This window comes from Rattus norvegicus, chromosome X, assembly GCF_021556685.1.
Source record: "Rattus norvegicus strain SHRSP/BbbUtx chromosome X, alternate assembly SHRSP_T2T, whole genome shotgun sequence".
Lineage (NCBI taxonomy): Eukaryota > Metazoa > Chordata > Mammalia > Rodentia > Muridae > Rattus > Rattus norvegicus.
Genome location: NC_141554.1, coordinates 37469635 through 37540847, shown reverse-complemented (window position 1 = coordinate 37540847; position 71213 = coordinate 37469635). Strand labels below are relative to the sequence as shown.

Here is a 71213-nt window from a genome sequence, read left to right as displayed (position 1 = left end):
CACAGACACACACACACACACACACAGAGAGGGGGGCAAGGGAGGGAGGGAGAAAGAGAGACAGAGACAGAGAGAGACAGAGAGAGAGAGAAAGAATTAAAATGTTTTAAAAAAATGGTGAACACCAGGCATTACGGTTCACACCTTTAGTGTCAGCACTCAAGAAGCAGAGGCAGGTAGACCTCTCTGAATTCAAGGCCACCAGTCTTATCTACATGGAAAGTTCCAGGCCTTCGCAGTGAGCCCTTGTCTCAAAATAAAGGGGAAAAAATAGGTGAGAGAAAATGAAGCAAAGCTATACAAGAAAAATTTGTAATATTCTTTACATGCAGGCATGTAGTACATGTATGTGTACGCATGCATACATGTAGAGGTGGCCCTGTTTGTGCATCTGAAGGCCAGAGATCAACACTGAGCATCTTCTTTAGATGTTGTTCTCCAACTTAGTTTTAGAAATGGGGTCTGTCATTGGAACTGGAGCTCAGCAGGTCCCAGAGAGCCACCTGTCTCTGCACTCTGAGCACTGGGATCACAGAGCATCAGTGTGCCTAGCTTCTTATGTGGCTTCCAGGATTTGAACTGAGGCCCCCGCACTTGTGCAGTCGGTACTTTCCCCCATAAACCATCTCCCGAGCCCTGTATTTTCCTCGTTTATTGCCAGAAATGTATTTTTCTGGTTTCGCTCAAATTAGTTATGGCCATAGAGTTGCTCCTTCTGTTAAAATGAAAGGGCTTATCTCATCATCTTCTGTAAACTATGGTTTCAAATGTGGAAAGTCTGATTTGAGAAACAATTAATTCCCTCGAAATGTCCACTCGTGTGTTTGCCAAGCCTCAGGGCACTTACTTAAGCAGACAACAGATACTCATTTTAAAACCTTTTCTTACCTGGCTTCAAATACAACAAGTGCTATCCAGCTGTAGCCTGTACATTTCTTGATAAATGACACTCACACTTTTTGGCTTCACCTTATTCTACTGACCTGCTTGTTATCCACTGTTTGCAGATGGCCCCACTGTGGCTATATGCAAGGCCTAGTGCTCTCCCCTAACAGGCAAGAAAATATCTTACGAAGTGATGGTATCAGTGGAAAAGTATAGAGATTTCAATTTTACATTTTGTTTGCAAACAAATCTTTGGCTAAAGGATGGAGAAAATATCCATCTAAGAGTTTGAAAGGTTTCCCAATGGTTAAGCCCACTTGTCAGTCGTGAGTACGACCTGGCTCCAGTTCCTACATGGTGGCTCACAACTGTCTGTAACTCCTGTTGCAAGGGAGCCAATGATCTCCTCTAACCTACAAAGGCACCAGCCGCACACATGGTACACATACATGCAGGCAAAACATCCATTCACGTAAAATAAAAATAAATACATTGCTAAAAGGTATGTTTAAATGCCCACCTAGTAAAATAAACAAGTACAAAATGATGGGGTGAGGGGCACCATAAAAATGCCTGCGTTGCATGTCAGGGCCATTTTGCCTACTGGCCCCAATGAACATTATTCTTATAGTTATAGATGAAGAATGGCAGAGGACCCAATGCAGCCCTAGAGAGACATGCGTAGAAGTCGCCAGTGAGCTCGGGAAGACAACCAACACATTCTTCAAGCCCCCTTGTGTAAATGTCTTCCGGTGTGGAGGATGCTGCAATGAAGAGAGCGTGATGTGTATGAACACAAGCACCTCCTACATCTCCAAACAGGTACGAGGAAATGAAGACACTGCCGCTGACCTTGCTGCCAAGTGCTAAATACTTTATGTGCCGAACCTCAGTTAACACCCCAGACACACAGGATATCTCGTCCTCCTTCAGAAGCCAAGAAACAGAGGCTCAGGGAGGTAACACCATATCCAACATGACACAGCCTCAACAGTTAATATCTACGTAATGCTGTAGTATCAAGAATTAGTACATAAAGACATTACGTAGCAGGGTGTTAAAAAGAAGGAAGGAAGGAAGCTGTGGCATCTCGTGCGGCTGTTTTGGTGTGTTTAGTTTAGTTGGAGTGACTGAGAAAAATTTCTCGAGGGGCGAGCGTGACAAGAACCAGCTAAGAGGAGGGGTGTGCTCTCACTCAAAAGCTAAAGAGGCTGAAGGAGGGAGCAGGCATAGGGACACACGGAGAATGGTAAAGGACTTCTCAGTTGGCTCTGTTCGCATGACATGGAATGTAAGCAGGTGCTTCAAGAGGCAAAGAGGCAGGCATGAGGGCCAGCAACTGCAGGCACAGAGCCCAACAGGGAAGGGAGGAGAGAAGATGTCGCTGGGGTAGCATGGGGAACAAAGGAACAATAGGCAGCACAAGACTTTTTGAAAGCATCCTGCAGGGCTCATGAGAGAAATAAAGTGGCTCAATCCCATCACCTTTGCCCTGTAGCTAAGTGTTCCTTTCTGTAGCTATCCTCTTCTTGTCAAATGTAGTGAATGCATTACCAAAACACCGTAAGTCAAGTCACACTCCTATTGGTCCTCTGATCCAAACTCCTCGCATGTTAATACAACTCACCTAGCTTTTGCTTGTCTCCTCATGATGGTGTAGAAGACAAACACATAGGCACCAGATACATCCATGCCAAGGAATGTTCTAAATGCCCATTTGTTTTGATATTACGTTAAAGTTTTCTTAATTTTGCTCTCCCTACCATCTAAACTGTCCTTGATACTGTAGCGTTGTTTTTGTCTAAATCCTTATGGAGAATTGTGGAACTCAGAAATCTGATCCCTGCTATGGGATAATTAGAAACAATGAGGTAAGTATGGCTACAATCAACTGTTAGGAAAACCAAGCTCACATAACATAAGAGGGCTCAATTCCTGATCCTGTTATTCCCTGGAGCAAAACTGAAGAATTAATTGTGCAAGAACATGAAATTTATACTTGTTTTCATGACATATCGAAAGGTCCAAATAAACACAACCTAAATGAATTGTTTCCACTTAGTAGACAGTTGATTACTATGTTTTGACTTCAGCACTCAACAAATGATTCATACGAACTATTTTATTTAAGTGTAAGTGCACAGCAGTGTTTTTTTTTTTTGGTTTTGTTTTGTGTGTGCAGTTTGGCACTTCCAATCTTAAAGGTACAGACTATGTGATCAACTACCTCTTAAAACCAAAGTAAATAGAACAGCATGGCATGGTGATTGAGTGGACAGTGCCTTAAAAATCAAGTTCAAGTTCATCTGCACTTCATGAAAACACACTTGAAACTTGTGTGTGCTCTTTGGGCATCTCTTTATCTGTCATGTAAGGATCGTGAAGCAATATAATGATCTTTAAATTATTTTTTAATTTTTATTTATATCAGTCTGTATGTGGCCGACACATGAGTGCAGTGCCTGTGATGGCCAGAAGAAGGCACCAGAGCTCCTGGAGCTGAAGTTACCTGTGTTGTAAGCCACTTGATATGGATGCTGGGAACCAAAATCGGGTCTTCTGCAGAAGCAGCAAGTGCTTCTTAACCACTGAGTCATCTCTCCAGGGCCCCAAATATAATGATTTTTACAAGTGTAAATAAATTAATAATCAAGTATGTATAAAAGAGCAGGCATATAGGAACATAGAAATAAGCATACTAGCTGTAATTATCTGTCTGGGTGTGATCCTAACTTAGCTACACAATCCTTTATAGCAAATGCCCTAAAACTCAGGGGCTTTACGTTATTCTCTTTTGTGTATCTGAGGTTCAAAATTCTGCAAGGTGCTGTGAGAGTCCAAGCCTGCTTCCTGTGTCCTCTATTCCTTGGACTAGCATGGCTTCCAGGCTATATCCATCTCATGGCTATATCATAAGGAAGAGATAATAAACCTCACAAATCATGCACAGTCCCAATGTGTGCTGTCATGTCAGCTAACATCTTGTTGGTCAAAACAAGTTTTATAGCCAAGCTCAATGTCAGGAAGTAGGAAATTGTCATAAATAGAAATGGCTTGGGAAGGGATGAGAAAATAGTTTAAATAACAATCAAATCCACCCAAGTCCCAAAGAACTGCCAAAGATTTAATTTTGTTTATCCTTGCAATTTATACTGAATTTTAAAAACAAGGGCAGAGACCAGGGATTTTAAAGAGCTTTAATTGTGGTGAAAAGAACAGATTTGGAAAACACTTAGGAGACCTGGTTAAGCCCCTGTCTCCTGACTCCCAACATTCCAAACTACTTACAATGACTAACTCCATTGCGCACGAATAACTTTGCTAAAGTCATTATCATAAAGGAAAAGGGAAAAATGCAGACGGTGGAAACTGACAGAAGTAGACAATAAAATTTACATCATGGTTCTCTTTCTTTGCTGTAGCTCTTTGAGATATCAGTGCCTCTGACATCAGTGCCCGAGTTAGTGCCTGTTAAAATTGCCAACCATACGGGTTGTAAGTGCTTGCCCACGGGCCCCCGGCATCCCTACTCAATTATCAGAAGATCCATTCAGATCCCAGAAGAAGATCAGTAAGCATTTCCTGGACTTGATAATGTCTGTTCTTGCTTTTGACAAAACTGTGTGTACATTCCTTTACCCATTATAGAGGCATCCCCAGAAAGACATGTGTTGAATGTTTTCTGTTTTATGGAGCATTGAAGAAAAAAGACATTAAAGTAGAAGGGGAATTTTTAGGGGAAAGGAAGCAGATGAAGAGGAGGAGGCAGAGGGGTATGGTGAAAACCATTTTTTTTTTACAATACACACTAATAAAAATGTTGAGGACACAAATAGAAAAAGGACAAGGAAAGTTACAAAAGTTACATCCTCTTCATTATATTTTCTCATCTTCTGGCTTCTAAACCAGATCTATTCATAATATTTGACAAACATTATTTTTTACTAGATACTATATCTATATTGCAGTGCGTCCCCAAACCTTGAGGATTATGAGCACAGCATGTTTAGTTAGACACCTTTGGGGATTTACTCTGTGTTTTTTGTATGTATTTGTTTTTGAGTTTTTGAGACAGGATCTCACTTTGTACCCCTGGCTGACCTGAGTGTAGACCAGGCTGCCCTTGAAACCTCAGAGATCAGCCTGCCTCTGCCTCTTGAGTGCTGGGATTAAAGGCGTGCTGCCACATTGTTCTTAAGATGAGTGGCTGAATGCATTGTAAAACTGTTCCAGCCTCATAGCTACCGTGGCTTCCCGCACTCCTGTGCAAGCAGTGACTGTCATAAATTCAAGTTTACTTTCTAAAGTGTCCTTAATAGAATCTTTATGAGTACAGAATTACTATCTCATACGATACCATTTCTAAATATAAAGTAGGCTCTATATTTTGTTTTGCTTAGGTTTGTGTCTGTGCATGCATGTGTGGGGGTCTATGCACATCTGTGCAGGTGCCATTAGAGTCCAGAAGAAGGTGCTGGATCATTTAGAGCTGGGATTAAGGTGGTTGTGAGCCGATCTACATGGGTGTTGAGAACTGAACTCAGGTCCCATGGAAGAACAGTACTTATTCTGAACTGCTAAACCATCTCTCTAGCCCCAAGGTTAAGGACTTTAAAACTGTTTTCACACAGTTGTCATTTCTTCACAGTCACCATGCCGTGAGAGACATTGATCTCAAACCTTTGTTCTCCTGCATCACTCTAAGAAACATAATTTGAAAGTACTCACATGCTCCACATACAATATTTAGATTATTAGATACTTAATATTAAGAAAGACTTCATATTCCCAATGTAGAATTACCCTGAAAACCTTTTAAATCTGGTTCGTTGCTTTCTTTTCCTAGATGTCCTCATTCCAAGAAACTCTGTCCTGTTGACATGCTGTGGGATAACACCAAATGTAAATGTGTTTTACAAGATGAGAATCCACTGCCTGGGACAGAAGGTAAGGATGGCAGCAGTAAAATAATAACCACAGTGAGAAAAAGAACACAGCATTTAGCATCATTGAGCATTCACTGTGACCAGGTGTACTAGTTACTTTTCTGTGGCTGTGATAAAATATCGTGACCAATGTCAGAAGAAAGGGCACATTCTTACTCATGCTTCAAGGGTAATAGAGTCCACCATGGTGGGGAAAGTATGCGAGCAGGCAGGCAGGGCATCAGGAGCAGGAAGCTGACTATAGCATTTCATCTGCACACAGGAAGCAAAGAGAAAACAGGAACTAGGGTGAGGCTATAAACCACCAAAGCCCTCCCCTTCTGATGTACTTCCTCCAGAAAGGCCCCTCCTTCTAAGGATTCAATAACTTCCCCCAGACAACTGAGGATCAAGTGTCTCAGTCAATCCACAACATCACACAATGTTCATGAGAACTCATGATCACCCCTCTTTACAAGTACACAGTGTCTACCCCAAGATAACCAGCAATTTCCTCACTATCATCTAGATAAGAGTGGCAGAAGTGGTTGGATTTTAGAGCCTTCTTTCTGCTGTTCATTCTCAAAGAAAAGTACGAAGTGGGCAAAGCCCCCTAAAGTAGGTTTTAAACTCCAATGAAAACTATTTCGGGGCGAAGCACATAGGTCATGTGAAACTTGGTTTCTTTCAACTGCACCACTTGAAAGCCAATACTCTGGAGAAAAGAAATAAGGGAAAGAAGGAGGACACATGGAAACACTTGTCTATAACTGGAGCAAACCATGCTACGCGGCTAAGCCACATGGGGAATTGCTAACTTGTCATTCCATCTCCCGATCTGTTAAAGCTATGAATCCTGGGAGGACCATATGGCTGAACAAACTTGGGTTATTTACTTTTTTTCATTTATTTCTCACATGTGCGACATGATTCCAGTGAAAGCTATCACAGGGGACCATGCAATGTGAACCTGGCTTGTTTTAAACTACGATATCATAGCAAGAATAGCAAGGACTCAGAGCCATGGAATCTGTCATATGAATGAAATAATCTGTTTTTGCTCTTGTCGTGAGGTCCTGGGTCTCAGCCCCTTTGTAAGAGCTCAAACTAGGATGTGAGGTAATGGATTTTTGATGTTCCGTACTCAAAGGCTCGCACATACAGTGTCTACACAGACACAACACAGTAAAGGGTGACAATGGAGGCAGGATACCACAATGGAGTTGTTAAAACATCATCAGCCAATCCTGTGTGGAGTCAAAGCCAAGGAGTTCCCTTGGAGGGGACACCTCAAATAACCAGGTTGGGTCCTACAGACTTGGGGGTCCTAACTGGGGGTGAGGTGTCTTCCTTCAGTGGGACGTTAATTCATGGGGAAGACTCCCTGGGTAGGTTCCTATATTGGGGGTGGAAGGTGAGATGTGCTCTGAGCAGGGTTTAGGTGAGAAGGGAAAGCATACACCCGGTGCTGGTCAGCGGGGACACATTGGTTCCTTTTTAAGTGCTGTAACAAAATATCTGATGAAAGCAACGGAAAGGAAGAAGGACTGAGGGAGGGAGGGAGAGAGGGGTGGAGGGAGGGAGGGACGGCTTATTTTGCCTTTCTCTTTGACCCAGAACAGTCCATGGTGGAGAAAATCTGCCAGCAAGAGCACAAAAGTGCTGATCAAATTGTGTCCACACACAGGGAGCAGACAAGGTCCTATCCATCAGCATTTCCTGGTCACCTCCCTTCTTTTATTCAGCCTGACTTCCCAGCTTGCATTTACAGTGGGTCTTCTTCAGTTAAACTTCTCTGATAGTGTCCTCATAGGTACACCCGGAGGTGTAAGTACTAGGCAGTTCTAGAATCCAGTAAAGTCAAGAGGAAAGGTTAACCATAGTACAGGAACACAGACATAGGAGGGAAAGAAGTAGATATGAAGGGATGAAGCTGGGGGGACTTGTATGATTGGAGTGAAAGGACTTAGTCAGCTTGTGCTGGAAGAGCCTGGGTGTGATCTTTTGGACAAATGAAAACCATCAAATGGTTCCAGCAAAATAGTGGTAATGCCCGTTGAAATTGTAAAAAGACCCAACCAGTAACGGTGTGGAAGAGAATGAGTTGCTCTGAGCAGAACACGAGGTAGGGAAGCTTTGGGGGAAGCTTAACAATGGTGGAGGTGAGGAAGGAGGGTGGATTGCAGCTCAGTTCCTTGTAGTTCTTACCACTCATAACATCCTCATGTGCCAAAGTTCCTATCTGTTTCTCCAGTGGTCCCATTCTGCTGACGACACATTCCTGTCTGTGAACTGAACACCTTTTCTGTGTACAAAGATATTGAGCTAAGTACCTTGTCCACCGCCATCTCTTCTCCAAATGAATGCAGTTGATGCAAGTCCAACTCATTTTCATTGCCCTAATGAATAAAACATAATAACAGTAGTGAACGGACAAGACCGAGGACAGAATACATTGGTAATCCAGAGTCGATGTCCCTAGGGGTGAACACCAACATATAATATTTCAAGGTGTCAGCCCCAACCAGTTGCCGTTCAACCTAATTCTCCTGCATCCAGTCTCTGTTCCCTGTAACTTGCTAAGGACCTATCAATGTTCTGCTTTTGCCACATACTGTGCTGAACTCCTCAGGATTGGGTTCCATCTAAGCTGCTCTGCTGGGCCAGCGCGGAGTTTTCTTGTCTCTGCTGCCATCTAGTGCTCAATATGAATTCTGTAAGAGACTTGATGTTTTTCAGTAATCAAGCCTTCCTTGTCTGGCCCTAAATTGCCTTTCGCCTCAGGGATTTGTAGCATATGCAGCTCATCTACTTCCTGTTCATGAGATTCAGCATGGACTCTCTGTGAATATCCAGTCCACCTAATTTCTAACTATGTGTCAATTAAAGAACAGTCAAAACTGTGAGGCTGGATCCTGAGAGACTGCCGTTAAGGAGTGAGGTTGGGGGAGAAGAGAAGGAGGAAGGGAGGGCTAAGAATGAGTATGGAAGGTTTTTTAGGGTCAAGATCATGGAAGGTCTTTTATATCCTGGTGTAAAATTTGGCCTATTTTGTGTGAAGGAAGACTTTAAGACACTTAAAGCGAGGCCAGGCACGGTGGCTCACTTCTTTAATCACAGCATTAAGGAGCCAGAAACAGGTGGATCCCTATGAATTCAAGGCCAACCTGGTCTACATAGCAAGACCCAGGAACAGCCAGGGTTACATAGTAAGACTTTGTCTCAAAAATAAATAAATAAAAATACATTTAAAGCTTTGGTGGTGATTAGGATTAGGTTTGCATTTGATGGTCATGTGAGGAAGAGACTAAAGGGACACACACTGTGGTTGTGATACGCATGGCAGCCACTGACACAAGAAATACCATGTCCTGGGTGAATTGTGCTAGAGGCAGCATCATAGAGAAGAGGGGACATGAACAAGAGACCGAGTGGAAACAGTGACCACACAATCTGGTGGACAATGGTGCCAGCCCCCAAAATGATGCACACCAAGTAAGAAGAAGGTTTGGGGAAGAGATACTCATTTTTTTTCCAAAATCTGCGTGAATGCTGAGATGAAAAGTGCATGATCTTCCAAAATTTTCACCTTCTCCACTTACTGTTTGGTTTTGCTTTCCATTTGAGACAGACTGTTAGCAGCTCCAGTCTAGCCTTAAATTCAACATGTAGCAGAGGATGACCTTCTGCTTCTACCTCTGGAATGAATGCTAGAATTACAGTCATGTGTCACCACACCCAGTTTAGAAGCCACTGGAGATGGAGCCCAGCACTCCTCATGAACTCTAAGCAAACATTCCACCAAGAAAGCCACACCTCCTAAACCTCTCTTACTCTTTTTGCAATGTATTTCACTTCACTGATCGAGAACAGACCACAGTTCATTGTTACCTTTATGTGTTTCATGCAAGTGTGGTGATCTAAGACGAGGGAATGCATCATTGGTTGTCTGGAAATTTTGAGGAAAACATTTCTACACCATTAATACTTCTGGTTCCCCACACTTAAAATACTGGAGATGACTACACTCATACTCATAGACAGCCTATATCTTGTCATTACTGGTATATATGTATATATATATATATATATATATATATATATATATATATATATATATATATATATGGTGGTTTTGCCTGCTTTGCTTTTACATGGTGTGCATGAAATGCCCATGCAGATGTAGGCCAGAAGAGGGCAACAACAGCCACCCTCCACTCCCACCCTTCACCCCGAGATTTTAGATATGGTCAATTTTAAATTGCCATGTGGTGTTAAGAACCAAACCTGGGTTCTCTGCCAGAGCATGGAGAAGTTTGTATTTAGCAGGTCAGTAACCACCATAAAAATCTCTCAGAAATATTCATCTTATGGGTTTTTTTTTAATTTAAAACCTAAGAAAATGGGGTTGGGGATTTAGCTCAGTGGTAGAGCGCTTGCCTAGCAGGCGCAAGGCCCTGGGTTCAGTCCCCAGCTCCAAAAAAAAAAAAGAAAAGAAAAGAAAACTAAGAAAACACATGAGTTCTATGCTTATGTTATGGAATCACAGATGAATCTCTTTCACCCTGTGGAAATATTAAGGTTCAAAAGATTATGGACAAGGAGACTGGGAGGGTCCAAGCTTGATTGGGAAGATGTACAACTTGCAATTAATTTGCATCATCACACTCTCCAGGCTCCAGTTGCCAAAGCAACCCTTTCCTGTTTCTGTTTAGACCACTCTTACCTCCAGGAACCCGCTCTCTGTGGACCACACATGATGTTTGATGAAGATCGCTGCGAGTGTGTCTGTAAAGCACCATGTCCTGGAGATCTCATTCAGCACCCGGAAAACTGCAGTTGCTTTGAATGCAAAGAAAGTCTGGAAAGCTGTTGCCAAAAGCACAAGATGTTTCACCCTGACACCTGCAGATCAATGGTCTTTTCACTGTCCCCTTAATTTGGTTTACTGGTGACATTTAAAGGACATACTAACCTGATTTATTGGGGCTCTTTTCTCTCAGGGCCCAAGCACACTCTTAAAGGAACACAGACGTTTGGCCTCTAAGAAATACATGGAAGTATTATAGAGTGATGATTAAATTGTCTTCTTGTTTCAAAACAGGGTCTCATGAGTTACAGACCCGTATTGCCATGCCTGCCGTCATGCTATCATGAGCGGAAAAGAAGTCACTGGCATTTAAACAACAGGGTTAAGAGAGGTTTGGCGCTCTCTCTCTCTCTCTCTCTCTCTCTCTCTCTCTCTCTCTCTCTCTCTCTCTCCTCCCCCTCTCTCTGTAGGCAAGACATTTAAAGATGACTATAAACCTTGAAGGCCATTGATTGGGTTTTGATCAATTTCAAAATCTACCCAAACTAACCACTGAGATTTAAAAAAAAAATAAGCTTGTTCTTTGTCAATTGCATACACAGATAAGATGCAGTCTAATTATCTTTACTCCTACACTCTTAACTCCAGTCTATCCCTGGCGACCCACTTCCTCCTTACTTGTCTTTGTCATTCTCGAGTCTTTTTGTTTGGTTTTGTGACCCAGTAAATGCAGCCAGGGCCATTTGTGTGAGCACAGGCTTGGAAGAACTTGTTTAGCTCACGTACCAGTTGGACCACAACTGAAGACAGTGACTTCCTTGTCTTCCAGATTCTACCAGTAGCCCACAGCTCATTACTGCCACCCCAAAGAGTCCCTTCCAAATGTATAATTAACTGTTGAGAACCTTGGCCTTGTATAGGCCGAGGGAAGATTATCACAGCTGTGTGAGTTCCTGCTTGCAAAGTCTGCATCATGCCTAGAAGATGGTGTTTCCTCGCCATTCTCTCTGTTTTCTGACTCTTATGTTTCCCCCAGCCCCTCTTCTCCTGTGCTCCTCGCTTCACGGGAGGTGGTATCCACATCTTTGTTAGGGCTGAACCCTCAGTCAGTAGAGTGTCCACTTAGAATATTACATTGATTCTTTCTTTCTTTGAGAACAATTAAATGAAATCAGAACTAAATGACATATCCAATGTTGATCCTTGCTTCTAAAGTCTCATCTTCACTTTCTTTTGCGACATCTGTGAGGGCAGGTGTCCTTTTCCCACCAGAACATGTGCAAGTAGCAAGGAAGCCTGTGGAAAGAACTGGTGCTTTCTGAAGGAGACAAGGACTGAGGGCCTCCTCAGCCAAGAGAATCTTCCTCCCAAGTTCGCTATCCGTGTCACTTTAAACAGCATGCTGCTTTGTTAAGTTGCTGTCAGTGTTGCCCACCTCCCACCCCTCAGGGGTTAGAAAAGTTGATTTTACGTAGTGCCATGGTAAAGCCACATTTCCATGCAATAGCTGGGTGATTCCCCAATTCACTGACAAATGACTTGTAGCTTCAGATGCCTCTGTGCATCAGCGCTCAGAAAGGGAGGGGTCTAAGGAGCCCCTTTTTTGGATGAACGAGAAAAGGTTGCCTGAAACAGAGTAGTAGATGCCACGTGATTGACTCCTCAGACTGGCAAAGTCCAAGTGCAATGCTTATGAGTTGTTCTGCTTCTTTCTTATGCAGAATTTCATTTGTATGATCAGCACTGATGCGATTCCCATTCAGCTTGTATTTTTAAGTTGACTGAACCACTGCCTGATGTTTTATATTTAAATGTATTTAAAGGAAATAAACACTGTTACGCAACCCACAGAAGTCAGTGTTATTTATATTTACTATGGCCTTCCTCCACATTTCATGCTAATGGGAAATATTTTTAAGGACAAAGGGAATCTAAGAGTGGGAGGTTCAGAAAACAGTAAAACTAGACCTCGGTTTTGGGAAGCCAAGGCAGATCTCCAAGAGGGTTTATCATTCTAAACAAGGGTAACACAGGAGTCCTGGGAATCACTCTGTGGTGTGTGAATAAATTGAATCAATTGAATCTGACCAGCCTCCTTTCATGGAAAGGAGGCTAACAATGTTAACATCTCCCTACCACCTGGGATTTAAAAAAAAAATCCTCTGTGTGTGTGTGTGTTTGTGTGTGTGTGTGTGTGTGTGTGAGTGTGTGTGTGTGTTTGTGTGTTTTGCTTGCATGTATGATTGTGCACCATGGGCATGGTCTGCCCTTACAGACCAAAAGAGGGTGCCAGATCCCCTGACATTGGAGTTACACCAGGTTGGTGCTGGGAATCGAACCCAGGTCCTCTGAAAGAAAAGCACTCAGTGCTCTTAATAGCGGAGCCTTTCGCAGGACCCTTGCCCTTCACATCTTTGAGTGTTTGTGACTTCCTGCAGAAGCCTGTGCCCTTCCCACCAGTGTTTCTAAGAGTGTTCAGCATTCAGTTTCATCTGCATGTCAACTTAGGTAGCAGCATCATTCTTCTCTTTCCATAGCTGCCCCTAAAGAGGGCACAAGGCCTTTTCCTTTTTCTTCTCTGTCCATATAGAGAAGTACCCATACATAGAGTGTGTTTGTGGGATAGACTTTACTGAAATTTGGCTCATCAGAAAGAATTAAATAGCAATATTACTTAGGGAACGACTTAACAAATCGATCTCAGGGCTGTACAGAGATATGACAGGAGACAACCCCACACAGATTCTATTACGGCATTTACCACACAAATTGTGTAAATAGTTGTATTTATATCTGTCCTTCCACTCTACCATGACCTGTTTGGATTGGAGAATTTCCTGATCAAAGGATGTGACCCAAATTTCTAAAGTCAGACCACCCTGGAGCAGGACAGTCACGAAGAAAAGATAACAATAAAGAAATATAGCCCTATGGTGATATTGTTGGATTCTAGCCTAAATCCTTCCCCTTCCTCTTTAGATTTGCTAAGCAGTTCCTGGGTTTTTCTTTTGTTTGTTTAAGTTGTCTGAAGCCTGTAGATGGGGGCTTTCCAATATTTTTTTGGCTTTGTTTCTGGTCCTCCTTGCTTTCTTCTTAACCTAGCTGTGGAACTGTTGCTGGAGTAGTTCCAGGAAGCCTCTGCTGATCCCAAAACACTGAATTTTGCAAAAAGAGAAAGAGTGTATTCACAAAGTGACAGAGTAATGTGGAAGTGTGAGACTTAAATCTCAAACCTGCCTTCCAGAGGTGAGAGCCCAAGAATCTTTATGGGGATAAAGAAGTAGGCTGAAAGCTGATCAGAGGGGACATATTCAATGCTCTATGCATACGTAATTAATCCTCAGAGCTTTCCAGGGAACGTTTGCTCACAAAACCAGTATCAGCAAATCTGTGATGTTAGTAGGATCTGTGGGTGGATTTTTCACATAGGCATACACTGCATCACAAGATCACAGCCATCTGACTTCTGGAACTGGTTGGAAGGTAGAACAGAAATCCCTAAGAAGTGCCCTAGGCAATTGTTACCATCACAACCCACAGGTCAGAGCTTCATCTACAGCAGACCCAGGCTGTATGGCCTTCAAATCTAGTACAGTCAACTGAAAACAGGCAGTGTGAGGGCTAAAGTTAGGTTTTAAATTTAAATTCCTGTGCTTAAGGGATCTATAAAACAAACATGTCTCTAACCTATATAGGCCCCGCTTGCCCAAGAACAGATCACTTCCTGGAATGCTGGGAGCTGTTCTAATGTAAGATTAAAAGGCAAGTGTTTTCCCCTCAGTAAACAAGGTTGGTTGCCCCAACTGCACAGGATGTGGTTGATCACACAAAGGTGGCTTTTATGTAGAGAGGAAAAATGTCAGGATGTACGCTTTCCCCTGACTGGAACAAGGTGGGAAAGACAAAGCCTTGTGGCATTTCCCTCCACAAGTAACTGATGAAGGTGATTTGGCACCAATCTCTGGGAATCCCAGGTATATAGGCCTATCCCGTGTCCATTGTCCTTGCCAACACTGAATAACACTTTGCTTCAGATTTGACTCAAAAACCAGGATAGTGGTGTTATTCTTGCCCATTGGGATTAACAGTAGCTGAAAACAAGGAATCCAGATTGTTTGCCTAGGTTTTCCCCTGGATTTCAGAAGTAGCCCCACTCTGCTATTACTCTTCTTGCTCTTGACATTTCCTGGTACTGGCCCAGTCGCTCCTGTCCTGCTGCATGCTTGTTCTTGCCCTCTCCGACTGCAGTACTGACGCATCTCTGCTCTAATGTTGTTTTTTAAAACCAAATCTCTGAGAGGGTTCTCAAGCTGCTAGGTTTTGTAAGCTCACTTGGTGCTCAGTCCCCTACCTTGGCATCTCGTTTACTTCCTCCTGCTCCACACCCTTCCAGGGTATTTGGTGAAGTTCCCCTGACGAGTGGGTCAATTATTCTGCTCATTCATTTTTCTAAAATGGATTTTTAGATTTTATTTTACGAGTGTTTGACCTGTGTGTGTGTGGGGTGTGTGTGTGTGTGTGTGTGTGTGTGTGTGTGTGTGTGTGTGTGTTAATGTGTGTGTGTATATGGTATGTATGTGTCTGTGTGTGTATGTATGTATATATGTATGTATGTTGTATGTATGCATGTATATGTAACGAGGACAGAAGAGGGTGCTGGTTTCCCTGGAATTGGAGTTAAAGACAGTTGTTAACTGCCATGTGGGCACTAGAAACTGAACCTAGGTCCACTGTAACAACAAATACTCTTAACCATTGAGCATCTCTCCAGCCCTCAGCTCATTCCTGACAGGACAGAGAGACAAGCCAAGTTATCCATGAGGAACAAAGACACAGAGTTTAAGGATGGGCTCTTGCCTCCCCATGGCTGGTCAGGAAGGGACTGGTCCTGGAACGTTTGGCCTAGCCATTTTTGTCACTGCTATGACAAAATGCCTTCAGAAAGGCAAATATGGAAGAAAATGAGGGACCTGCCTGATTCCATTTTGAAGGCAAGGGGCCATTATACTGTTTTGTTAAAAATAAGTTTCTGTCTCTGTTTCCTGGAACCTGACATGCCCCAACAATGACCTTGACATATTTTGGGGGAACACCCAAACCCTCCCTGACCCTCCCAAATCACATGGTGATAGCTGTGGGTTTTTCTTTTAATCTGTTTGTTCTTTTTTTTTTTTTTTTTGAGATTTTCCTGTATCTCCTTACTACTCCATTGTGTTCTGTAAACCTTCTTTGCAACAACTGATGATTTTCGTTCTTAAAAGGGTCCTAAGAAGTGGACTCAGAGCTATTCTTTTTAATGGAACGTGGGAGACTGTCACTGGCCAGTTCTTGGTTGCACCCCAATGAAAATCAAACTTGCTTCAAATTTGGCTGAAAATTGTGGTAATGGTCTTCTTCTTGTCTGGTGGTATTAACACAAGGTGCATTTTGACTCATACTTTCAGGGTATAGTCCATCGTGGTGGGGAAGTCATGGCGGCAGTAGCATGCGGCTCCTGGTCATGAGCATGAGGTTGCATCAAGCTTTCAGTCGGGAAGCAAATAGAAATTCGTGCTGGGCTTAGCTGGTTTACTCCTGTTAATTCAGTTCATGAGCTGAGCCTACGGGGTGGTGCTGGCAACACTTGGAGTTGGTCTTCCTGACTCGTAAACCTCTCTGTGAAAACGCTCACAGACACACCCAGATGGTTCCAGATCCATCAAGTTCATAATTAAGCTTAATGGTCATAAGGTAGAGCAATTTGGTGTCTTGTTTTATTTGAGTTCCCTAGTCATAGTACAGGAATATTTGTCATACCAATAGCCTTAGAACATTATCTGCAAATACTCAACTTGTCAAAAAACTATGGTGGGGGATCTCCAAGAGCATAAAGCAAACTGCAAATGACAGTGATGCACAATGTCCCTGATCATGTAAGCGACAGAGACAGAGAGGTGTCATAGCATAGGTCATAAAACTGTGACCAAAACAATGTAGTCAGAAGAGACCCAACACAAAATAAGGGCAGCATAATGATAAACGCTGAAATACTGCCTGAGACACTCAGTATGAGGGAGTGGCAGAAACTTTAGGGCACCTGCAGCATATCACATAATTGACATTTTATATGAAAACAAAGCTTTGCATGAGTAAACTCTTAGTAAAGAATTATGTAATAAACAACAAACCATGATCAGTGAAGAGAAATTCTCAAAAAATAATGTGAAGAGTAACTCATGTTGTCAGACTCACCTAGATGACATGAAAACCTGGATTATTTCAAAGTTGTAACTCTTTTTTTTTAAAGATTTATTTATTTTATGTATATGACTACACTGTATCTGTCTTCAGACACACCAGAAGAGGGCATCAGATTCCATCACAGATGGTTGCGAGCCACCATGTGGTTCCTGGGAATTGAACTCAGGACCTCTGGAGGAGCAGTCAGTGTTCTTAACCACTGAGCCATCTCTCCAGCCTCAGTGTTGCAACTCTTAACAAGAACTTAATGGAGGACCAGTTCTCAAAAGATTTAGCAAATGACAAGTATTCCCAAACATTCTAATATTTGATTTTTGTAATAATTTAATAAATAACTAGCCTGTGGTTACTTTATCACTGATGCTATCTGTTCTAAAACAGAGGTTTGTAAGAAATTATCCAGTCTTGGAACTTGCTTGTTTTGGTAGGTCATGTTCTATTCAAAAGCATTATATCATTATATGTCCATTTGCTGCTGTGTGGCCTCTGGCTGCTTTTGGTTTCATATAAACAGAATTGATTAATTATAATGAAACTGATGGCCCACAGTATTTCAAATGTGTACTTATTGGTCCCTTTCAGAAACATTTTGTCAGTTCATACTGTCTTTATTTTGTCAAGTATCAACTAGCAATAAATAGAAGGAATGAGAATGTTTTTTGAATCCCCACCAAGAGAGAGAGAGAGAGAGAGAGAGAGAGAGAGAGAGAGAGAGAGAGAGAGACCACCTACCTGAATGGACTGTTCCAATAAGCTGGGTTTACCTTCTTTTTGTCATTCTGTAGGTATAGTAAGCATGCAGTGCAATGAAACTAAGGAAAAACATGTTCATGATCCCCGTTTCTCTACTCTGTTATTTCCTCTGCTTGTTCTATACATGGAAGTAGAACTCTATACATTCCTCCAAGTCTCACATAGGGACCAACCAGCCATAGCACTCGTAGGCATAATCGGAATTAGTCTGGCAGTCTCAGTGGCTGCTACAGGCTTGACTGCAAGATGCCTGGGTCATAGTCTGTATCCATCTCAGCAGATCCTGGCTCTACAATTACTCCAATATTGGCTCATTTCTCTGGCCTCAGTGGTCCTCCAAATTCAAGGACCCTCAACCCACTAACCACTGAAAGGGGAGGATCTTGCCTCTTCCTTAAAGAATGCTGCTACTATGCAAACCATTCTAGCAAGGAGGGAGGGAAAGGATTAAAGACTTACATGTTCTGGAAAGTACTTCATGACCTCCAGGGGCCAACCCTTGCAGAGCTCTCATTTTGGTCTTCATTGGGATCCCGTCTCTTACACTGTTTTGACCCATGGATTTCCATATTTCTTCTAACAATGATCGCCCCCGCCTCTTTGGGTTCTTTCAGGAAAGATGGTTGGTAAACTAGATGCTTCTAGCAGAATTTCCCCAGGCCTCTTACCACCACTTACCAGTGTGAGCCTTGCTTGAAGCATCATTCTAGACTTCTTCAAGGCTAGTTCCAGAAAGCCCCATAGAACCCAGGCCTTGAGCAAAAAATCAGATATTTCTGTCTCTTGCCTGACTCCCTCCCTTCTCAGCTTCTTGACAGGCATTCCAGGCTTCCTGGGACATGACACTGATGCCCCAATTTCAGCAGAAAGTAGTTATACAAAAGATTACATCTCCCCTTTTCGTCAACAAGGGGCCGGAATGTTAGGTCTCAAACCAAGGACAAGTGTCACTCAGTACCTTTGGCTATTGACTGTACTTCTCACCCTATCCCCTCCCCCAAATCTCTCCTTTTTAGGGATTGGGCTTCTGCTTCCCTTCCCCTAGTCTGATCCCTCTATAACTGCCTCTTGGCCTGTACTGCTTTTCCTGGCCAGCAGCTCTTCTCTTGCTCTCTCCTTCCCTCTCTCCTCTCATGATCTGGTTTAGTCTGCCAGCCATGTTCAGCCTGGACTCTTTCCTCTGCCTGCTTTCTCCCTTGAATCTAAAATAAATACAATACAATAAAATAAAAGTAAAACAAAAATCTCCATACTTGTGGATGTCCAAGAGGCATAGAACAAGAGATGTAGGCCCGTCCCTAAATAACTCACTTATACCACCCCCTCTATGGCCCAGAGAACATTGAAAAAGAGGGAGAGGAAACACATAAGAGCTGGAAGATAGGGTTAAGGGTTGCAAAATGACATTCTCCAGGCTTGGTAGAACCATTTCAATCATTAACTCACAGAACTGTAGTTACCTGTACTAAGACTGCAGAAAACCATAATGACCATCAGTCAAGGAAGGGGTAGGGGCTCATAGGACCTTACCTTTATCTCTGAGCTATTGGCTATTAATAAATTCTGGGAGAGGGGTAGTCACTGTCTCTAGTTGTGTATCCAATACTGAACCACAACGGATTCCAATGGCTAACTCCAAATCCATAGTCACACACATGGCCCTAGTTAGCTTCAGCAGATCACAAACCTAAGTGTGTGTGTGTGTGTGTGTGTGTGTGTGTGTGTGTGTGTGTGTGTGTGTGTGTGTGAGAGAGAGAGAGAGAGAGAGAGAGAGAGAGAGAGAGAGAGAGAGAGAGAGAGAGATTTGTGGCATGAGGAACAGGGACAGTGGGAGAGTAAGAGTAGTAGTCATAGTAGTCAGTATGTAGGATGTACATGTAGAAAATTATAAAAACAACAAAAAACAAAGAAAGATTCTGGGGTGGGAGAGATGCTTTAGTGATTAAAAGCACGTGCTGCATTTAGGGTGGACCCAAGTTCATTTCCTAGCATCTAACACCATCTGCAACTCCATTTCCAAGGGGGCTGACACCCTCTTCTGGCCTCTACAGACACTGATGCTCTTGATGCACATAAGTACATGTTGCGCAACACACTCATGCACATAAGATGAAAAAAAAAACTTTAAAAAATTATGAAGAAAGTCAGGCACTGAGGCACATACCACATACCTTTAATCCCAGCACTGGGGAGGAAGAGTCAGGTAGATCTCTGAGTTTAGGCCAGCCTGGTTTACAGAGGACCAATAATAAAACCATACTCATACAAAGAACAAAATATGACATTCCAAAGCACAGTACGAATAAACTAGAAGGGATGAAAGTACATTTTATACTTGCAGGGTCTTAAAAACATCTTACCCCTTCCTACATTCCCATTCCGTCCTTAGAAGTAATTGCCAAATCTTCTAACCTGGGGTCTAAAACATGTAGGAAAGCATTGCTCAACCAAATCTCACTGCGCTCCTTACTTTTCTTTAGTTGTGACAAGAGAGATAACAAAAGCAACTTAGGACAGGGGAGATTCACTCTGGGTCACAATTTGAAGATGACAAAAGGGATAGGCATAGTGTCAGGACCCTGGAGTGGCTGAGGAAGTTGAGCCCACATTTAGGAAACAGGAAAAGTTTAGTACTTGGTGTCCAGCTCCCTCATTTTAACTCAGCCTGAAGCTCTAGGCCATGGATAGTACTGTCAACTGTCAGGCTGAGTCTTCCTACCTTAGTTAAATAAATTTAGAAACTCCCTCACAGACATGTTTAGAATTTTCTCTCCTGGATCATTCTAGACACTGTCAAGTTGACAATAACCATTAATCATCATAAGTCCACTCCTTGTCAACTTGACACCCAGACATGACACTTTTAAGTAATAACCTTCTGCTCCTTGTCCCCATATGCTAATGGCCCATCTCATGATCCAAAGTATACTTAGTTCAACTGCAAAAGCCCATAGTCTTAAACAGTTTCATTACAGAGGAGATGTGGGGAAAATGGAACCCTAATAGCAGGACCCTCTTTGGATGTGTTGGTCAGGGTTGTCAGAGATAGTCCCCAAACATTACAGGCTATTGTTATTGTCCTTTATTGACCCCACCCCTTGAAATAAATGTTAGTTTCCATTGCTGAAGACACCATGTACTTCAGACACAGGGCCCAGAGGACCTGAACTGATCTGAACTGAAAGACGCATCCCTCAAGGCTAGCTTTGATGGAATCAGAAGGAACTGTGAGAGCTTCCAAGGGAGGAAAACAGCCAATAGTCCTGCCTAGCAGTGATACTTATGAATTAGGACAGTAACCAGAATGGTATAATAAGTCTAAGGGTGCAGTTGTGGCACCTTGTATCTTGGCAATAACCAACAGCTCTCTAATTGGACTTAAGCACCAATCATCGGACGGGAAATCGTGCCTGGTACTAGAAACCTAGCCAGGCTAGCTCTGTCTGAGTAGTTGTCTAGTGAGGTCATAGATAGTTTAAGATAGCCTACAACTGCCACTTTACTAAACTAGTATAAATCCTAGCAGCATTCTGAATACATACCCTTGTACCCTTATACCCGTAGATAAGTGTAGCTTTCAGCCCTCAACTTTCCAAAGAAATGCCTCTCTGCAATAGACAGAGACCATTACAGAAAACCACAACCAATAACAATGCACATAACAAGGGACCATATGGTGTCCAGCCCCAAATATTCATCTACAACACAACTCCTGTACATAAAGCTCAGGGATCACTGTCAAAGAGATAGCAGAAAGACTGTAAGAGCCGGAGGAATAGGATGTCTGCTGCGGGACTTTGTCTCCTAGAAATGTCAGGGAAGCTACGTGCATGAAATCTCAATGACGTAGCTGCCTAAACAAAACCTGAATAAGAATGACAACTACAGACAGGCTAAGGGCGAAGGGGTAAAGCTCATAAAGCCTCAGTTCTAGACGAAAACCTACAGGTAACTAAGAAATTCCAAGAGCAGGAGAAGAGAGCTTTCTTCTGGGAAGAGCCCTCCAATTGGCTAATACCAAGTGGTCAGCTCTGAAACTATATGCATATAAGTAACATTATACATAAATTGAACAGGTTGGAGTTATATATTTAGGGATATATGTAGATGATAGATAGATAGATAGATAGATAGATAGATAGATACATACATACATACATACATACATACATATATAGATAATAGGTAGGAGTTATATATTTAGGGATATATGTAGATAGATGGATGGATACATACATACATACATATATAGATAATAGGTAGGAGTTATATATTTAGGGATATATGTAGATAGATGGATGGATAGATACATACATACATACATACATATATAGATAATAGGTAGGAGTTATATATTTAGATATATATGTAGATAGATGGATGGATAGATACATACATACATACATACATACATACATACATAGTAGGTAGGAAGGTAGATGGCTAGATAGATAATAGGTAGATGGATATAGATGATATAGATTATAGATATAGATATAGATATAGATATAGAAAAAGAGGCAAGAACAAACATTTGAGGGTGATGCCAGGAAAGACTAGAGGAGGAAAAGGAATAAGATATAATTATACTTTTTCAAAACATTAAATGACAAACAACAACAATAACATTCACTTCTAGCACTCTTCAAAAGCGCAAGCTACAGAGTTTCTTTTGAGATTGAGGCAATCTCTTAACTGTGAACCCTAACATCAATAGCAAGTCACATATGTCCAATATACAGTGGCATGCAGTAAATGTTCCCATTCCAGAAAGGAGGAACTGGAGGCATAGGAAGGAAATAATATATCAGATCAAAGAAAGACCAAAGCTCATCAGATCAAACACTGAATCCCACAGTCCAAGAAGAATATCTGAGGTTATGATAGAATCATATGGGCTCCAAAGGGCTTAGATAGTTCTGCCACTCCAGCTCTACTGTCTACAGCATACATAATCTTTGTCTTTGCTGCCTCTATGCCACGCACGTCTTTTTCTTGTGGCCATCTCTGACACCCTGGGGTTTCCATTACAACTTAAGCTTCTCTTTCCCAGCTTCACAAACTTGTTCTTCAGAGTCTCTTGAAGGGAACAGAATACCTTGACATGTATGTCATCTCTGTTGCCTTTCTGGAATCTTGGCACTAAGCCTCCATGAGCCCTCCCCCAAACTCCACATCTTTCTTGCCCAAAAAACCAGCATGAAGTGGACGATGCTACCAAGTCCTCCTGCCAGCTTGACATATAGGCTGGCCCTCTGGATCCCGGTTTGCAGTAGCCTCTCTGTGTTGACCCCAGGAAACCTCTTCCCTAGATGCTTGTTTTAGACAAGGGAACTTCCTTGATGGCATTCTCACTGTAGACCAGTAGTTCTCAACCTCCTTAATGTTGTGACCTTTAATACAGTTCCTTACATTATGGTGAACACCAACCATAAAATTATTTTCATTGTTACCTCATATCTATAATTTTGCTACTGTTATGAACCATAATGTGAATATCTAACATGCAAGATATTTGATATGTGACCCCCATGAAAGGGTCCTTCAACTTCCCAAGGGGTCACAACCCACAAATTGAGAACTGCTGCTTTAGACTCTCCTTTTAAATGAATTTGGGTTTTCATAAGATGAAGTCTTCCATGGGTACCATTTTGCCCTCAGGTGTCTTTCCTGTTGTCCCAATGAAGAGCAGAGGTCTCTTTTTAATACCATGTACATCTTTAACAATTATACTTGCTTGTTCGGCACCTCCTTGTCTGTAAAGTAGCAACTCTCCTTGTCAAATTGCACATCTCCATAAATGTTTAATGCACTTGTTGCTTTCTTTCACTGTGGACCTGGATAAGAGTAGGGAGAAGTGGACACACCACAGTCTTAGTCTTATCCCATCTTGAGCTCTCCTCTACCAAAGAAGTAGCCTTTTGAATTCAGCCTTACCAGAGTTCTTTGAATATGAACAGAATGCAGCCAAACTCTTTATCCAAAACATACCATGAGCTTTCAGCAGTAGGTGACATTACAGATAGAGAATACTGTGCTGTCACTGGAAGCAGCCTAAGGAGTTTCCCCTAATCCTTGGCTCAGTTCAAACAAGTTCCTTAGCTATGAAACGGAAAACAATTTTCGGGTGAAACAGCATGAGGTATAGGTAGAGTTTCCATTTCCTTTTTTTTTCAAATGTGCTGAATACATTTAATCCTGTATGCTCACAATTATTAATAAAAACCCACTAAGAGCCAGATTGTAATACATGCCTGTAGTTCCATTTGCTCAGGAGGCTAGGGTGGGAAGCAGTTTTTATACTAAGTTCAAGACCAGCCTGGGTAACACATATATACATTAACTCAAAAATTATCATAACTGATTTGTTTGAAGGGTAATATGGAATCAATCCACTTTTTTTTTTATTAACTTGAGTATTTCTTATTTACATTTCGAGTGTTATTCCCTTTCACGGTTTCCGGGCAAACATCCCCCTCCCCCTCCCCTTCTTTATGGGTGTTCCCCTCCCCATCCTCCCCCCATTGTCGCCCTCCCCCCATAGTCTAGTTCACTGGGGGTTCAGTCTTAGCAGGACCCAGGGCCTCCCCTTCCACTGGTGCTCTTACTAGGATATTCATTGCTACCTATGAGGTCAGAGTCCAGGGTCAGTCCTCCTTTTTTTTTTTTTTAAGATTTTATTTATTTTATGTGAGTACACTGTCACTGTCTTTATGCACACCAGAAGAGGGCATCAGATCACATTAGAGATGGTTGTGAGCCACCATGTGTTTGCTGGGAATTGAACTCAGGACCTCTGGAAGAGCAGTCAGTGCTCATAACCGCTGAGCCATCTCTCCAGCCCAACTTTCCATTTCAGTATGGATTTTCTGCATTGGGGTTAAATGAAGGAAAAGGATGCGTGAGAAGAATGTACTGACACACCCGAGAGCATGGGTGTGGGCTTCTCTGAGAAACTCACTGTTCATTGTCTTTAATAACAGTCACATATAGGATTTGGGTGGTTTTGAAGCTAAGAATTTCAAAGGGTTGCTAAGGAACCCAAATGAGATCACAGGGTGGCTCCCAAATGGCCTGGATCAGGGGTTACAATGAGAAGGTGAACTGTAAATGACAGGAATGGAGAACTTTATCTTTACTGTAAACAAGATCAGTAGTCTTACTTCAGAGACCCAGAAAATGTCTAGGGAAAGGAATAGGGCTCCCCTCAAGGTCATATACATGCAGTTTTTAAGCCTTGCTTTTTCTTTCAATATTTTAACACACAATATCCATAAAGGAAAGGAATATTATCTGTCTTCATATTATAAAATATTGAAAGGAATATTATTCTTCTTCATTCATGATGAATCTTCACATCAGATGTTAATTGTGTTACAATTTTCTTTTCTTTTCTTTCTTTTTCTTCTTCTTCTTTTTTTTTTTTTTTTTTTGGAGACAGGGTCTCATTATCAAACTTGAGGGTCATAACCTACACCTAAGCCAGGCCTGGCCATCTGTCCTCAATATGCCAATTAAAATGACCAAATAAAAGTAGAAAATTAGCTGGGCACGTTGGCACATGTCTTTCATCTCAGCTCCTGGGAGGCAGAGACAGGAAGATCTCTGTGAGTTCAAGGGCAGCCCAATCTACAAAGTGAGTTCTGGGTTAGCCAGGGTTACACAGAAAAAAAACCCTGTCTTGAAAAGCAACAATAAAAAATGGGAATTTAAAAAAGGAGATGTATTCATGTGGCCACATCAAGGAAGAGCGAGCACCTCGGGTTGGTCTTTATCTTCTGGGTCCTGAGGTGAGACCAAAGTTTAAATAGAGAGCCTGGGATATGCACATCTAAGCAGTCCTGGACAAAGTTTGTTCTTGTTCACTCACCATCATCGAGATTCCAGGTTTGTCCTGTAAAGTGGTCTGATAAACTTGCTAGAACAACGTGAAATCTCTTTCTGGGAAACAATCTAGCCCTCTCTTTCCTTTTCCCAACTTGAGATTTCTGAGGACATTTTCATTTTCTTGGTTCATTATTTCAACAGTCCGATAGTCCAACTGAGAGACACAAGTGTCTTTTTAGAATATTTTCATTTCTTGCCAGATCAGTTACAGTTTCAATATGGCGTTCTGACTGACCTGGAATTTGCTATGTAGGCTAGCCTCCAACTCACAGAGATCCAAAGCCTTTTTGCCTTTGCCTCCCAGTGCTGGCATCTAAAGGTCTGTGCCACCACACCTGGCTGTGCTGGGACTCTTGGTGTCAGGTAGTGAAAAGCTTCAAGCAGACTCCCGCTCCTTCTCTTTCTCATTTCCCCATAAGATTCCCTGTTTTTCTGTCCTGCCTTAGAATTCCCTCTAGATTAGTTCTTGATAAGATTTTTCCTTCTGAAACCTTTCGAGCCAGTCCTCTAGGTCCTCAGGACTCTGATCTTCCAAGGTGCCACCAGAATGGTCCACTAGGCTCTGCTTTTAGTATTCTAGGGCTTTTCCAAGGTGCAAGAACCACTTTTGGTCAGATTTCCCACAGTAATAGTTCCATTTCCAAGTACTAATTTTCTGTTTTTGTTATATTTTTTCACTGCTGTGAGAAAATAACAATAAAAACTTAAGGGAAGGATTACTCTGGTTCACTTCTTTCTAAATGGTATACAGCTTCATCTCACCCAGGATAACCAAGTGTGGTGTTTTGTTTTGCTTGTGGTGCTGGGGATCAAAGCCAAATCCTTGGGCATGCTTGGCACGGTATTGCAGAATTATATCCCTCTCCAGCACCATGTTTTAAAAATGTTTAATTAACAACTTGTTCGTATTTTCTAATTGGTTATTTACTACCAGTTGATGTTTGTTTTGACACATTTTTCTCAGAAACTTTTATCTTGAGTTTTCCATATTTATCTATTATTTTAATTGAACTTGAAGTGAATTCAATTTCCCTTGCTACATTTCTGTGTTGGCTTTCTTAGTATTACATTTATTCTAATATTCTGGAATTTCCCTAAGAGCTATCACTTGCTTCTCTTGCCTCTACGAGAGTATGTCTGTGAGATATAGACCACACCACACTGGCAGTGACAATGACATACTGAAGATCACTTTGTAAGTAGGTCAATTCCATTAGTAAGGGTCTATCTCTAGACAGGCATCAAGTGTTGCAATGAAGGTTTTCAGTAGCCATCATCAAGTGGAGGGAGATGAGCGTCAGGCAAGTTATCTGTTGCTGAGTGCTGTGTGACAAACTTCACTAGAACTTTGTATCTTCAGTCAACAAGGACTTTCTCAAGATGATGAAGAAGATGATGACTAGTCCTGATTCTGTTGGTTGATCAGGATTGGCTAGGTGGTTATATTGTTCCACACAGCACAGGAATTCATTCTATCAAAGTAAAACTCAAGGTAAGCTGAAATGACCAGCATGAGTGTCATTCTTCAAAGTCTTTCTCCATGTGGTTCTTCTCATTTAACATCTCACTTAACAAGCTTTCAAGAGGAAAGGTTCCAACAGGGCATGGCCCAGTGCACAACATTCATGGAGCATTTGCTGCATCTCATTTGCTGAGGGTATCCTTGGTGAAGCAAGCCACATGGTCAAATCTCTGATTCGATGTGGGAGGGATTAAATACAGGTTATCAACTGATGGATCCTTTATTGAAGGCCACCAATGTAAAAATTTCTCACAAGGTTAGTTCTTGTCCCTAGCCACACATGGATCCTGCCAGTATTTATTATTCTACAAGAGCTAATCCTTGCTCCATGTTTTACTTTCACTTACAATGTCCAGGGCCTATGTAGCTTTTAGTCTTTATTAACAGTTTGCAATTTTGAATTTGTATCTCTTTGGGTCTGAAAAAGTACATACACACAGAAAAAAAACATACCTTTTCATTTATATCTGATTTTTTGATTTGAAGCAGAACAAGGAAGTGTGTCACAAAATAATGATTGAAAAATGTCATGTTTGCTGGAAATATGGTTAGCATCAAGTACATTTTCTTCAGCAATTTTTCTTAAGCAATTGACCAGTTTGCTCTAGTTCTTACTAATAATGCCAGTATTCTGGCTACATCTCTTCCCTATCTCTTTCCTGTATAATTATACAAAAAATCTACTGAACAGTCGGCATCTGCCTCTGTATCTTTATTCACTTTTTTTTCTTGAAAGGATCTTGCTTTCAACTTGTATGGATACGCCCTACTTCTTGTTTCATAGATGCTGGTAGATAGAAATACTCTTTTCACTGAAACTCTCAGTCTTTTCTCACATATTTCTCTTATAGCACTTAGCAATTCCTTTTCTCATAGACAGTTTCATATGTTTCAATTTCATCTTGGTTTGGAAATAGTACTCTTGCCAAATTTTTTCTTTGTGTACTTTGCATATAGTTAGCAATCTTTCACGACATGTGTGATGCCTCCCATTCTAAAATTATCCAAGGAAGCTTATTTCCATATGAATTTGCAAAGAACTAAATTTCAAGGGAAGATGATGTCTACATTTACTCGACATCTTTTCTTTTTAGGCCATTTGATAGTACCACTGGCATTGGATACCTTCATACTTTATCATCAGAAGACACTGCACATCAATGTTTTAGTGAAATTCTTGTGGCTTCCAAGAACGTTCTCTAAAGCAGTAGTTTTTAACCTTCCTAATGTTGTGGCTCTTTAATACAGTTCCTTGTGATGGTTCCCCTACCATAAAATTATTTTCATTGCTACTTCATAACTGTAATTTTGCTACAGTTAGGAATCATAATGTAAAACACCTTATATACAGGATACCTCAAAGGGGTCGTGATACACAAGTTGAGAGTCTTTGCTCTAAAGGCATGCTTCGAGGTCATTCAGGCAGAATTCTACAATCCAAATCACCCCTCACCCCCAGATTTATCTCTTAACTCTGCAACAACTTTCTTTTAAATTTTAGAAAATATCGTTAACTTTAGCACAAGCTCCAAATCAATGCCAGTCATGGTGATAGTGCTGTTGTTTAGAAAAGAATTTATTCTAGAAAGGGCAGGAATGGCCACGCTGGGGGAACTGCACAAGTACCAACTGTAAAGAGCAGGTAACTATAAGAACGATCACATAGATTCTGTCTTCTTGGCTAAGCACAATCTGGCTCCAGACCTCAAGACAGTTTTGGCTGACGATTGCAACAGGTTGAGAGGGAACGTTTCAGGTTATACCTAAGATCTCCCCACCCCCAGCCCACCCCCAAACACACGCACGTGCCTGGACTGTAGAGTTGTAAAACAAAATCCAAAATCTGAACTTTGGAAAGTCCTCAATCTTTCAGACATGTACAGATTGTAGATCTAAGACTCAACGTTGATAGTTTAGATTTGATCTGATGTGATTTTTCTTTATTTGCGTACTTGTATTCATTGCATTTAGCAATCTGTCAGAATAACAAGAATCAACGTGGTTGGTTCGACTGTGGTACGAACAGACTGGAAAACGCCCTGACCCTTATTTCCCCGCCCCCTAACCCCGCCCTCCCCGTTTCTCTAACCGGAAGGAGGCGGGGAGAGAGTGGGCTTCCTGAAAAGAGACGCCGTAACTAGGCAACCAGGGTACTTACGCCCGGGACCTTCCGCAGCTCTTAGGAGACATGCTCCTGCGCTCGCTGACGCTACACTCCCTCGTTAGACAGTAGGGGATGACTGGGCGTCTCTCTTCCACGTGAATTCAGAACCTCTGTGCGATTGGCTACTACGGGGGCGCGGCGCTCGGGTCGCGGACGCTTCTGATTGGTGCTTTGGAGCAGTGGGGCGGGATTCTGCTTACAGCCGCGGGAGGTCCGGACAGTGGCGGCCATGGGACTCACGGGTAAGTACGTGTCTCGTCTGTCCTTTCCAACGTTCTCGGTCCCTTCTGGACGGGGTTGGGCCGTTCTTAGAGGAGCGTGGCTGGCTGTGGAGGAGGTGAAGCCTACCCTACGGGAGGCCCAGAAGTCAGGTGCGAGGGTCTCCGTAGTCAAATGGGGCTATGGGTGCCTTGAGGGTTGGAGCTGGTTCCTAGGCTGAGTTTAGTAGAGCGAGGGATTGGAATCTTAGGACGTTTTTCCGACTCCCTTTGCATATGGCCAGATTTTGCCTCATCCTGGGGTGGAGGCTCATAGACCCGGGCTGACCCTCTTTGGCTCTAGTGCACCCGAGATGCCTCTCAGGGAGTCGTGCCTTGGGACTGGATTAAAGTATGATTCTCTTGATTTCTCAGCCCCGTCCGAGCTCCCTCTAAGGATCCTCAGGAGCTTCTACTAATAAGGGAGTTTACTGGCCATGACTGAGAATTTTGAGGACTTCTTGACTTTGTCATTTACGTTGCTTGAGTAGGGACGTTTTACAGTTTGCTTAACATGTATCGCTCGGAGAGAGAATTCACCAGATTTTACAGCCTCTCTTCACTTATAGAAGCCAAGATTCAGTGAGTATGCAATATGTTGAGCTTTGACCCAATAAAGATTTTAGATATAATAACCTGGTGGCAGGCTGACTCAGAACATTGGAGGTCGGTGATGGGTTTTCATTTGGTTCATTATTTCTGCTCTCCTTGTCATTCACTTCTTAAAACTAAATAGGACTAAGGTCCAGGTTTAGATGACACATCACAGTAGAACAGCATTAGCCACTGAGGCTTTGCTTTCTTTTGCAAACTTGATATTTTCTTGCTTTCATTCTTTGTTTACGTATTGGTTGTAAATTTGATCATCTCTCTACTTTTTTCCAGTTTATGTGTCAGGGTGCTCTCCATGTCTTAGCTGCCCTGGAACCCTCAATCATTTGATCCCTCAGCACATGCTTCCTTCTTGCCTCCTCACTCACTCGGTATTAATGAGACTATTTTAAATGTAGATGAATTTGTTGGACAAAGTCAACACATACAGTTGCCAGTGAGACCTGAAACTCAGAGTTTAGGATAGTAACTCTTGATTGAGTTCTTTGTAGCCTTATAGATCTCAACTAAGATAGATTTTTTGCCAGATCTCCAAAGCTATGGCATTAAAAGTTTAAGCATAAATAGAATGGAATATTGAATGAACACTTCATACCAGCATAGGTTTAGGGAACTCCTAAAGGAAACATTTCCTACCTTTAGATGTAGGAAAGAGCCCACATACATACATAGCCCGTGTCCCACTCCATTTCCTTTCAGAGTCCACACTGAAAGGGCACTTGTAGAGGAAAGACCTACATAAGTAAAAGAAGGATCCCAAAAAGAGAAGGGAGCAGTTTGAGTATAACTACCCTTGAATAAGGAAGGAGAAACGGGATTGTCTGCAGCATGAGCTCCGGGTAACACTTGAAGAGAGTGTTCTTAAAAAGTAAGTTCTGGTTCCGGTACATTTTAATGGAAACCACAAAGCAGAATCGTGTGCGGTGCACTGGATCACTAGCTAAGCTGTGTAGCTATCGTCAGCCCAGTTTCAGCGAAGAACCAGATGGTAAATATTTTAGACTCTGTGGGTCATATGATCTCTTTCAAAGCCACTCTACCATTTTAGCATAGAAGTAGCCATCCACATAAGTGAATGGGCAAGCCAGGTTCCTGTAAAAATTTGTTCATAAAAATAGACAATGTGCCAGTATAATTAGATTTCACATCCTAGCCTGTTTTAGTATCCTTTTCTGCCTCAAGAGCCAGAACAAAAGGCAGTGCTAAAAGACAACAGCCTTTTTGCTACTTTTCATGACTCTGGAATCTGCTAGACTTAGCTAGTAGTACTTTTATGCGTCTTTTCAGGGGTTGCTGCAGAAGGCTGCATTTAGCCAGTGTTCTGGCTAGAAATTGGGCACAGGTAAGAATGTAGAGGTAGCTGGGTCCCTATCTCTCTCCATGTAGCTTGTAAGCCCTTTTTCTCTCATTGTCTCCCCTATGCCCTTCTTAGCCCAGTAGCTGCATGACTTATGTGTTAACTCCATAAATAAAAGCCATCGAACCTTTCATAGGCCGAGGTCAAAGATTTGCATGTCCCTTTTACCATGTTCTGTGGCTTACATGGTCCAAATGCAAGGAAGATTCCTAGGTGCCGTGGTGCACACCTATAATCCCAGCTCTTAGGAGGCAGAGGCTGGGAATGCTGAGTTCAAGGTCGGTGTGAGCTATAAGCTAAAACTTGGCTTAAAAAGTATGTGAGAAGAGATGATCACAATAACCTGGCACAGTATGTTCTCTCTAACTTCTTTAAGCTTTAGACTTAGCATTTATACTATATAATTAATACCTTATTTAGGTCTATATGTGAGAAAACTTTGCGTAGCGTTGGATATATAGTGATTTAAAAGGTGATAAAGCTTAATAAGCCGATAAAAGTGATAAGAGAACCAGGGAAATATATGGGTATATGTTTAATTATTGGAAAGAATTGGGTTTTGTAGCAAACCATTATGTACTATGACATAACGTTTATTTCCCAGCTCAATGAAAGCATTGCAGAATATCACTTTTTGTTCTGTGACATCACCATGCTAAGCAAGTAAATGTTAAGTGAATAAGTTTATAGTGTGCTTTGCTTTTATTTCTAAGGGAAAAATATGCCTTAGCATTACAACTATTTCTAACAGGATATGAGATATGAAATGAGATTAGGTTTTGAGCTGATGTCCTGCTTTTCTCTTTCAGGTGACAGAAGACACATTTCTTAACAGGCTTGCTCTGAGAACTGATGCGTGAACCACCTCAGCATGGCCAATAGAAGAGGAGGTGGGCAAGGCCAGCCTCCTTCAGTGTCTCCTTCCCCCGGTAGCTCCGGAAGTCTTTCCACTGATAGGACCTGCACTCATAATATATGCATGGTGTCTGACTTTTTCTACCCAAACATGGGAGGTGTGGAAAGCCACATTTACCAGCTCTCTCAGTGCCTCATTGAGAGGGGGCACAAAGTCATAACTGTCACCCATGCTTATGGAAATCGAAAGGGCGTCCGTTACCTCACCAATGGCCTCAAAGTTTACTATTTGCCTCTGAGAGTCATGTACAACCAATCTACAGCCACGACTCTCTTTCACAGTCTGCCATTGCTCAGGTACATATTTGTTCGGGAGAGAATTACGATAATCCATTCCCACAGTTCTTTCTCTGCCATGGCCCATGATGCTCTCTTCCACGCCAAGACAATGGGGCTTCAGACAGTCTTCACAGACCATTCCCTTTTTGGATTTGCTGATGTCAGCTCGGTGCTTACAAACAAGCTTCTTACTGTGTCTCTTTGTGACACAAACCACATCATTTGTGTCTCTTACACTAGTAAGGAGAACACTGTACTCAGAGCAGCACTGAATCCTGAAATAGTGTCCGTCATTCCTAACGCTGTAGATCCTACTGACTTCACTCCAGAACCATTTAGGAGGCATGATAGTGTAATAACTGTTGTTGTTGTCAGCAGACTTGTTTACAGAAAAGGTAATAACATAGTAGCTTTATTTGCATTGACAGCTTTTTTTTTAAATTTCTTGTCAGAAACTGTTCAATACTTGTATGTGATGATTACTTGTCTTTTTATTCTGTATGGTGGCTTTATAATGACTGGTAATTCTTGCAAGGGAAGGTCAGATAATCAGTTTATACATCTAAGAAGAGAAATGGATAAAAGCGGCTATAAATGCTGCCCCAACCTTTGAGGTTGTAATGGTTACCGAACAAAAGAAAGCCATTGACCAGATGTCCTCCAATCAGATCTTTGTAAAAATTCAGAGATCTCTGTGCAGGTAAGAATGTGCTGTGTGGCCTTTTCTTGTTTGATCACAGAAGTAATGGCTTCTTATTGCAGGCATTTGCAAAGCACATCTGTGACGATTTCATTCAGAGATGGCCCTAATGACTATTTTCATGGCTGACTTTTGTCTTTTGTGCACCTGTACCTGGTGTTCAGAATCAGTGGGCCTTTTGGCCCCATGGATATCCCGTGGCTTGCTGGTTTTATCTACGATATGCAAGGCACTAATATCAGCAGTCAAGTGATAGAAAGGAGTAGAGTGGCCTAGAGTCAAAACCTGGTTCATCGCCCATCTAGGACAGGTTACTCAATAGATCTGTGTCGGTTTTTTATTTGTCACAGCAGGAACTTTGTGAAGGTTCAGAGACAGCTCTTAAAAAGATCTCTGCCTAGGTTACTTTCCACCCCAGTCCGCCTTTATCCCTCAGGAGTATTTTGTTCTCCTTGCTGACTTTCAAGTTTCTGTGGCCCTAATGGTCCCCACTGTAGCATTTGTGTTTGTTACACATTTGAAACAACCTGCTTATTAACATAGAAATGGTCTCCCAGATGCTAGTTGAAAAAAAAGCTGTCCAATAATCAGAAATATCGTTTGAAGTTGGGGAGGGCAGTAACAAATACTACATAGTCCCCTTAACTATTTGATTTTTAAACATTTGTGCACACGCTGAATGTAGGGACCTTAGTTTAGAGCTCTAGGTCTTGGGATTAGCTCACTGACTGCCTAGGTCATATTGCATGGTTGCCTTCATAGAGCATACCGTTGCCACTCTGGGTTTCCTTTAAAGGGATGGGAGTGGGGCTAAAGTGTTGGGAACAATGTCCTGGTTTTTTAATTTGCTTTCAGTTTTATTCCAGTTTAGATTACCTCTCACCTGACAAGGACATTTTTTTCCCTGATATTCATTTATTGGCTTTTCAAGCTATTTAGCTTCCATAGAAATTTGTCAGCTTATGCACTATTTAATTATTCAATACAGTCATAAGGAAAGTGGGCATCCGATGAATTTGTGCAGAAATGCCAAGAGGGTATGCTGGGCCACATGGCAATATATTCAGGAGTCGGCAATGGCCAGTCTAGGTAGAGGTTTTAAGTAATTAAGTAAGTGGAGGTTGGTTAGAAAACTTGGACTCAGTTACATATTCTGAGGTGAAGGAAATTGTGTCTTTGTATTTTATCAAGATGATATGAATGGAGTTCTGTATTTTAAACCCCTGCCGGGATATTGTTGATGTTTTTATTATAACTTTAAAATCTTGCCCAACTTATTTTGTAATTAAATAGCTTAGCTTGGTGAGATAAAGGCAAAAGAATGATGGTGTGTGTGATTGGAGAGAGCACATTTACTCATACAAAGGTTAAACAGCCTCTGTTATCTCAGGAGTTCTAACTGTCGGAGCTAACATCAAAGTTACGGCCTTTCCTCTTTTTTTCTTTTGCCTGCCTTTCTTGCTTGCTTCTTTCTTGCTTTCTTCTGTTCTCTTTCTTTGCTTTCTTCGCTTTCTCAAGGCAGGGTTTCTCTGTGTAGCCCTGGCTGTCTTGGAACTCACTCTATAGTCCAGGCTGGCCTCGAACTTAAAAAGCTCCAACCTCCTCTGCCTCCCAAGTGCTGGGATTGAAGGCCTGTGCCACTACTGCCTGGCCCTTTCCTGATTTCAGTTCAGTTACTCAATAAATATCTACTGAACCTTCTCCAAAGGCCAGGTACCCTGTAAAATGTAACACAAGGAGGAATGCCACATCTATGGCCCAAATATGACTAGTTATATTAATGGTCTGTTCTTCTTAATAGGGTAATTCCCTTGGGAGACGTTCAGTGGCCCAGATTTGCAAGGCCCATTGACGTAGATTAAGAGGATAAAGCTGTGTTCTCCTTGCCCAGCTTTCGTGGAGAAAAGGCTGGCTTCTGAGCCTTGTTCTTTCCATGTAGTTGTGGCTTCCCACTGTTCTCTGTGGGTGCAGGCCACCCCAGATACTTGCTCTAGTGGTAATGACAACTTAACATTTGTATTCTGCAGTTGCTAAAGCCTGTGCATGGTACAGTACCTCACTTGCCCCAACAACTGTAGGGTAGATGTTACCTGCATGTAACAGACAAAGAAACAGTCCCAGAGAGGGTAAGTAACTCGCCCAAGGTCACACAGTAAGTAACAGATCACAAATAAGAGTTCAGCGCTTGAGTTAAGGTCTCTTTCTGTCCCTACCCTCAGTCTGGCCATTGGTATCTTAGAACATATCTGAACATTCTTTAGAACATGGTGAAGACTGTGAGTTAAAGTCAATTTGATTCAGAAGTGGTTTTTGTCAGGTTTATGTGAATGTGATTGGCAGTCTCTTTGTGTGTCGTGTTTTGAGTCTTTTTTAGAATCTTACCTCAGGAAGCTTGTTGGTTTATATTTTATAGTAAGGAGAGAAAACCTTCTGTACTACTAGAATATATAGTAACTATAACATTAATGGGACTGACTGGCTTAGTTTCCTATAAGGTTTTAGTCAGGATTAAATGACCTAGTGCATTTGTAGTAGGTTGTAAATGAACTAAGAGTTTAGTAAATGTAGCTATGACTGCTTCATTTTTTTTATGAAGAATGGACACTTGATGTTTTCCTTTAAAGGAGGAAAGTGGGAGGAGTAGGAAGCTAAATATTAAGTGGCATTAAGCCATTTCCTGGTTAGCCATTCAATAGCAAGCCTTATTCATTCAGAAAACATATGTCTAAATATATTTTTGGTGTAATAATCATTTTGAAAGTCCATTAGTGTCTGCACAAAGTGACAAAATTCTGAGCAGCTTCCAGAGACATAGGCCATTTTAGAAACTCACAATAGCCAAAACTAAGTTTCTTATTAAGGAAAGAATCATTGGAAGAAATGATTTTCTTATGGTTTTTCTTGTTAGAAGCTTAGAGCAGAAAATGTTCCAAAAGAAGTCCTATACACAGAATGGGTGTTTTTGTCTGTGTGTTCAATATCTTAAAGAATAAAGGAGTTGCCCTTATCTGGAGTGTAGGTAGAATTTATGAAATGTACTTCTTTGGGTCCCTAGTGGTCACTTCAAAGAATCAGGATGGCCATCGTGAGGGTACAAACTGAGCCTCCTCGGAGTGGTGGAGCGCCCAAGAGTTTGTTGGGTGGTGTGGTTGGGCAATGCCCTAAAACCACATCCAGCATCCAATTGTTCCCTGTAGCTGGATAAAGAGCCCTGAATGCAAAGCTTAGGGATCTGCCATTATCCACAGTGTCCACGCAAAGTGAGAGATGATGTGGGTGTGTGATCTATACAAAAGAAAATCCAGAGGAACCTTTATTCTCCAACCATGCCTTATGACTGGTTTGCTATGGTAAGGAAGATTGATTGGGAAAAATGTAGTTTGTGTCCATATGCAAATGTACAGGTGTGCGTTTTTTAATGGAATAAACCCAGCTCAGTAGATAATTTCATGTTTACTTTTGAGTGCATGGTTTGTAATTGTCGATGAACTAAATTCCCTAATAGTGTCAGCACTCCTGTGACTTTAAACAGCAAGGTTTAAAACAGCAGGGTTTGACTTACTTTCTGTCCCCTGAGATTAAACTTGCATGTTGTATGAAAACCATTTTCTTTAAACAAAAAAAAAACAAACCAAAAAACCAAAAGCAAGACTATACACATACACACACACACAAACATATATATATATATATATATATATATATATATCCATCCTTAGGTCTATGGACTATAATGACCTTACAGTCAAGGCCTTGGCACCTTCATTTACTGGTGTTCATTGTGACGTTCTATGTATGAACCGCCTTCTAAAGAAAATGAAGGCAGTAGTTAGACTGTAGCCCTTTTCTGTTGTAGGAAGTGGAATCATAGACTTGTTGGTTTTAATAGCTAGAGACTTTGGACCTTAGGTATACATGTCTCTGCCTTTACTAGGCCATAATGAGAGGGTGGGGTGGTTTTAAAAACTCCAAGAGGAGCTTCAGTGAGACCTAGATTTCTAATCAGCTGTGTGCTTTGGAGAAGCTGTGTTAATTAAATATCATTTTTCCAAGTAGGCTGTAAGAACAAGCGAATGACTTAAAGGCTGTAGAGTTGAGACAGGATTGTTCATGATTTGGGTATGTGGCAGTGGCAGTGCCTGTTAGAACCTGTATCTCCAACTGTTGTACTTGGGAGCCGATAGCAGTTAGGAAAGGATTTTCTGCTTGTGGCTAGTGATAGTTGCTAGTTAAAACAAGTGCATTCTCAGAGACTCTGACGAGTTTTTTTTAAATGTTAAATATTAATATTTCTAATATTTAATCTTATAATTTCAGGGACTGATTTGCTTAGTGGTATAATACCTGAACTCTGTCAGAAATACCAAGAATTAAACTTCCTGATTGGAGGAGAGGGACCAAAGAGGATCATTTTGGAAGAAGTCCGGGAGAGATACCAGCTGCACGACAGGTATTCGTGGCTTCCAAGTGGTGTAAAACTGGTAGTTGTTTGTTTGCTTTTGACTACATGCCTGACTTAGGTGTGCGCCTGCTTTTGTTTATAAGGCATGTTTCTGTGAGTTTTTATCAAATAAGAAAGCTCACAGAATACACATCTGTTGTCCATTGGCTGAATATTGACTTGGGAGTGGTTGGAGGCCTGAAGAAAGGCACAGGGCTGGAGGGAGGACTTCGCTTGGAAATGGTTGCAGGTTTCCAAGACATCTTACATTGTGGTTTAAGTGTTATGATCCAGTCATGTAAATTGCTGTACACGTACAGGTTTGGACATCTCTTGTCCTCCATAATTTCTTTAACATACAATGTGTTTATATGTGAAGTGCTGATGATTTAAAAGGGTTATTTTTCCCATTGAGAAACAACACTTTTAACATTATAATTATGAATGTGTTATTAATATGTCCATTAGCCGGGCATGGTGGTGCAGGCCTTTAATCCCAACATTCAGAAGGCAGAAGGAGATGGATCTCTGTGAGTTCGAGGACAGTCAGCTACACAGAGGAACCATGTCATTAAACAAAACAAAACAAAAAATTAATGTAATATTCGTTAAATACAAACTAGTTTTGGAGAAGTTGAAATCACATCATCTGAGCTGTGGCACAACGTGGTTTCAAAGTTGTTTCTATTACATTGGGATCTGGCCTTTTGAGGTGGACAATATTAGTTCCAGTAAGAGTGACACAAATAACAGACTGGGCTTAGAAATGAAATTTGTTTTGTGGCATGACTTCTTTTTAACACCATTCTTTCTCTCTCATTGCAAAAATTAGGGTGCAACTTTTGGGAGCTTTAGAACACAAGGATGTTAGAAATGTCCTAGTTCAAGGACATATTTTTCTTAACACCTCCCTCACAGAAGCATTCTGCATGGCAATCGTGGAAGCCGCCAGTTGTGGTTTGCAGGTGAAACACTTTAAGGGCTTCTCTTGTGGGGTTCTGTGTTTGCCGTCCATGCCAAACTGATATATTTTTTAGCTTGGTCTTTTGCTTTTCCTGAGAAATGATTCCGGTAGATCACGTGCTCTCTCTCTGGTCTTTTAAAGGTCGTCAGCACAAAGGTTGGTGGGATTCCTGAAGTCCTTCCAGAAAATCTTATTATTTTATGTGAGCCTTCAGTAAAATCTTTGTGTGAAGGTCTGGAAAAAGCCATTTTCCAAGTGAAGTCGGGGACATTGCCTGCTCCAGAAAATATCCACAATGTAGTGAAGACTTTCTACACCTGGCGGAATGTGGCAGAGAGAACTGAAAAAGTATGTCACATGCCAGGAAAAAGATGTCCAAATTCCTTGACGCTTTCCCTGCACATTTCCTTTCTCTTGCAGGCAACTTTGCCCTTTGCATTTTGGTTTAAGTGTAGGAGTCCTTCAAAATGAAAGTAGTTATTTATGCATCAAGTTTGATGCATATGCTTGGCTAATTTTCTATATAAATTACTGGCCCTGGACTCTGAAGATAGTAATAACACAGTCTAATCTCATTAAACTCTTTCTAAAGAAGTTGCAAAGGTCTCTAGGAGTTGTAGCAGTTAGAAGCAGAAAGAGCAGTAAAATCGTTGTGTTGGGGCTATTAATCATGAATTCTACAGCACATGGAGTCCCTTAGCGAATGGTGGGTGATCGCAGTGCTTTCCGAAGTTGTGAATGTTGAATTAATAATGCTTCCTGAAACTCTAGTAGTCCTTTTCTTGGTGACTGATATTCTGCCAGAAAGAATTTTCATACCTTTAGGTTGATTTACTATATTAGCATTCAAAATGTATGTGAAGATGAGAATAAATAGTGACCAGTAAGAAAGCAGCTACAGGGACACGTACAGGCTTGATAGACCTCTTAGAGAGGAAGCTTGTGGGAAATGCTTCTTGATGCTGGCCTTGGGTAACATTTATTCTCCTCCGTTTCATCTCTAACCCCCACCCCCATGTCTACCTCTTGTTCCTATCCCCCTTGTATCTACCTCTTGTTCTTCGTGTTACCACATGCCGCGCTTAAGGAAATAAGTCACTTTTGTAGTATGAAGAAATCCTGTACCAGAAAGTCAGGAGAGAGCAGCCTGGAGGGGTCATAGTTTAGACTTGGGTTTTATGTTATCGGTGTTAAATGTGGTGGAGGAGTGGGTTTCCAGCCTGGAGAATGTTTCTTGGTTTGAGATACAAGTTCTTATATGTGCAATCTCTTTCTAAAACTGGGCATATGATATATATTTCATTAGCATAAGAGGTATTGGAAACATAATTTTGACTGAAGATGTATATCAACGTATGAAAATGAAAATAGCTACCTTTGTGTTTTCTAGAAGTTGGGCTGAGTACCAGTTGCCTGTGGGGGAGCATGTCAGAATCACATGGATAGCTTCTTCAGACTACATTCTCTATTCTTGTGTCCCCTTAACCTCCCCAACCACTCCTTAAATTCTGACTTGTCCCACGTGGAACAGAAATGCAGTTTGGATTATAGTTGGCAGGAATACTTGGCCAGACAGGTTTTTTTGGTGATCTTGGACTCCACCCTGATTTAGAATCATAGCTCTGTAAATTGTGTTTTGACTTTGTCTTCTTACAAACCTTCAAAGACTGAGCTGTTGGTAAGCAACTCAGGAAAGAATTGTGGGGGCAGTTTATCAGTCAATGTTAAAGGCACTAGTTGGCATTTTTGTAATAATATTTTTTCTCATAGTTATGCTTTGAGAAAATAGAAAAGCATGTTATATGTTTTATTATCTCTGCTAATTCATAGTGCACATTTGATAAAAAGAAAGGAGGGCAGGCAAAAGTCTAACTAGATGGCATGATGGTTTGCACTGGGGAGACTAAGACAGGAGGATAACCATGAGTTCCAGGATAGTTTTATGCTGCCCTATGTCAAAAGGCCAGACAAGGAGAAAAAAAGTAAATTCTCATTTTTAATAGTCATGTTTCTTCTGTAGTGGTAAATGATTTATTACCTAAGATAATAAATTAATTGACCTCTAGTAAAGATGGAGAAATAGGTTATTTTGTCTTTTAATTGAAGGACATTTTGATCCTTTTCAGTTCCTTGTAGTTTGACTGAGTTACTTGGAAAAGTAAATAGGAAAATTGTAATCTCAGTACTCTCAAGGCATCTAACAAAATGCAGTTGAAGGCTTCCTCAGCTATCGAGTGAATTTAAGGTAAAAAGAAAAAGCTAAGAGTTCCTGCTAGAAGCAAACAGGTTTTGTTTTGTTTTGTTTTCCAGTTACAGTCTATCTACCTCAGCATCAGCATCTTTCTGATTAAAATGTTTGTAATTAAAGTCAGTAGACTTGAAGAACTAGATTAACATATTCCAGGCCTTTTGACGGCCCCTGACCCCCAGAAGAGTTTACACTGACCATTGTGACTTTCTCAGATTTACCAGGAGACACTTTGCATGTGTAATGTTTCCAGGATGTGGGATCAGGTGGGTTGCACAAAGCTAGGCATGGACTCCATGTTCATAGCACACCTCATTTTGTCTTCCCCTTCTCTGCAGCTCAGCATCCTGTTCTGTCTTCTTCCTGCTTGTAGTGTACGAGCTGCTTCACTGTAGTGTCACCATCCGTAAGCAGTGTGTGTGCTGTTTGGTAAGCATGTATGAGAGCTTTCTCCACATGGTCAGAGCACTGGACTAACTCAGTAGTGTGCCTACCGAAAAGCCTTCTGGCCTTATAGGACTTTGGTTTTCTAGTATTCTGGCGACCGTCACCTGTTCTATAGGTCATTTGTTGTTTAGCCCAGAATTAAGTCAATGGTAAGCATTGTTCTAAATAACAACAAATATGGGGTGATTTGTCTCTACCCATGTTTGCCAGTTGCTCCTGGTCAATGTGGGTCACAGGTTAACCTTTATTACAGTCATGTGGTGGCTCAGAGTGTTCATTGTCACCTTCTTTCTTCCAGGTGTATGAGCGAGTGTCAAAGGAATCCGTGTTGCCAATGCACAAGAGATTGGACAGGCTCATCTCTCACTGTGGCCCAGTGACAGGCTACATTTTTGCTTTGCTGGCCGTGCTCAGCTATCTCTTCCTCATTTTCCTGCAATGGATGACTCCAGACTCTGTCATTGATGTTGCAATAGATGCTACTGGGCCAAGGAGAGCCTGGACTCATCAATGGCCTCGTGATAAGAAAAGAGATGAGAATGATAAAGTATCCAAAAGCAGGTAGAAGCAAGCCCAAATTAACAAGTCCTATTAGATACTTGCAATAGTCCTGTTAGCATTTGAAAATAATTTTGCTCATTGTTTTTGGGTTTTCGAGTTGGTTTTGTAAATTATGCTACCTCTGTATCGTTCACTTTTGTTTTTGAAAAAAGATTCTTATGCAATTCCTGAGTGTGGGAACTCCTTGCACTTCTTTAAAAGTTAGGGGATAATGGTTTAGCCACTCAGGTAGGACATTTTTCAGATTACTGAGATCCCTCTAGCAGAGATGTTTTAACATTATTTTTGGGAGCCTTGGGTGCTGAAAGGCCAAATGTTTCTGGGTCTTTTTTGGCCAGTTTTTAACGTTATACCATTAATTCACATTTACCAGATGTTTACAAGCTTTCTTTAGGGAGGTACAACAGTTGTGTGAACTGTTTTAAGTCAAGGTCATGTATCCTTCATTGGACATTGAAGTCATGTTCCTAGACACTTCCTGGGTCGACTCAAGGGATGCATGTAATCTAATTTCTTGAGCAAGACCATCTCTTGGTTGCCAGCATGTTTAAACCCTTGCTATATATGAAAGTTGAACTAAATGGTTCCTGAGACTAAGGACTAGTTAACAAGAAGTGGTAAAAAGAACAGCCAACATACCAAATGCTCAAGCTACTGAATGACAGGAAATCATCATTGGCATACTCCAAGTACCTCTCTGAACCTGTTTTATGTATATGCAGTCTCCTAGGAAGAGCCCTTCTCTCTCTCTCTCTCTCTCTCTCTCTCTCTCTCTCTCTCTCTCTCTCTCTCTCTCTCTCTCTCCCTCTCCCCCTCTCCCTCTCCCTCTCCCTCTCCCTCTCCCTCTCCCTCTCCCTCTCCCTCTCCCTCTCCCTCTCCCTCTCCTCTCCTTCTCCCTCTCTCTCTCTCTCTGTCTCTCTTTCTCTCTTTCTCTGTGCGTGCGTGTGCGCGCATGTGTACGTGTGTGTGTGTGTGTGTGTGTGTGTGTGTGCGCGTGCGTGCGTGCGTGCATGCGCTGAAAAGAGCTCTTGTCTTTGTGAAGAGATGTTGCTTTTTAAGTTCTATGGATTGACCGATACCACTGTTGATGCTAGTGCTGGCCAGCCCTCTGCTTTTGTAGTGTACAGTTTAGTCCCCCATAAATGCCTTTACGGTTTCTAAGCAGAACAGAAGAGGTGTGCCATCTTAAAACCAGCTGCTATTCCTGTCTTCTATGGAAGTCCCTTCCTGTCACTATGGTCTAGCTGATCTCTGATAAGTATTGCCAGGGTATGGAAAGGCTTTTCTCCAGAACGGTTCATTTATAGCGTATTAATTCTGAAAATTGTCAGAGCTCACAGGCTCGTTGTGGGTGGAATTTCTCAATCGTAATTACGATTATCCAGAGCCATGGGTTTTTAAATCCCAAATTATATGTGATATGTATTATTAATCCTTTGGACTCTTTTGCATGGGTTTTTTTTTGGGGGGGGGAAGGACTAAAATAAAAGCAGTGAGGCACTTATGGGTGTTTGATTCTGTCAGTATTGTGATTCTGTACAGAGTTTTTTAACTATGACCTTTGCAAAACTTTTTAAAGAGTATCTTAACATGCCTATTACTTGGTTGCCACTGATATAAAAGAGATATATTTGTGTTTGGTTTCTATGGAAACACAAATGGTAGAGAGTAATTTTTACAATATAGAAGTTAGGGCTTCTTTTATTGGGGAAAAATGACCTTGTCCAAACCGTTCAATCTTATTTGAATCTTTATGCACTTTAGGCATAGAGATACCAGTGCCAATATCCCTGGTAGACTGAGGCATGTGTAACACTTGACTGCATTTAGTCTACACTATTATTTCTTCTTTTATGTTTGCTTCTAGATTTTTTCTCAAAACCATCATTAAATACTTCAATTGTTCTTTATTTAAGATGAAAGTAAAGTTGAAAATTAATTTGCTCCCGTGAGGAAATATGTACTTTATGAATTAAAATTGTTTTCCTTTTTTGAACAAGTAAAAATAAAATGTGTCCAACAAAAAGCATTTTCAGGCTTCCTGGATACCTTAATTGTCAATGATGCACTGGTCAATGTGTGGGAACACTATTCCACTGTGCTACTCATAACTACATGAAAGTGAAGTTAGCACGGAAAAGGAATTTGTTAGCAAAGACATTGTATTGCTTTTGATGTTACAGTCACACATGAAACCAGTCTGCTGAAACATGCTTATGTCCAATAATAAAGATGAGAACGTTGTTTTAATAGTCGTATTTGAGTCTCAGTTTGTCTTATTTTGTGGACAGGATGTTACTCATGGAACAACCCCTCCTCCACCTTTTCTGAGTGGATCTAATGTGTTGCCTGGTCTATTAGTAAAAGAGGAAGTGTCCTTTGTCTGATGTACCACTCTGTCATCTTTTATTTCTAGAATATGTGCTCTTTTGTATTCTTGAAATAGCAAGTTCAATTGCACCTTTGTTTCTTGGTTCTGAAAGCCCTTGTTTCTCACTGCCAGTCATTACAGAAGGCAAATGAATGCATCCACACACTATTGTGTGTGTGAACTACGTAATTATACTTTTTATGTTGCCGGTTATTTTAAGAAATATTTGAGGGCCTGAGAGATGGCTCAGTGGTTAAGAGCACTGACTACTCTTCCAGAGGTTCTGAGTTCAATTCCCAGCAACCACGTGGTGGCTCACAACCATCTGTAATGAGATCTGATGCCCTCTTCTGGTGTGCCTGAAGACAGCTACAGTGTACTCCCATATATAAACTAAATAAATGCCTTTCTTTTTAAAAAAAGATACTTGAATTTTCACTTTATGTAACAAAGCTAGCAATCCCCACTTGTGGGAAGCAGTTATTTTCGTTCATGTTCAGATTTGTCTTACAAAAGAAGATGGTTTGATCTTTATTTGAAGTACTTTTATATTTTAAAATTTCGTATGTATGAGTGGTTTGCCTTCATTGTATGTTTGTGCAACACTTGCATACATGGTGTCTGGGGAGTCCAGAAGAGAGGGTGTTTGATCTGGAACTAGACTTACAGGTGGTTGTGAGCCACCATGTAGGTGCTGCATGGCTTGATCTAAATGTGGCTGGACTGTGGGGGTGGGCGGTGTGAATGCATCCTCATCTGCATGGACATGTAGAGGCTGACAACGCCTTAGTCTGCAAGTGTCCACATAAAAGAAATGAGTAGAATGTTTTATTATGTCATGGGTTCGTTGACAGAATTCAGAGGAATTTTTACTATGTTTGTATTCGGGTTTCATACATTTATGTAATGAATTTTAGTTATTTTCCAGCCTCTCATTACCCTCTCATTTCCTCTTTCCCACTGATAGCCTTCTTGTCAAGTCCCCACGCCCCTGTGTATGTGTATGTGTGTGTGTGTGCGCGCATGCGTGTCCATCTGAGTTTAACTACATTTGTTTGTAAGCATATGGGTAGCTGGGAGGACATTTGTTGGAGCACACACAACTTTCCAGTGTCTACAGCACTAGACAAAATGATGTCCTTCTCCCAGCAACCATTGACTGCCAAGAGTTCCTCAGGGAAGTGTTCATCCTCCTGAGACCTTCCCATCTTGGTAATAGCATATTGATGGGCTTTTCTTGGTTATCAGTTCGACTATATCTGAAATTAACTAAAACCCACAGGGCTGGGCACACTTGTAAGGGATTTTTTTCTTCATTAAATCATTTGGAATAGACCCACTTCTTTTTTTTTTTTAATTATTTATTTATTTTGTATATAAGTACACTGTAGTTGTCTTCAGACACACCTGCAGAGGGCATCGGATCCCATTACAGATGGCTATCAGCCACCATGTGGTTGCCGGGATTTGAACTCAGGACCTCTGGAAGAGCAGTCGGTGCTCTTAACCACTGAGCCATTTCTCCAGCCCCCGAGTAGACCCACTTCTTATCCAGATCTTTAAGATGGAACGGTCCACCTTTAATCTGGGCCACTCCTGCTAGCAGCCTATATAAAGGACATGGAAGAAGGAAGCTAGCTCTTTGCCTACTTGTTCTTGCTCTTGCTAGCAAATCCATTTCTTCACTGGCATTAGAGCCTATGTCTTTAGAATTCCAGCATATACTGAAGACCAGCCAAGATATCCAGTCTCAGGGACTGAACAACTCCTTGGTTCTTGGACCTTTGATTGGTAGATCAGCATTGTTGGGCTAGCTGGACCACTACCTGTAAGGCATTATAATAAATCCTCTTTAATACATGGAGAGATTCAGTCTACAAGTCTGTTCCTCTAGAGAATCCAGTCGATTTTATAAATGTGGAGAAACCACATATAAACAAGAATAAAAGACAAAACTTACTAGTGAGAGAGACAAAACAAATCAGCTTTACTTGTATTGGCCAGCTGATGAGAAAACACTGCCCAGCTAAGGAAGATATCAGTTCATGGACTCTGTTAACTTCGCCTGAGAGCTAGGAATGGTAGTCATCCATTTTGTTATCACAAGTCCCTTGTCAAGGATAGGGCACATCCTCCAGAAGCAACTGCCATCTTCACTGAAGCTTCAAACAGGAAATGAATGATTAAGAAAGAACCTTGCTGAGGGACCTGACATAGGTGTCACCTTAGTACCTGTCACCAGCATCACCTACACACTTGAGTCACATTCAGTCTTTAATTGGGACAGACATGTTTTGTTTGGTTTTGAGCAGTCATAGATGATTAGATTTGGCCTTAATCCTTTGTAAACCTCCACATGAAGAGCAAATGAAATACCAGCAGGAACAGTATTTTCTATGAATGATGCAGAATATTGCCCCTTTCTTGCATGGACACAAAGCAATGCTTTGCTGCTATGTAGAAGTTCCCTTTACCTTTCCAACCCTGTTTTCCAGCATACTGTACCCAAAATGAAGGTTTACAAGGAAAAAGGAAATGAGATTAGGCTAAGAATTCCTTAATTTTTTCTTGTTTGAGTCTTCTGTACATGCATCTTATGTGTTTGGTCAAATCTGATGTAGGTTATAAATAGCGAGTATTTAAAAAATTATTACTTATATGCGAGTATTTAAAAAAGTTATTACTTATGTGTATGTGTGTTTTGGCTCCATGTATACATGTGTACCATGTGTATGCCTGGTGCCTACAGAGGCTAGAGGAGAGCATTGGATTCCTGCAACCGGAGTTAACAGAAGGTCTTGAGCTGCCGTGGAAGTCGCATCCATTTCTCTCCAGGCCAGCACTGAGTGTTTCTTAATAGAAGGAAGTTGTTAAACATGTCCATAAATAACAACACACATAGTCACCACATCAGAGTTAGATTAGAACCTAAAGACAGAGTTCTTGGTAACAGGAGCACCGTGTGCTAGGAGGTTTAAAATAGATGTCATATGATGCCAATTATAACTCAGTAAAAATTTTCAGCCGTAGGAACCTATGCCGAGAAGAAGCCAAAATGGAGGACGGTCCTGCTTTCTATGGCTTTAAAAACATTTTTCTTACAATGTTTGCAACGTTTTTTTTCTTCAAGCTTTTAATTAAAGTTTTCTTGGCTCTCCTAACCCATTTCTATATCGTCAAAGGAAACAGAAAAGAGGCAGCTAGGATAGCAGAGGAGATCTATGGTGGACTGTCAGGTAAAAAAAAGACTTGAATTTCTTCCCAGCACCTGCAAAAATTCCTCATTTAAAAATCATAGTGAATAGTGTTTCTGGAAGGTAAGATTTTCTTATACTTTTATGCTGAATGGGTAGTTTTAAAGTGTACCTTTCACTTAAAGTAGCAAATATGTTCACTGCACCAATTCGTGAAGGATCTTTGGCTTTATTTTCTTGGAAGTGGGTGGATATAGTCACAGTGATTATTAAAGACGTAAACAGAATAGTGAGTTTTAAAAGCTATCTTGAGAGACTTTCTACTACCCGAAGAGTTCTTAAAGAACATTGTTTCTCTTTGATATTTTCAGTCCTACTAACAAGACAGAACAGTGTAATAAGACTAAAATTCCTTGGGAAATTCAATGCCCAATTAATTTTATTGAGAAGCACTGTGCCATTCTGGATGTATGCATGTTGTGGTGTCCTTTGCAAATGGAATTGGCCGTTTATTACAGGAAGAGAAACTCAGTCACTCAGACCCATTTGTACATCACTGGTGCCAAAGAAAGCACTGAAAAATGAAGGTTATCATCACAGTATGAAACCACTAAGATTTTGGTAAAACATAAAGCATCTTAAAGTCTCATACTTTATAGGGGCCACTCTGCATCCCTTTCAAGAAACAGTTTTGACTTTATTTGTAGTGAGATACTGCAGAAGTAACTGAAGCCTCTGATAGGATTGCCCTTTCCTGGAAGAGGTGGAGAAGTAAGAGGAAGAAGAGGAGGAGGAAGAGGAGGAGGATTCTAAATGTTGAAAGTTGCCCCATGTATTTTTAGTGTTCGCAGGGGTTCCTGGATTGCATCATGCTTTAGTTGGTATCTGTTTCAATTTGCATCCAGGATTCTCTTTCAAAATAGACATGCTTTGTGATTTCAATGCACTACACAACTCGGGGGGGAAAACACTCGACATCAGTGGTCTCACATAGAGAAACAAGTTCTAAAGACGAGCTCTAAAGCAGCAGAATGCTTCAACTAGCTGCTGAAGAAGGTGTCAGAAGGCCTGGACCATGGAAAGAGATTACTTTTGGGGATTATATATGTCACACGTTTCAGGGAGGTATGTAATTTTGGCGGAAAAACATTAATGCCTTAAGTTTCAAATTAAGCATGATTTAGAAAGGTAATTTTGACATAAGTTTGGGCAGAGGCTTCCTAGCATTTGGTGTTCTGTTAGATATGGCATCCTTGTGCTTTAAACTAGGTAAAATCTAATAGGGATCGTGCTGACAGAATGTGTAAAAGGTTTTCTCCAGTTGTTCCCGTGCATGAGTCCTGTCTTCATGCCTATAGTGACGTAGAGATGTTGAGCACTCAGAACCTGTGTGATCATGCTTGGGATTTGAAGCTGGAGCCAAATTCCAAATCTCCTTAAGAGATTCATTCACCCTCTAGCCCAGACATCTTGTTCAAGCTCCTGAACTGTGCTCATTTTCAGATACTGTTCAACACAGCTGGTAGTGAGACTAGTGCATGTAAACCCAGTTTATTTCATGTGTGTGTGTGTGTGTGTGTGTGTATTTGTGTGTGTGTATTTGTCTATGTATATATGTATATGTGTGTCCTTATACCTCTCACATGTATGAGAAGACACTCAGATTTGATACGTGTTTCTGTAATAAGCCAGCAGTAACATACCTGAAACAGGACTTTCTTTTTTGCACGATTCTAACAGTTCTTTTTCTTTTGACATTGTTCATAGTTACATATTTAAACCAACAGCCACATTTTGTGAGCCGGCAGTAGTAGTGCACACTTTTAATTGCAGTATTTAGGAGGCAGAGGCAGGTGGATCTCTGTGAGTTAGAGGCCAGCCTGGTCTGTATCAGTGAGTTCCAGGATAGCCAGGGCTACCTAGTGAAAGTCTGTCTGGAACAAAGCAGGACAAAAAAATAAATAAAGAAGTTTTTGTGACGGTGTTGTTCTCAAACTAGAAATCATCTTTGTAGTTTGTCAGACAAAGGTTTGTTCTGGAACTATGTAATGTTTATTCAGGAAGTTATAGAGAATTGACTTAGAAAGTCTCTCAAGGCAGAGTTGCTTGGTTTTTCTAGTATACAACAATATTTGGACCAAATGAAAACAAATAAAAAGAAATTGCTTAACCAGGTTAAGCCAGGTTTGCTGCCGGAGGTGTGGCCATAAAATTGAGTGGGGGATTTAGAGGTTGGGACATTTTTACACTTGCAGATAGCAGCTCGTAGAATATTAGAAAATTCTTTTTAAAAGAAAAAAAAAGAAACCATTTTAAGGAAAGTTTTCCAAGTTCCATTTATTTTTGTTCCAAAGGGACTGGTAGTGAACAACCACCCTTCTGCCTGACTCCTGTGCATTCCAGTTCAGTATTCTTGCCTTTGATTGTTTTTGTCCCAGCACCTACCTAACCTTTTGCCCTACTTATTTCCCTCATTAATTCATTAAACCTTGGCTTAACTGTCCTCTGGGTTGTTATTATCTCAGGTACCTGCTGACTATTTCCAAGTAGGGACAACGTGTTCCTGGCAGAGGTTCTGCCTGTACGAGTCACCTGTAGCTCAGCCCTCCCACCCTTAATGGGGTTCAAAGGAGCCTTCTTTTTTTCTTTTCTTTTCTTTTCTTTTTTTTTTTTTTTTAGGAGCTGGGGACCGAACCCAGGGCCTTGTGCTTGCTAGGCAAGCGCTCTACCACTGAGCTAAATCCCCAACCCTCAAAGGAGCCTTCTTAATACAGGTCATTAACCACCTTCCTCGTCTGATCAGAACTGGATGCTCTGGTGAATATTCATTTAGCTTCATTGTTCGATAACATTTTCAGTAACTCAGAATTTTCATTGCCATATGTTTTCTTTCTAATGAACCCCAACTATTTTAAAATCTCATTAATCCTAAGTCTTTACCATTATTTTCATTCAGAAATGAAATTCATGGTGTTTGCTCTCTTTGATAAATGCCATAGATGTTGCTTTCTATGACTTCCAAACTTGAACACAGATTGTAAACCCTGGGAACCAGAGGCTGTCTTCTAGAATCATCTCACATTCTCATTGAAATCTGACAAAGTAACAACTTGAAAAAAATGTAAAAGAATTATTGGCACGTATTTTGAATTCTTGGAACTTAAACATATTCCGTCTGAATAGATTATTAATTAAATAAATAATTGGGGGGTGGGATTGTCATGAAATGTATTCAAAGAATCTGAGAACCAGAGATACAAATCACAGTTTGAAAGAAGGAGAAAAAGACTTGAACATTTTCCACACACCTCATCAGGAGTGAACATGTTTGTAAACTATCTTCATAATATATTTGCAGCCTTGTGACCCAGGCGAGGTGCCAAGAAATTAAAAATAGAGTGCCCTAGAAGGCATTGGGTCCTATTTAAGTATTCATGCACTTGGAAAGATTGGTTACATATTTACAGAAAGCAATGGAAAAGTCCTGAACCTGCCAAAACCTTTAGTCCCTAATTTCTTACAATTTGCTCCAATTTGCAAACTGAGAAGGGCAATGAGATACTGTGCTGGGAACAGGAATAAAAGCCACGGGACCTTCTCTGTGGCAGATTCAGGGGCATGGTTGTGTGAAAACCCTCCAGGTCCGTGTAGGGGGCAGCAGTGGAACAATAAAAGGTTACTTCCGGGAAAGTGATTTTTCTTTCCAGTTGGAAATGCAACAAATCTATCACACATTTTTCAAACAAGGTCTCACTATGCAGCTTGGACTGGCCTGGAACTTACCTATAGATCAGACTGGTCTCAAACAAATTCACAAATTCACAGGGATCCCTGCCCCCTGAGTGCTAGGGTGACAGATGTACACAATGCCCATCTCAGAATTTTTTTTTTTCAGGAGCTGGTTTCAGAGTGAGGCTATCTTCAGGCTCTACATAGCCAAAGATGACCTTGAAACTCTGATCCTTAGGCCTTCTCTAGAGTAGAGCATGCTCCACCTCCCCTAGTTTATAGAGTGCCAGAGAGCAAACCCAGGACAGCACTCTTCTAACTTAGCTTCCTATTTCCCCAGCACTTAACAGGGATAACCTGATGCCAAAGTGTCCCAATACAAGTGAGTGCAGTGCTAGGACTGGCAGAATTTAGAAACCAATAGTTCTCAAAAACAGCAAGGATATCTTCTGAACTCCCTCAGCCTGGTTTTATGGTTTTATTTCTAGCGCTTAACTAACTAGCCATGGTGAACTTTTCAAATGGAACAAATTAGGCCATTCATTTCAGGATGTTCTTATGTGTAAAACAAAGAAAATATTCTTCCCATATCTCCCGGAGGCTGTGAGGCTTTAGGCAAGGGGCAGACAAGCGGTGCCTGAAATATGAGGTAAGAATGCTCAGGCACCTGCCTGAGTAAATTGTCCTGTTGTGCTGTATAACCTGGGAGTGAGGCACGGAGAAGGAGCTGCAGAGCAGAGAATAGAGAGGAAGGAACCCAAGGCTATCACCCTTCCCTCTTTCTTGGTGCAGTGGCAGATGGCAACACAGGCTTGCTCAAGTGACCTCAGAATTATGGCTATCCAAGGATCCGGCATTAATAAGGAGACTCTGGAAGAGGCAGGCAACGTTCAGTGGGTAAGCAAGCAGCTGAGGAGAGGCCTGATGGTGCAGGGTTCACCCGCCCAGAGGAAAATCTGCAGTGTTTAACAGCAGAGCTCATGATACTGAAAGCCCCCCTCCCCAAGAAATTCCATGACCATGGACTTCCAACAGTGCCGGTGTCAGAACGGCAAATGCTCATCTCCTGGGAGGACATTGTACCAGCTCTTACCCACTGCTCATGTTTCCTAGCTTTTGTCCCTGAAAAAAAAAAGCAAAACAAAACAAAACAAAAATAAACCAGGAGGGTTTTTTGTTTGTTTTCTTCTCCCAGTTTGGTCAAAGTGCACTAAATCCATTTTTTAAAAAATCCAATGTTTGTGTCTTAATTTTCATGTCAATAAGGGTAGGTTGTCCTCTGGATGCTAGCTCATTCCATGATATCCTGAGGCCCAGTGAGTGGGATTGGCTGTCTCTCCCAGATAATGGGGAGTCATTTGCCCTGTCCCCCTTGCTTCTTTTCATCCTCAAAGGATCAGAGAAACTGGCAGCTGGAAGGAGGAGGCGGGAAGCCTGTTGAAGAACATGCTGTCCTTAGGCATCTAGCTGCTTGGCAGACCAGAGAGAGAGAGAGAGCCATGCTTTCTGCTGGGAGTGGAGAGAAGCTGTGAACTGTGGAGGGATGGGAGATGGCGCATGTTCAGGAGGGGGGCGTGGAGTTCTTTTAAAGACCTAAGTACAGAGATGTACACTAGGGCTTAGTGAACACAAGCAGGGCCAGCACCCAAGGGTGAGAGGCTACTGTTAGTATGGCTCCTACCACGCCCAGCTTCTGTCAGCCCCTCCTCAGGTTGCTTTTGACTCCTAACACCCAAGGTGAGTGTGCCTTCCTTCTTTCCTTGACAGAAACAGAACCCCCACAGTTCACATGTCTTTGTTTAGGGCTGCTTTCACTCAACACAGGGCTTGTGTAGTTCATCCAAATACCACCTAGGGATTGGGCCTAATGGGACTGGTAAACAATGGGAAGTTATTAGAAAGTCTGGAATTGGCTAAAGGATGCACTTAAAGCTCGTTCTTCCTACAGGGAAAGAGATCATCAGAGCCTAAACAGAGGCAAGTTTGAGGAGTCACAACTCCACTTCATGTTGATATCTTAAGCTAATTCTTTTAGGAGTACGTGGCTGCTTAAATCTTGTTTTTATGTTTTGAAAGGGTTACCTCAACAGGTCAGGCCTCCTTTACACAAAATGCTTGGAATCAGAAGTTTTAGATTTCATTTTTTTTCCTCTCCCAGAGTTTAGAAAATTTGATTATCTTGGGGGAGGGAGCCTTAGCTTAAATACTAAATTCATTCATGAAATTTTATGTAACATTTTAAGTCATTTGGGAATGAATTTGAGTTTCATGGGGTGGAATTTTCTATACATGGTAATGTTGTATCAGCACTCCGAAAGTTTTAGTTTTTAGAATGTTCTAGATTTTGATCTTTAGAATAGAAATATTTAATCTGTAGTTATTCAGGCCTCAGGGGTTGACTAACTTATTGCTAGAAGAACAGAATGCCAAAGTCACACTGAAGATTTTGCTGCTTCCATTGCTCTGGCTGCTGAGCTGCTAGCATGGGTAAGGACTGTCTTCAACCCTCTAGTGTCTGTGTTCACATCCAACGTGTCTGAAGCCAAGGCCTTAGATGGGGATGTATATGAGGGGGGGGACTAAAGATGGTAATGCAAAGAGATATTAAAGAAGTTTAGAAATAGTCTGCTTGCCAGCTGGGTTCTGTCTTCTAAGTTAACCATTTATTGTTTTGTAGGTAGTATTTATACCCAGACATGGCATGAAATGCTACAGTATTCAGTAAAGGAAAACAAAGATGCTATATAGAGAATGCTAAATGAGTCAAGTCTCCAAATTTATTTTTTATTGTCAATAGTAGCTAGCCAAACAAGGTCCACAAGGTGTAAACTTATATAAAACAAATAAAAATTCTTGGTTACTTTGACTTAAACGTTTATTTCCCATTTTATGTCCATTATTAGCATTTTCCTTCTGTTTTATTGGTATGGAGTACTTTGGGTTCCATTTTGCTACATGGTATACTTTTTTGCTCTTGGAGAAACTTATTTAAATTTTTTAATTTGAGTATCCCTTAAGAACCAACGAAATGCAAATTCACCCTATGTACTTCGCAACTTGACTGCTCCTCCTCTCACACCATCAGTCTTGCAAATGTCCCATCCTTCTCCAAAAACAGTTCACCTCAATTTTAGGTGTTCTTGGAAACCCTAAGAGGGGGGAAAAAGAGAGTAGTATAGTAGCTAACTCAGAAATCAATGGATACACACACACACACACACACACACACACACACACACACACACACACCAGGGCATATGTTTGTCTATATTAAATGCTTTTATGCTTTTTATGTTTTTATTGAATATTTTATTTATTTACATTTCAAATGTTATCCCCTTTCCCGGTTTCGCCTCTGCAAACCCCCATCCCATCCCCCTATTTCACATTCACAGCAGGAGTATGAGATGACAAACAATTTTTCATCTATTTATTTTTCTCTTGGTTCAAAGTTGTTTCCTGGAGCTACTTTTAACTGAAGAGCTACACGATCAGTACAAGGAATTCCCACTCCTCTGCCAAAGCCCTCCATTCATGTTTATCTAAGTGTTCCATTAATATCTTTCCAGGCGAAGGGGTCCCTTGTAAGGTCAAAGAGCTTTCAGATATTGCGTCTTACCGCCCACATTCTCCTTGAGTCTCCATCTCTTCTGCAACTGGCTTTAGGCCAACTCATTTATAGAATGCCCCTCAACGTGAGTTGCTTCCACGTGTGTTCCTACGAGTCAGACCATGTTTTGGGGACATGAATAGTGCAAGGAGGATGACAGGGTGCTCTTCACGTTGTGCTCCCTCTGATGACATAGATTTTTGGCTCATTGCATTCAGTCTTATGGCACGTGATGCCAATTTGCGTTAGCAATGCTTGGTTTCCTGTGCAGGTCAAGATTGTTTCTATGTCTTTTCTAGTATACTACCATGCACATTCCCTTTATAATTAGGATAGTGGCAATCTGAGCCTGATCCTGTTATTTTGTCTACATTTTTTTTTCAGCTAGTGTCTTTTAGGAAAAAGGATATTGCCTGTATTGGTGATTATTTATATTATTATATAAACAATAAATAAATAAATAAATAATAAATATTATTGAATATTATTATTTATATTATTTATATTATTTTATTATTTATATCAGCAGGTTTCTGTTTTGATGGCATGCATCTTCTTACTGTCATTGATTACTTTGGTGTACAAATTGTCCAATATTTGACTAGAAGTCCCTTTGAGTCATCTACCCTTCCTTCCTTTCTAGAAGATGTTAGAGGCCATAATATTATATATTTTTCTCCTTTCCTCTGGTCTGCGGTTGGCTATTTCTTCCAGGAACCCTGGTTTAGATTTTCTCAGAATATAACTTATACTGTCCGTCTAAATTTCCTTTTATGTCTACATATGTTGAAAATCACTTTGTCATACCAATTACTCCAGTATGACTCTAAGCCCCTACCACTCCAATCCTGTAGAATATTGTAACAGTTCTCATTTTTGTAACCAGAGGAGTAGAGTAGATGCCCTGGGTTCTTATGTTGATAGGAGGTCTACTGAAATGCTTACAGCTTCTGGTCTCATCCATTGAAGGAAAAAGCACCTTTTCCTTGAGGCTTGTAGTGTTTCTTCCATTTCTGGTGGGATTTTGTTTTTATCAAGTTTGTGGACATGGGAAACCTGAACTCTGGGATCACTTAGAAGACACTGATCAGAAAGACCCTTTGCGTTAAGGAAAGGCACAGTGTATACTCCACTTGGTTCAGTATGGAAAAAGAATACACACACTTTGAAAAATGCAGAGAATTTTAAAACTGGAGCAGGTCTGCTTCCAAAACAAACGATTATCCTTGACATTTTTTCATATATAGTTACTTCTCAAATGACAATGAAACTGGTTAGTCTTACTGGCAGAGAAACAATTATAGAAAAAAAAACCCCACTCATAAAACAGTTTGGAGGCTGTCCCTTAGAGAACTTCCCTGCAATATCTGCTTATTAACTGATCAAAAATGGCCTTGAGCACCTGACTATGTGGATGAAGTTGGTTGGCCTTCTGCGAGCCCTGCCAAATAGTAGTTACTATGTCTTTGGTTTACAGATAAGAAAATTGAGATTCAAACGCTTCTGGCAACACACTGCTTTTAGCAGAGAATAGTCCAAGTGGGACGTGAGTCCAGGCAGCCCGGCAGCCCCATGTGTATAGCTCCCTAATGTAACTTTTAGGGATCACACCATCTGAAAGGGGGCATTTTACATTAAAACACACAGATAACATTATCAAAAGAATCAGAAAATTACCTCACCAATTCAGGAAAATGCTCACTCTCTTTCCCTGGGCTTTGCACATGACATGCTGGCTAAGTGCTCGTCTGCTGAGGCATATTCCAGCCCTGTCTTCTATTATTTATTTCTTCAGATCCACTTTGTAGTATACAAGCTTTGGATTTTGAGGTGTGAATGGAGACCAAGTGAAATTATGGGAAATAAAAAACTAACTGGCTCCTTTAGTCCTTCACTTGACATTAGTATTATCAGGGCCAAGTCCTTGGCTTTGTTTATTTGAAAAAATACACACACACACACACACACACACACACACACACACACACACACACACATGTATATATAATTTCTTGTTAAAACTGCCCGTGGATCTTCCAGAGGTCCTGAGTTCAAATCCCAGCAACCACATGGTGACTCACAACCATCTGTAATGGGATCCAATGCCCTCTTCTGGTGTGTTTGAAGACAGCTACAGTGTACTCATATACAAAATAAATAAATAGGGGTTGAGGATTTAGCTCAGTGGTAGAGCGCTTGTCTAGCAAGCGCAAGGCCCTGGGTTCGGTCCTCACCTCCGGAAAAAACAAACAAACAAAAAACTGCCCATGGAAAGGCACTCCACTGTGCTCAACTCCCTGTATTTGACAAGGCCTGATGTTTGGTACAGGTTAGCTATTTTCTCTTTCCTCAAGCCCTGCAGTGGGTGGGCAGCATGAACACCTTGGGGAAAAAGTCTCCTGACTTTCCTTATTTGTCTTTCAGACTGCTGGGCTGATCGGTCCCCACTCCACGAGGCTGCGGCCCAAGGGCGCTTACTGGCTCTTAAAACTTTAATTGCACAAGTAAGTAAACTAAAGACTCCGCCCTCCATGTCTTTGTTCTAATCTAGAATCATTCCGTATTAACTTTGGCCATAGCTGTGTCCAGGTCCAGCACCACCATTTCTGTATCTCCATCCCCGCCCTCTCTGCCCTCCCCGCCCTCCCCGCCCTCCCTGCCCCCAAGTGTTCCTCTGGCTTCTGCTTTCTCTAGGAACTGCTTCATTTTCTGCCCAGTTCTCCTCCTTTCCATTCTGGATCCTCCTTTTCCCAGCAGGAAGCTTCCCTCTAAGGTACAAAGAAGCGGATCCCTAAATTTATGTTGCCTCATCTCATGCCCTTCCGGTGTGCGATAGTGACATCTATCTTGAGAGTGCATTTGTAGGCTACTGGTGTCCTATGAATCACCTCAAAGCATAGTAACTCCAGTCAACAACAAACACACGGATTCTTTAAGTTTCTAAGGGCTCACAGTGCAGTTTCCAGTCAGTGAAGTGGCAGCTAGGTCATGCCGTGACTCATGATGGGGGGAGGGGAGATCTGTTTTCACAGGAAATCTCCTGGGCTTCACCACAGCGTGGTTTTATAAGATAGCAGCTGACTTTTTCCAGAGAAAGTACCTAAGAAAGAAGTCGACAACAACAACAACAACAACAACCAAACAAGCAAACCACTTTATTTATGTGTGTGTGTGTGTGTGTGTGTGTGTGTGTGTGTGTGTGTGTGTTTTGCCTGCATGTATGCCCATGGTTTATGTGTATGTAGTGCCCTCGGAAGCCAGAAGAGGGCATTGGACCAATTGGGACTGGAGTTACAGACAGCTGTGAGCTGCCATGTGGGTGCTGGGAACTGAACCCTGGGTCCTCTGGAAGAGCAGACAGTGCTCTTCACTGCTGAGCCAGCTCCTCAGCGCCCTCATGGTTCGTTTTGTGCCTGCTTTGGCCTGCTTTGGCCTGACATCATTTCTCTTCCTACCCATACTGCATTCATTTGATGTAAGTCTATAAGTGCCGCGCTCATCGAAGGAGAAAGCATTAGCCAAGTGAGGCAGGATTAGGAACTGGGCACCGCTGGGCACCATATGAGAGGCTGCCTCATGGCAACAATGCACAGCTCAAGACCAGGCTCTCAAATAGGTTAATAATCAGATAAACCTTAGGCCTTGGGGAAGATTTAGTGAAGTCTTAGCTATTAACGACGCTGTATTTATATTGGTGACTATATCTCCTGCATGTTAAACAAATATCCAAGGAAAGATTTGTGAAAGAAATAAAAGTATACCCTGCTTTCGCTTTATTTGTTTTGGACTCTACATGTGAGCAGAGGAAGTGAGTCCCTGCTTTCTTTCCCATGTCCTCTGTATCACCTCACCACTTAAAAATCTCTTCCTCCTTTGAATTTAAACAGCTGGGATAGTGAGCATCCTTCCCTCTTAAAATGATTTATTATTTCTGTTTGGTTTTGCTTTTAAATACCTTTCCCCCCCCCAAAATATTTATTGATATGTTTGTATGTATGGGGTGGAAGGGGCATGCTGTGGTGACATTTAGCAGACAATTCTGTGGGAGTGGTTTTAGTTTGCCATATGGGTACCAGGGATCAACTCAGGTCATCAGGCTTGGGGATAATTGCCCTTACCTGCTGAGCCATCCCCCAACCCCTTATTTTTGAGACAGGGTCTCACACATCCCAGGCTAGTTTCCAGCTTGCTAGCTGGAGAACAAAATGACCTTGAACTTCAACTCTTCCTGCTTGCACCTTGAAGGTTCTGGAATGAAAAGCATGTACCACACCCAACTTATGCTGGGCTGAGGATCACACCCAGTTTTCATGCAAGCTAGGCAAATTCCTTTACCAAGTCTCATCATCTCCAACTTCATAGTTGTGTCATTTTTTTAAAAAATAAAATCATCATCAAGGCTCTCCATTTGATCCCCAGAACTTCAAAAATAGTATAAAATGCAAATAGAGACAAAAGGAAAACAGAACCATTACTAATGATAAAGGAAAAAAATAAAGGGAAAATAAAGAGGGAAAAATACATTAAATAGTGACAAGATGAGATATGAAGACGTGTCTCCTTGAGTTATGTATCTGATTGAACCCAGGGCCTCATACATGCTAGGCAGCTCTTTACCACTGTCTTACCTGTTTAGCACAGCACCTTCTTCATAGGTGCTGATTATGAAACTCTGGGTCTTACATGTGTGCTAGTCAAGTGTTCTACCACAGGGAATTCTTGTTTGCTTGGTTTGGTTTGGTTTCTTGAGACATAGTTTCTTTGTGTAGCCCTGGCTGTCCTAGAACTCACTCTGTAGATCAGGCTGGACCTCGAGCTCACAGAGATCTGTTGGTCTCTGCCTCCTCCAAGCTGGGTTGAAAAGCATGCATCACCATTAACTGGTTTGTGTATTTATTTTTAAACACTTTAAATGTCATCAGCCTATTACCTTTTTGTTGGTTTCTTTGCTCTTTGAGACTGGACAGGCCTCCAAATTACTAGTAGAGGTTGTCCTTAAATTCAGTCTTGCTGCCTCACCCCACCTCCAATGCTGGGGTTACAGTCATGCACCAGCAAGCCCAGCCTTGCCTTTCGTGACATCACCTCTATACTAAGACCATGCTATTTTAGTAGTGTAATGAAGTGTGTAGGAGCATATGTAGAAAACCTTAACTTTTCTTGCTATAATCCCATTTCTTTGCCTTTTGCAACTACTCAAAAATAATCTATTTTTATTTAAGATTTATTTTTTTTTCTTTTTCTTTTTTTCGGAGCTGGGGACTGAACCCAGGGACTTGTGCATGCTAGGCAAGCGCTCTACCACTGAGCTAAATCCCCAACCCCTATTTTTTTTCTCCTCTCTCTCTCTCTCTCTCTCTCTCTCTCTCTCTCTCTCTCTCTCTCTCTCTCTCTCTGTGTGTGTGTGTTTGCCATGTGTATCTTAGTGCCCTTGGGATCCAGGATGCATTGGAAGCCAGAGTTGTGGGCCACCTGACGTGTGTGCCTGGAACTGAACTCTGGTCCACGAGAAGAGCAGCAACTGCTTTAAAGACAGAGCTCTCTCTCTCCAACCACCTATAATCTATTCTTTAAAAGGAAATTTTATTTATTCATATATGTATTTATTTATTGTGTGTGGCATGTCATTCTACATTGAGCTATCTTGCTGGCCCATATTTTCTATACTTCAAAAACTTGTGTTGTATGTAGGTCATGTACTCACTGAGTACAACATTAAACCACTCTGAATAAATTCAATTAAAACCTTCTTAGTGGTCACGCTGTCTTTGACAGCTGGCTCACCTCACGTCTTATATATGATTTGCGCATTTTTTGTATTATTCACTTTCTCATGCAGAATTTGGAGAGTCCTATCTTGCCCAGTGGTTCTTAACCCGTTGGCCACTACCCCTTTGCAGGGGAATCCAGCTACCCTTACACAGGGTCACACATCAGGTACTCTGCATATCAGATATTTACAATTCATAACGGCAGCAAAATTACAGATCTGAAGTAGCAACGATGATAATTTTATGTTTGAGGGGTCACCACAACATGAGGAACTGTATTAGAGGGTCGCAGCATTAGGAAGGTTGAGAACCACTTCTTTAGACAGTCTTTCAGGCCTGCAGAATGTCACTTGTCCATTGCAGGACCCTGAATGATATGTTTCTAGTACAATGCTGCCACCTTGTGGACTAGGCTATTTCAAGTTGTTTTTTTCTATTCCTTTCTTTTCATTTCCCCCTTCTCCTTCACTTGCCTTTCCTTTCCTCTTTTCTTCTCTGTTATTACTGAATAGCAAGTACTTATTTCTTAAAATGAAATCATGTATGTAGAAGATAAAGAAAAGGAAGAAGATAGTTCCTAACTGGGATATACGTAGGGTTTTTGAAGCCCTGTTCTCAAACTGTCTTTTCTTCATACCACCTTCCACCAGAAAAATATCTATACCACTCTGTGAGTGTATGTGTGTGTAAATATGTGCGTATGTATTCGTGCATGCGTGTATAGGTAACACTATACATATAATAGGTGCACAGATCAAACATTTGCCCTTTTAAAAATCACAAAAGTTTTACCCTAAAACATTTTACTTTATTCATTTATTTATTTAACATTTTAGACTGGGTCTTTCTATATAGTCCTGGCTGTTCTGGAACTTACTCTATAGACCAAGCTGGCGTTGAACTCACAGAGATCAAGGCTGCCTCTGTCTCTCCTGTGCTGGGATTAAAGGCATGTGTGCCAGTATCTGGCAATTTTTCCCCTATTTCCTAAAGGAGACTTTAGAATATGTTTCAGCATGCTTCCTGTAGCAGAATATTATCCATCTATTGCATAACAACAACAACAACAACAACAACGTATTTCTTTCTCCAGAGTAGACTCTTGGAGGACAGAAGCTGAGGCCATAAACTTCAAAGACCCATGTCCTAGTACGTTGCCTGGGGCAGAACAAAAGACTCTGAGGTTCCATGCTGTGTTTAAAGATTTATTATTTTTTCAGTGTACGCCTGAGTGTGTTCACGTGCATGTGTGCATGTGTGCCTAAGTGTGAATGCAGACACCATAGGAGGCTAGAGACATCAGATCCACTAGGAGCTGGAGTTACAGACAGTTGTGAGCAGCCTGACTTGGTGTTTGAACCCAAACATGGGTTCTCTGCAAGAACAGTGCTCATTCCTAAATGCTGGGCCATCTCTCCAGTCCCCAGTGCTGTGTTTAGAATCCCACAGTAATGCTTTCTACTCTATTCCTTATGGTGCTAGTATCACTGCCCTCACCCAGATGTCTAAAAGAGAAACTCGCTGAACGGAATTGCTTGATTTGCCCTGATGGATGCAGCATTTAATTTTCTTTTCTCCAAACTGCAGGGCATCAATGTGAATCTGGTAACAATCAACCGGGTCTCCTCTCTCCACGAGGCATGCCTTGGGGGTCATGTGGCCTGTGCTAAGGCCTTACTGGAAAATGGTGCACATGTGAGTACTGCCCTAGCTGGCTCAGTTGGCTTTGTCTGCTTTCACTAAGGAGACATTACTTTCTAGAGTGTTTACTCACCGAGCAATGGGAAGGTCTGGCACCAGTCACATGTATATACTATCATTTGGGCTATTCTTCTCTTTTCAGTCTATATAACCTACATGTGAATACTCAGATGTGTTCATTAAAAGAACATTTTGTTGTAAAGCATAAATAACACATTTCAACAGAACAATGAAATGCTTCAATTCCCTAAGTCAACCATCATTTTAAGTTGTACATTATCAAAGTAAATGAGTTTGTAATATAAAACACATTGTGAACTGTTTTAGCTTCTGGCCCATTGCTGTGATAAAACACCTTGATAAAAGCATCTTAAAAGAGAAAGGGTTTATTTTTGCTCACAGCTCCAGGTTATAGACCACCATGGCTGACAGGAAAGTCATAGTGCCAGGAGTCTGAAGTCTGGCCACAGTACAACTGAAGGCAGAAAAGGAGAGCAATAAATACATTGCACACTAGTGCTCGGATTACTCTCTCCACTCTTATGCAGTCTAGGGTCTTCTATCAAGGGAATGGTTCCACCCACAGTGGGCAATTTTTCCCACCTCAAATAAGGTAACCAAGATAATCCTGGAACTGCAGACATGGTTCAGTGATTAAGAACATTTGATGCTCTTCCAGAGGACCAGAGTTTGATTCCCAGTACTCACTGAGCAGCTCATTGCTGCCTGTAACTTCCAGCTCCACGGAGATTACGCCTTCTACTGGCCACTGTGGAGCCTGAACCTGTGTATGTTCTCTACTATAATTAAAAATGAAATAAATATTAAAAAAAACCTTCCACAGGTGGATGGAGGTCCATCTCCTAGACAAGACTAACTTCTGCCAAATTGAAAAACATACAAAACATCACTTAAACTTTATTTCTAGTATCTGCCTTAACAGAGAATATTCGAGTTGCTTTTAACTATCACAGCTTCTGAAAATCTCAGTGACACTGTATTTAGTTTCCAGATAGTGTTTTGTTACAACTTCTATTCTATGTCCTAGTCCTTTTACTCTCTATTTTATGAGCTATATGATCTTTAAGTATTAGTAATGATTGTTTTTACATCTAAATGAACGTTGAGTTTCTATGTGTAAAACTGAATATGAAAGTCTCTTGAACAGCAATATTTTCCAGTGCCTTCATGGTCAGCCCACACTTCTGCTAGGTGCTGCACCTCCAGGTTACTGCTCATGGGTGATGAACGATGTAGTTGTTGCCATACAACAACCATTTGCTTTCAAACTCTGTGCTTGGAGTCACAAGCTGATTATTGGTGGGAAATGCTATATATTTCTCCTTTTTAGAATGGAGTATTTGTGTGGGGAAGAAAGAGAACAACAAAACAATGGTCTCTCATTGTTGATGTTTTTTTAAATAGTTGATAAGTGCTCCAATCTATCCTTTAACAGTTCTATTAGAACAAGAAAGGAACAGGAGAAAGTGGGTCAATCAGTAGATAGCCTTCATAACTGGCTGACCCATCAATATCCAAAATCCAGTACACCTGAAATGTGTCATATCCTTTCTACTACACTGGCCTCTTATTATTTTAGGTTCCAGTTTCAGATACTGGATACATTTCTTTTCTGGTCTCCTAGGCCTGAGAATCATCTTTCATCTGCCGATACCCTATCTAATTCATCATAAAATCCAACTAACTTTCACTTCTTATTTCTCAGATTTATGTTGTCCTTTGTTTTTCTGCCACATCGATCAGAAGAATTTATTATTTTATCCAAAGTCGCTTTGGGTGCGTGTTTCTCTTCTTTGATAAATTTAAATTGACTTAAGAAGAGGTGATTAATTGTTTTACCCTTGCTTCCACACATTGGCAACTGGAGGCTAGAGATCAGTTAAAAGTACTGGCTGCTCTACCAGAGGACCTGGGGTTTGATTCCTGGCACACATGGTGGTTTACAACATCTGTAACTCAAGTCGCAGGGGATCTGAGTCCCCTTTCTAGTCTTTACAGACACAAAGCACACACATAGGGCAACAACTTCCAACCCCAACATTGGCAGCTAGTAAGGTGCACAACAAATGTTCTATGGCATGAGCTGAGAGACAATGATAGGAGATCAAATAGGAAGGCACAGTTTTAAGTATTTCGCATAGAATAACTCACTTGATCTATCAATGATGTCATGGGTTTTTAAAATTCCATCAAGGTATGGAGTGCCCTCAGACCTCTGGCAGCATGAGGGAGTTTCTCCGGTTACACACATAGGAATATGCACTTGGTAAGGAGTGAGCAAATCCTGTGAGTTTTGTTTTGCCCAATATTAGGTCAACGGACTGACTGTCCATGGGGCCACTCCCCTCTTCAATGCTTGCTGCAGTGGCAGTGCTGCCTGTGTCAATGTACTGTTGGAGTTTGGAGCCAAGGCCCAGCTTGAGGTCTACCTGGCTTCACCTATCCATGAAGCAGTGAAGAGAGGTAAGTAAGCCACTCCAGGACACACAGAATAGCGGGGGGCTGATGGCAGTTTGCATGGAATGGTGGTCTAAGTGTTAGTCCAGATGTTTTTACCTACAGGCACGTGTCACCACATCTGGGCTTGTATACTTGCAATTGAAACCTCTTGAGGGTCTTCAAGTTTAACTCAGACTAGGCTCAGTTTCTGTTCTGCCAAAACATTTAAAGAGGTAAGAATTATTCAGAAGAAAAATTGGTCCTGATTATGTTTTCTCTAAAGAAAAGGCTGGTTGAATTAATTAGTAATAACTGCTTGTGTGAACAGGTGTGTGTGTGTGTGTATGAATGCATGTGTACATGTGTGTTTTGCCTGTGTATTTGTGTGTATGTGTATGAATGCATGTGTACATGTGTGTTTTGCCTGTGTGTGTGTATGTGTGTGTGTGTGTGTGTGTGTGTGTGTGTGTGTGTATCATGTGCATGCAGTGGCCTAAGCATCAGATCCCCCTGGCACTGGAGTTATAGGTTATTGTGAGCTGTCATATGGGTGCTGGGAATTGAACCTGGGACCTCTATAAGATTAGCAGGTGCTCTTAACTATCTAGCCATCCTTCCAACCTCACAGATAAAACTTTTGAGGAAACATTTAAAACTATTGTCCAACTTTTATCAGTACCTCCGAAGAATTCCTTCATGTAGAATCCATTGATATACTGAAAATTAACGATGTTGAGCTTGTCATTGGTCAAAGTCTACACAGAGAATGCTTGCTGATGTAATTCTCCCCAGCTAGTGAATTTGTAAGTTATTTGGGGGTTATATTCTATACTTGAAGCTTTGGATTCATTCTCATCTGTGTCTTCCAGTCTAGCCAAGTAAAGTTGCAGGTTCTCCTTTACAGGTGTGGGTGAAGAAGAGGTTAGTAATGGACAGGAAGTGGGACTGAGCCTTGGTTTGAGCACTGGTAGTAATAGGGGTCATTTATCCCTCTGCTTCTAAAGTTTCCCTGGAACAAGCATTTTCATGGTTTTATTTTGCAGATTTCTACTTATGATTTCCAAAACAAAGTGTTTTTCTTCTAATACAGAAGAAAAACCTGTTACTTCTTTTTGAAAATATCTTGTGTATATGGGTATTTTCCCTGGGTGTGTCTGTGTGCCACATCATACAATGCCCTTAGAAGCTAGAATTCCCTGAGATTGGAGTTAGAGACAGTTGGGAGTCACCTTGTGGTGCTGGGAATCGAACCCAGGTCCTCTGGAAGAACAGAAGCAAGTTTTAACCATTGCACCATCTCTCCAGCACCCCTGTTCTCTGTAATTTAAAAATTTTAAAAGCCCATTCTCGAAAGCAATCCTGGGATTCTGTGCATATTCAACATGTTCCTGTGTGAGTGAGGCTATCTTATGTTCCACAGGTCACAGAGAGTGCATGGAGATTCTGCTGGCAAATAATGTTAACATTGAACAAGAGATTCCTCAGCTGGGAACTCCTCTGTATGTGGCCTGTACATACCAGAGAGTTGATTGTGTGAAGAAGCTTCTAGAACTAGGTAATTATTAGAATATTCCTAATGAGATGAACATGCCAGACTTCTATTATTTTGTTTTAGTTTTTGGTTTACCCTACACAGGGTTTCTCTATGTAGCCCTGGCTGTCCTGAAGCTCTGTCTGTAGACCAGGCTGGCCTTGAACTTATAGAGATCCACCTGCCTCTGCCTCCCAACTACTGGACTTAAAGAAAGGAGCCACCATTGCCTGACTTTTTAAAAAAAATTAAATAGCTCCAAAGGTAGCATTCTTATCAGGTTAGAAAAATTCCTGATTGCATTGGATGCTTGAAAACTAGATGCAGAACTCATCTAGAGAAACAAGTGTTTATATTTATCTCTTAGTTCTGCTTCCATCGATGCTGGCCTTATACAGCAAGTATACTTCTCCTTGTTGGTGGCAATATGGCTGCCACAAAGTCTTGTGCTTGTAATGAGAAGGAATACTAGTTCTCTTTAAGACACATGCACGGACATCTCTGAAGGGATCATGTTGGCAAAGGGAATACTGGCTATTGATGGACTTAGGGCTATACCTCAGCTTTCTCTGCAGTCATTAGGTTTCTCTCAGGACTCACAAACTGAGAATCACAAGAAGATGTCTCTACAAAGGGAAAGCAATATATGGGGTGTGGTGACCATTTGCAGCAGACCAGCTTACTTCTCTCCTGCTAAGGCAGCCATTTTCCACTTCAGAGTGTCATATACAGAAACCACCTTTCCAGGGAAAAGTGAAATACTTCAAAACTCTCACTTTCTTTGTGATTTAAAACACTTAGCTACTGGTGTAAACGGGTAAGCTACAGGAAGAAACTTTTGTTGAGAAATTTAACCTTCAAGATGTTCTTTTATATTTATTTTACTCTTATCATTTACAAATTTTATGTTGATTTTGGGAATCTCTTTTTGAGCCTCCAATGAGATAAATACTAAATAAATGTCTTCCAATCTTTTGCCAAATAACCATGTAATATTTTGTTTTGTGTGTTAGAACTGTGCGTGTGTGTGCGTGCATGTGTGCGTGTGTTAGCACCTAACTTCATTTTTCACACTGAACTGTCTTGGAGTAGTCTTCACAGACATTGCTGATGTTCTGGGCTTAAGTCACATAGTCTCAAAGATTGGTTAATGACACCAGGGTGTTTATATACAACAGCTCATTGTGTCTTATATTCATTCACACTTAGTGTTGACTGTGACCATGTGCTTTATTAAGGAGCCAGTGTTGACCACGGTCGGTGGCTGGATACCCCACTGCATGCTGCAGCAAGGCAGTCCAGTGTGGAGGTCATCAATCTGCTCACTGAGTATGGGGCTAACCTGAAACTCAGAAACTCGCAGGGCAAAAGTGCTCTTGAGCTCGCTGCTCCCAAAAGTAGTGTGGAGCAGGCACTCCTGCTCCATGAAGGTAAGAAGGGCTGGGTATTTGCTTCTCCTCCCTAAGCACACTGCCATTTCACCCCTAGACTATTCCTCTTTATTCCTTTCTCCTTTTAATGGTTTCGAGAGAAGGTCAAGTCCTGTGGTGTCCCTCAGATTTTTTGGGTCTTTATTTTACACACTGTATTTGTTGTTTCATTTTATTTTCCATGACAAGAAAATGGCCAGACAACTTTGTTTTCACCCAGAAATGATTTATTAGCTGTGTTTATCATAGAAAAAGCACACAATTGAATAGGGGTTGGGGATTTAGCTCAGTGGTAGAGCGCTTGCCTAGCAAGCGCAAGGCCCTGGGTTCGGTCCCCAGCTCCGAAAAAAGAAAAAAGAAAAAGAAAAAAAAAAAAAGAAAAAGCACACAATTGAATAAATCAAAGCTCACCTTTGTGATGTTGTGAGGTAGGCCGTGAATAAATTAGACAGACATACTACATAAGAACCATCAATAATGGCCAAGTATACAGTTTGTGCTCCCATAAGATCAAATCATCACATAGCACCATAGCCATTTTAGTTTGTGTAAATGCTTTCTATGGTGTTTACATAATGCTGACGATACCTAAGAATGTGGATTTCAGAACTTACCTGGTTTGGGTAAATGGCACCTGATGGTATTTGAGTTCAGACTGTAGGGAGGAGAGGTGATACGTTTCAGAAAGCTGACAAAATGGTGATGTGGTTTGCTTCTTCTCCCGATCAGGGAGTACTGGGGGTCAGCATTCCACACCCCCTTACTCTGATTTCCACCATAGGCACAAACAGAAACTATAGATGCTGAGGATGAAGAACGAGCTGCAATGTTTCATATCTATACTCAAAAAGAGAACCCCTTACACATCCATACATTGAGAGAATGTTTTCTGAGCCTTCTCAGAGGGGTGTGTCAGGGAGGGTAGTAAGGATAATCATAATGATTCAGCATTACGAGGGCCTCCAAGGAGATTCCTTTGAAACAAAGATTAACCTCATTGAATTCTTAAATGCACTTAGAACTTTATAGAAACCCAAAGGATTCCAACTATGAATGAGAAAAGTGAGGCATAGAGGAATTTGTTTCTAAAGCATAACACACCTACTGGAACGAAGCACTAGGGTGCAAAGCAAGCCACTTGACCCCACAACAAGCACTCTCCAGGCCCCAAGACTGAATTCAAATCTCCTTAAACAATGTACACAGTAAGGGGTCTTTCTTGTGTTTTGTGAAACCCTCCCATGTCTTATGTCGTACCCACTGAAATACCTGATTTATTGTTTTGCCAACAGTTTCTATCAGTGCTTTAAAAAACCTAATGTGCCAACAAATTCCCCGAGACTTTATTAAAATACAGATTTAATCAAGGTGGTCCAAGTGGGTCCTAAACTGTCTATTTATCTGGCTCCCACACTTTAATTAGCACTGATATATATATATATATATATATATATATATATATATTGATATATATGTACATATATATATGTATATATGTATACTGTACATATATATATGTAGATTCCATGAGACTAAATTCAGGGAAAAATGGGTCGAAGTGATTAGAGTCCTTTTCTATACATAGCTATTGAGGTGGAACCCTTGCAAGAACAGGGGTCCTTTCAGGCATGAGGTGGTAGCCAGGACTACCATATAGGCAGTTAGTACTGGGAGGTCCCAGGGGTACTTTGAGGACTACTTTGTCCCTGGTTCAACTCCTAGCAGTAACTGTGTGACTACAGAGGCAACTCTTTCCGCTCACACCTTCTCTGCAGTTGTCCCTCTGTCTTAGAGCCCTGCACCCCAGTGCTTTTCGCTTCGTCCAGCCTATCACTTCTATAAACACAGGACATAGTGAGGGAGATGCACTCCCTACGGATCAATACTTCTTTCCTAGCCCATGGAGAGTGAATTTCTCAGTAAGTTATTATTGGAGGAGCAACTTAAAGGACATCCTCTACAAAAGGGCAACTCAGAATCCTCTGCTTGTAAGATTTATCATCATTTGCTAATTCTTTTCCCATTCAATTATGCTTCTAGTATTCAGATCTCCTTTTCTACCCCACTGTGAGGTTCATGCTATTTTTATTCCCTCCTCCCCCCAGGTCCACCTGCTCTTTCTCAGCTCTGCCGCTTGTGTGTCCGGAAGTGCTTGGGCCGCACATGTCATCAAGCCATCTACGCACTAGGTCTGCCAGAACCCCTGGAAAAATTCCTCTTATACCAATAGTTGGAAACATGTTGCCTGCTGTAGGACACTTAATATACACATTCAGTGGCTTAACCCACTATCCTAAAAATCTGCTTACCTAATTAGAATAAAGCCTTCATAAATCCAAATACTTGCGTTGAACAAACTCCTGGTTAGTTTAATGGTTGCCAAGAGATAACCAGAAACCTTTCAGTTTTTAACTCTTGTTAATTTAAAATCAAACTGAAATAGATGGAAAATAATAATCTATTTTTGGATAATTCAGGACCCTCCAGTATCTGGGGCTGGGGTCCGCATTTTGAATACTGAATAGACACACACACAGGTAGATAAGGTTAAATTAAACTACTTAAAGAATGCCCTGGATTCAGTCCTCCAGTATATTTTTTTAGTTTGTTGTTTTCCTAAAATAAATTTCTGTAGTGATTTTGATTTCTTTTAATTTTTAAAAATATATAAGTAACTAAGTAGGGATGGAGAAATGGCTGAGGAGTTACGCTCGCTGCTCTTGCTGAAGACTTGGTTTGGTTCCCAGAACTCACATGGCAGCTCACAACCTTATGTGAGCCCAGTTTCAGAAGTCCTGATGCCCTCTTCTGGCTGCTACAGGTACTACATGCACATGCTGCATAGACATAAAACCACATGTACACATAAACATAAAAATAAAAATAAATGACGCTTTGAAAACTAATTAAGTAATTTAGAAACATCGAAATTAAATGGGGCTCCTGGTGGAATACAGTCTTGGTGAATAAGAAAGATGATTGAAGCGATTAGCTCACCAGAGGTTGAAATCTGTTGCTTGTTACTTGTTATATTAAACACTTTTGTGAAAATGTTAGCAGGTCTAGGATTGAGCAACATTGGTCTCCCTGGACCCTGAACTCAAGGGTACTGTCTGCTGTGTGTCATAATCCAACACTGACATGTTCCCAAAGTCAGGATCCTCAGGGATCTTGAAACAATCCCCCTCTCCATGGTTTTCCTTCCTTCTTTCTGTGCTACTCCTTCCCTTCCCCAGTCTATTCTGTGACATTATAACCTTAGAACTCCACAGGTTTTTCATTATTATAAAGAACTGTTGTCACAAGGTCATTGTAGAAATATTAGCTAAATGAAAATTCTCTTTCATAAGCTTCTAAGATTCATTTGAAATGGATTATTCTCAGTTCTTCTAGGCCTTCAGTTCTCGAGTGAGGAAAGAACTCACTCCCCCTGGGTACATTTGGCAACA

The 71213-nt window shown here is 41.3% G+C and overlaps 3 protein-coding genes across 29 annotated transcripts in view; all 3 read left to right on the top strand.

Annotated features, from left to right (window-relative positions):
• Vegfd (vascular endothelial growth factor D) overlaps window positions 1-12473 on the top strand; it is a 35631-nt gene extending 23158 nt beyond the window's left edge. For all 4 annotated transcript variants that reach the window (XM_087600231.1, NM_001434266.1, XM_087600230.1 and 1 more), the window contains 4 exon segments: window positions 1517-1707; window positions 4308-4456; window positions 5732-5832; window positions 10526-12473. In XM_087600231.1, coding sequence (XP_087456357.1) covers window positions 1517-1707; window positions 4308-4456; window positions 5732-5832; window positions 10526-10749 — 665 coding nt within the window. In that variant the 3' untranslated portion in view covers window positions 10750-12473.
• Window positions 12474-29392: 16919 nt separating this feature from the next.
• Window positions 29393-44225, top strand: Piga (phosphatidylinositol glycan anchor biosynthesis, class A). 21 transcript variants are annotated; one of them, XM_087600295.1, is made up of 9 exons: window positions 29393-29428; window positions 29819-30025; window positions 30755-30923; window positions 32222-32302; window positions 35334-35432; window positions 37624-37756; window positions 38580-38712; window positions 38853-39059; window positions 41705-44225. In XM_087600295.1, exons 5-9 carry the CDS (start codon window positions 35390-35392, stop codon window positions 41969-41971), a joined length of 783 nt encoding a protein of 260 aa, XP_087456421.1. In that variant the 5' UTR covers window positions 29393-29428; window positions 29819-30025; window positions 30755-30923; window positions 32222-32302; window positions 35334-35389; the 3' UTR covers window positions 41972-44225. The 21 variants fall into 21 exon arrangements, with proteins under 21 accessions (XP_087456421.1, XP_087456416.1, XP_087456428.1 ...); XM_087600290.1 differs by lacking the exon at window positions 35334-35432 and adding an exon at window positions 41298-41388 and having other exon boundaries at window positions 32222-33001; XM_087600302.1 differs by lacking the exons at window positions 29819-30025; window positions 30755-30923 and adding an exon at window positions 41298-41388 and having other exon boundaries at window positions 32222-33306.
• A 3151-nt stretch (window positions 44226-47376) lies between these two features.
• Asb11 (ankyrin repeat and SOCS box containing 11) lies at window positions 47377-70670 on the top strand. Of its 4 annotated transcripts, none has more exons than NM_001434014.1 (7): window positions 47377-47574; window positions 57296-57375; window positions 62230-62337; window positions 64677-64827; window positions 66224-66358; window positions 67573-67764; window positions 69870-70670. In NM_001434014.1, the coding sequence occupies exons 1-7, from the start codon at window positions 47394-47396 to the stop codon at window positions 69992-69994; spliced, it is 972 nt and encodes a 323-aa protein (NP_001420943.1). In that variant the 5' UTR covers window positions 47377-47393; the 3' UTR covers window positions 69995-70670. The 4 variants fall into 4 exon arrangements, with proteins under 4 accessions (NP_001420943.1, NP_001100432.1, XP_087455717.1 ...); NM_001106962.2 differs by lacking the exon at window positions 47377-47574 and adding an exon at window positions 48477-48657; XM_087599591.1 differs by lacking the exon at window positions 47377-47574 and adding an exon at window positions 52646-53748.
• The last annotated feature ends 543 nt before the right edge of the window (window positions 70671-71213 follow it).

Coding starts and splice junctions, on each gene's coding strand:
- Piga (XM_087600287.1), top strand. CDS start 32,284: ATGGCCAATAGAAGAGGAGGTGGGCAAGGCCAGCCTCCTTCAGTGTCT. Junction 37,757..38,579: donor AGATACCAGCTGCACGACAG/GTATTCGTGGCT, acceptor TGCAAAAATTAG/GGTGCAACTTTTGGGAGCTT. Junction 39,060..41,704: donor TGGCAGAGAGAACTGAAAAA/GTATGTCACATG, acceptor TCTTTCTTCCAG/GTGTATGAGCGAGTGTCAAA.
- Asb11 (NM_001434014.1), top strand. CDS start 47,394: ATGGAGGACGGTCCTGCTTTCTATGGCTTTAAAAACATTTTTCTTACA. Junction 47,575..57,295: donor GATCTATGGTGGACTGTCAG/GTAAAAAAAAGA, acceptor TTTGTCTTTCAG/ACTGCTGGGCTGATCGGTCC. Junction 62,338..64,676: donor TACTGGAAAATGGTGCACAT/GTGAGTACTGCC, acceptor GCCCAATATTAG/GTCAACGGACTGACTGTCCA.